This window comes from Pinus tabuliformis, chromosome 2_1 (genome assembly GCF_031772625.1).
Source record: "Pinus tabuliformis cultivar Carrire ecotype Pingquan chromosome 2_1, CPIR1, whole genome shotgun sequence".
NCBI classification, from domain to species: domain Eukaryota; kingdom Viridiplantae; phylum Streptophyta; class Pinopsida; order Pinales; family Pinaceae; genus Pinus; species Pinus tabuliformis.
Window position 1 is genome coordinate 984,369,798 of NC_142299.1, and position 72,089 is coordinate 984,441,886.

Here is a 72,089-nt window from a genome sequence, read left to right on the forward strand (position 1 = left end):
ATTCATCCTGATATCCTTTTCCATGAACAACTTCATGTCTTCATGGATAGGCAAGTTCATAGACACTTGATCGACTACATCCCCAGTTGCGCTCTTAACAGTGTCTTTGACTTTACTCTCCTGGAAACCATTGTACATGTGCTGTTAGGAGGCAGATGACACCTGTGGTACTTGGAGGCATAACAACACTCATGGAAAGCAATCTATCAGTCGAAAACCAAAATGAACTTGAGAACTGTCTTGCAACAAACCTGTGTGACTGATCATGAAGGTTGTGCAATTTCCACCAGGAGGCTGGGAGACTGACTTCCAAAACTATGCAAGGCACAATTCAGGCTACTGGGAGGCTGAATGACTACTGGAACTACACAATCCACAGTCTAGCCTGCCCTGCTGAGGACTGAAACTGCGCAAATGTGCAATTTCAGTGAGTGGTGACATGCAACTAGCAAACTGCATTGCATAGTTTCTAGGGCCAGCACGACGCTGCCTCCAATAATTACGCAATGAAATCCTAGAGGTCAGTGTTGGGCCAGAATTTCACAATTTCTGGATGTAAGGAAGAGACTTCACTTTCCAAAATGCACAGTGCTAGCCGGGCACGACACGGTCCGAACCAAGGCAGCGCAGAATGGCCAACAGGTGACTAAAAACATGAGAAGTCTGAATGCATGATGAGATGATTGCAAACAAGAGTGAGTGATCATACATGCAAACATCAAGTGCAGGATTTTGAAAAAGGGAATGCATGCATGTGTGTGAAGCGAGTCGTCGCAACGGTGATTGTCCACGCAAAAACAGTTTCATGCATGCGACAATAGTGAGATGCAAACAAAAACTGAAATAGTGCTTCTACAAGCTAACATACATCAAAATGACAACAATCATTCACTAAATTCAAGAAGATGGCACTCACATAAAGTGAAACACAAAAAGTGACAGAATTGTCGCACAAGACATGAAAAGTGGGCTTAGCCCGAAACAGCTGAGCTAAATGTTCCAACAACTCCTAGATGCAATGTGGGATGTCAAACCTACAAGTTCAATGTGAGGAATGAGCTCTGCAGTGTCTGGCTGGTGAGTTTTGATAAAATCGAGGTTGTGACGCGCATGCCAAAAATCTAGGAAAAAAGTCACACTTGGCAGGAGGTTTCTGAAATGATCCTTGCATGTAACCTTTAGCTGCTAAACATAGATCCTTGAATAAAGGGATGCCTTTGCATGCTACCTTAGGAGAAGCAATCCATGCATGCAAATCATTTTTTCTTGGTCCTGAAGGGAACCAGTCAACCTAAAGGAACATGCATCGGTTTGAGAGACTGGGATGAGAATTTGCGTAGTTTATGGGCTGAGTAGAGATGGTGTACCAAAGGGATTACACAATTTCTGGAAGGAACAAGTGACTGTCTCCTAGGATTGCACAATTTTTGGGTTGAGCATCTGTCCTAGGACAGAACTCGCAATTTTCTCAAGGAAGCCTATCTCACAATTTTTTAGCTGAGCAGCTATCCTAGGTCAAACCTCACAATTTTCTCAAGGAAGGTTTTCTGACCGCATTGCACAATTTCTGAGCCCAGCAAGATGTCCTGGGTCAGACCTCAAAATTTTCTCAAGGAAGGTTGTTTGACTACAATGTGCAATTTTTGAGCCCAACAAGTTGTCTTGGGTTAGGCCTCGCAATTTTCTCAAGGAAGCATGTCTGACCGTATTGCACAATTTCTGAGCTGAGCAGTCTACCTGGATGGATTTGCACAAATTCTGCTAGCTTATGGGCTGGTTGTCCTAGATGGATTGCATAATTTCTAGGAGCAGTAGGTAACTTCTGCCCATAATTGCGCAATTTTTGGGCTGAGCAGTTTTCATGGGATGAATTGCGCAATTTTTTAGAGGAAGATTGTCAGGAAGATTTACTCAATTTTGGAGCCCAGATGGGTGTCCATCTAATTTCTAGAGGGAAGGCAGTTCCCCTCCAGAATTGTGCAATTCCCAGAGGGAGCTACTCAACCAATAGCTAACACTAAGTCCGGAAATCAGCCTCTAAAGGAGGTGGAAAAAACTTGCATGCACAGGTTGACAAGACTATGAAATAGCTGAAGATGATGTGCTTGACAATGCAAGACATGTTGCTAAAGATGGTTGGTAGGGAGGATCCAAAACGAAGCTAAGGAAAAATTTTGGAGGGTGGTTGTAGTCATTACAACACTTGGCGACACACTGGTAGAACTCCAGCTCTCTGAATGGGCCTTCTTCATGAAAAGAAAGTCTAACACCTCCGGAAGTATTGTTCAGTTCTTTGTTCATCTTGGTTTCCACACTTACTTGATTGTAAGATGTAGCATCTTCCAAGCTCTTGGTCGGTCACCACACATTCCAAGCCAAGCCAACATAGTTGTTTCAATTGGGGATGAGGGGTATATTGGTGCACAAGTAGTATAGTCATCAGAGTTTTAGTTTCATCTCTAGTGTTTCTCTACTGCCAGTAGGCCTAGATAATTACCCGGCGGAGTCACGCAGGAACACAAGCATCGCTATGCTACCAGCGAGCCTAGGTAGTACCCCAGCAGAGTTACTTGCATCACCTCTCTGCACAAGAAGCCTTTCTCTTCTTTCGCCTTATTCATTTTTCATTTTTAAAAATTTTTCACTTTTCATTTTTTCATTTTTCATAATTGTGCATAACACTTATTCATTTCAAAGGTGGAAGAGGGATCTCGACTTATTGAGAGAAGAAGAGGTTGTTCCTTTAGAGAAGTAGTTTATTATATACATTTGATGTGCTTGTTAAGGTTTTCCCTGCCACTTTACTCTACTTGACTGAGTTGACAAGGGTTACCCTAAAAACAACTGACTAGAGTAGGTGATACTAGTTAGCATGCAAGCGTTGTGTTTTCACCAAGGTTCACTTCGAACAGTGTGTATTTTCCATCGACGTATCATGGACTAAAAGATAATAAGTTCTTCATACAGAGGCAGGACGACATATAACCAAGTAGTGATAGTTGTACAAGTCCTCTTGTACTTTAACCAGCTCGTTTCAAGAGTCACACATGGTTTCATGTGAAACTAACCTACGAGCGCAAAACAAGAAAACAAACATAAAAAAAAATTGAAATCAGAAGTAAATGCAAAAGCAAAGAGAGTAAGAAAACAAACAAGAAAGCAAGAAAACACACAAAGAAAGAAGAAAAAATGCATGCAAGAAAACAACTCAAAGCAAATACTACTCCTACTCCTAAGCTAACAGTGCATGGCTCATCTCACATGAAGTGATACTCTCAATGCAGCCACTGGCGCATTGGTTGACCCATGTTGGTGAACGTATCATTTGCGAACATCGTAGTTGCGCAAACCAGAGAGCATGAAAGATATAATGATGAAGACATACACACTCCGAGCTTACAAGCATCCACAGAAAAAAAAAAAATGAGTGAAAGTGCTTGTCATTCACTTTGTGGACTTGCCATGGTGTTGTGCCGCACTATGTACAAATTTTGAGTATATGCATTCTCTTGGCTGTGACTTTCCAGCAAACATGAGAAAGGTATACCACTTATGTTGTGCAACTGTGCTTTTTGTGTAAGATTCCTCCAATGCATGAGTGATGGGATCGTGTAGTTCGAGTGGAGGAAGCAAAATCAGAGTGTTAGATTGATCTTGAATGAAAAGTGGAGAGTGATGATTAGCCTTGTGTGTTTCAACAATTTCCTGATTAGAAGCAAAACCAACCTTATGACAACGAGGACCTAACATAACCATCAGCTTGGGCTGAATTGCCTTGAAAGTCTGCGAGGTTTTGACTTTGTCAATAGATAGATCATCGTAGACCAGTTACTTAGATAGATTAACAATGATTGAATCAACATCGTGATCAAATGAAGAAGTAGAGAGATCACGACAATGAAGATCAAAAAATTCAGGATGTTTTTCGGCATCCTCATGATTTGATGAATCAGGTAGAGGGGTAGATGAGAAGCAAGGATGTTCACCCTCTGTATTTTCAGGAATGACAGATGACAGATTGGATGGACTTCTGAAGGAAGATGTGTCCTCTCTGCAATGTAATGACAGACTGACATAAGACATGTCCTGTGAATGATCAGAAGTAGAAACATCCATAAATGAGTTTTCACAAGGGAAATCAACAGTGACAGAATCACAAGGGATGTCAGGATAGAGCGGGTGAGGCTCAAATGGAAGTGATTCATTCTTCACCACAGGTTCTCCTTTAGATTCCTGCACACACTCATCATGAATGATGGCACAGGTTTTCTACATAACACCAACTCCGTCGACAACTTGATCCTTATTCACAGTAGGTGAGGAGTCTGGAATGGGAGAACACAAGACAGTACAATATGGAGGATCAATAGAACGTGGGAACGGAGGTTGAGGGAATGAATCCACGTGAAAATTGAAAGACTTGCAAGCTAAATCTGCATAGATATCAAGAGAAGGTAGGGTGGGAGGATGCGATAGTTCAACAGATGTGTGTGCATAATCTCCCACATCACTTTGTGATGGTGGAGTTGTTTGATGAGGTGAAGGAAGATAGTCACTTGTGACAGTGACTATGCCTATCTGTGATTGTGCAGCTCCACCACCGAAGTATGCTGAGCGAGATTCAAATGATTTCAAGAATTGTAGATTTTCAGATATGTGAAGAAGATACTCAAATCTCCCATAGATAAATTCCAAATCAATTTCATCTTCGGGGAATCGGTATGCAAGATTACAAAAGCGTGTGTAAAACAATTCAACGGATTCATCGAGTGCTTTTTGTAATTTCAAAATTTCTTTATCGAGTGCTTTATGGTTAAAGTGATTAAAAGCACGATATATCTCTATGACCAGATGAGCAAGAGAATGAATAGATTTTTCAGGTAGTGTGGCACACCATTGCAATGGGTTCCCTCGAACTGTGTAGACGAACAACGCGTAAGTCATGTATTCTTCAAAGATTCCATGTCTTTCGCATGAGCCTAAAATGTCAATCGTGTACCTAACCAAGGCTACATGGCCTCCACCATCACATGTTTTATGTGACAAGTTATCCAAGAGCTTTTTCGAGATTTCGAAGTCGTTTCCAAAAGACATACACTCCGAAAGAGACTAACTTCAAAGTTTCTCTTCCGGAGTGTATGTCTTTTGGAAACGACTTTAGTTGATGTGCTTGACACTACAAGACATGCTGCTAAAGATGGTCTGTAGGGGGGCTCCAAAACGAAGTTGAGGCAAAATACTAGAGGGTGGTTGTAGACGCTACAACACTTGGCGACACTAGTAGAACTCCAACTATCTGAATGGACCTTGTTCGTGAAAAGCAAGTCTAACACCTCCAAAAGTATTATTCAGTTCTCTATTCGTCTTAGTATCCACACTTACTTGATTGTAAGATGTAGCATCTACTAGGCTCTTGGTTAGTCGACACACATTCCAAGCCAAGCCAACATAGTTCTTTCGATTGGGGATGAGAGGTATATTGGTTCACAAGAATTATAGTCGTCAGAGTTTTAGTTTCATCTTTAGTGTTGCTCCATTGCTGGTAGGCCTGGACAGTACCCTAGTGGAGTCACACCAGAACACAAGCATCGCTTTGCTTCCAACGAGCCTAGTCAGTACCCCGGTGGAGTTACATGAATCACCTCTCTATGCAGGAAGCCTTTCTCTTCTTTCACATTATTCATTTTTCATTTTTTAAAATTTTTCACTTTTCTTTTCTTCATTTTCCATAACTGTGCATAACACTTATTCATTTAGAGGTGGAAGAGGGATCCTGACTTATTGAGAGTAGAAGAGGTTGTTCCTTTAGAGAAGTAGTTTATTATATACCTCTGACATGCTTGTTAAGGTTTTCTCCCTCACCTTACTCTACTTGACTAAGATGACAAGCGTTAACCCAAAAATAACCGACTAGAGTAGTTGATACTAGTTAGCGTGCAAGCATTGTGTTTTCACCAAGGTTCACTTCAAACAACATATAAATTCCATCAACTTATATTTGCACAATTTTTGGGTTGAGCAGTTGTCCTAGGATGAATTATGCAATTTTTTAGAGGAAGAACATCAAGAAGAATTGCACAATTCTAGAGCCTAGCTAGGTGTCTAGATGGGTTTGTGTAGTTTCTGGAGGGAAGGTTGGTTCCCCTCCAAAATTGCATTATTCCCAGAGGGATCTTCTCAACCAGCAGCTGACATCAATTTCGGAAATAAGCCTGTGAAGGAGGTGTAACAAACTTACATGCGCAGGTTGACAAGACTCTATGAAACAGTTGAAGTTGATGTGCTTGACAATGCAATACATGCTATTGAAGATGGTTGGTAGGGAGGCTCCAAAACGAAGCTAAGGAAAAATTTTGGATGGTGGTTTTAGCCACTACAATAAGAAGTTACAAAATAGTTGTTTTAGGGTCTATATATATTTTTGTAATAGATAGAATTCTTTAAAGTGGTGATGACCTTACATCCTACAAATTTGAAACCATGAACCCAGATTTACTAGATTAGATGCCCCACTTGCAATATAATCTCTGAATATTAGGAATTGATCCTTATAATGACCTTCCACTTTTCACTTCGTACACCACACCTTTAATAGTTCTTGTTTGATTTCTTTACCTTTCTTTAGATCCTACAATTCCAGGGTCAACGTAGCTAGTTGATTTTGTATCTGTTGTACTCAAGTGTGAGTATATCCAACTAGCGAGGCTTCCAACTTCATCACAATCTCTAATGCTTCAACTTGCATCCTAGTCTTCTATTATGTCAATGGTAACCTAATATGTGGTAGTAGAATGGTTATGAACCATTCCTTATGTTTTTGTGGGGGTATCTTAAAGATCACTTTACCCATCAAAAACTTGAATCATTGATCCAATTCCCACATAGATTCAGTCGGTGATTGCTTGATCTCTTTCAGCTTTGTGATACACTATGAATCTGATTTTGGCTTCTTGAACTCTACTACCAAGGTCTTCTTAATTTCATCAAACGTAACATTTGTCTTACTTGTGGAGTATTTCATATACCGTGTCACTGCCCTCTCCCTCAGCAATGTGATGAGTTGTACCTTCTTTACATCAACATTATTAATCTGTCTTGCCATCCATATTGCATTAGCTACAAACCAAAACTGGTCAGGGTCCTCTATTCCCAATCCTCTAAAGACATGTAGCTTAATGTCATCGGGCATTCTTCCTTTTGTGGGGCTAGGTGGAGAGGGAGGTGGAGGTGGAGGTGAAGGGGAAGTGTGGGGAGGGGGATGGGGTGTGAAGGGGGTGGATGGATGGGGAATCCCAAAGATGCCATGATTCTTTTTAGCCCCTTACTTTGACGTGCCTTCAGGACGGGTGGGGGAATATCGTGAGGTTGTAAGGTTACTTCTTTCTTCTTCGTTCTCAGATTCCAATAGAGGGCTATAGTTAGCCTCAATAAAATTATTCATATCTATTCTATATTGTTTTCCACTTCACGTAGCTCCCGGTTCTGACTTATTTCTTCCTTTCCCAAACATTAATCTGATTGCATCCACAAAATCCCCTTTTCACACAATAACATTTTAATCCAAAGCTTCAGAGAATTTAAAAACTTACCTCGTGGTCCTTTGAAGAATCTTTGTTCAGATTTCACTATAGGACATGATTTGGTCGATCGTGAACTCAGTGATAAATCCTCCGAAAATGTTATCGATCCATAAATCAACATCCCTTAAGATACTATTAGCGATTCTCTTGGGCCATTGTATCAAATAAGCATTCCACTTCTTAGGTTCGTTGCCTTTGAAATAGTTCTTATGATCAACTAACTTAGATATACACTCAAGTAATTCAATGTGGAATGAAACAAAGAAAATATTGTATTGATCTTCAAATATATATCTCTACAACCTAGCTTCATTAGATAAATGTGGGTCTATGTTCTCTTTTTCTACAAATTCTCTTTCTTTTTGTTCGACCCACTCCTGGAGTTCTTTCTTTGACAAAAGCCAAATCATATCCCTTTATGAAAATCTTGGCCCTGGCAACGGAAAAAAAAATTTGGTTTGAGGGGGCTTGACCCAAGTTCAAAGTGTGTTGCGCACCAACAAAACCCTCAACTACTGGCCCTTTCAGCAATGACCTGCAAGTAGGTCACAATCTTACTCGAAGCAGTTATGGGAGGTTGTAGGACCAGGTTTTTGCAATCGAAGGGATATTCATGAAGTGGTGCCATGTATTTACCATGTATTTACTTATATTGTATATCAATTGTATAACTTTGCATGAATAAGAACTTTGAACTAATGATTAGTTTATAGAAATGCGTGAACTCTAACATATAAAAGTACATCTTACAGGTATTTGCATAATTCAGTAAAAATATACATAATGAGATACATAACAGTAGACAATTAACATATACAGGGATAAAATACTTCATCAAAATTTCTTCTTTATTAAACATATCTTCAATTACATTCACTTCTCTGACCTACGCACCTAGCTGGAGGTGGTCTGCGTACTTAGCGGCATACTCTTCCATGTCACCGCACACTCAGCTACAGAGACTTCTCCAAAACTACAGACTACAGATGTGAATACAAAGATTCAATTCACTTATAATATTTCATTATCCGCTTCTTCTTAACAAAGTATTACATATCCTTTTATACAATTCATCTATACAAAAACCATGGTCCACATACCATGGATCCATTAAACAAGGACTACTACATGATACCTGTTACAAATAAGGGTTGTATCCCATCCCAAAATCCTTAAAAGTCCACGCTATGAATATATCTTATGCAGCTCCGCACAATCTGTTCCTTCTTTCGTGGGGTCTTTTACCCAAAACTTGGACCAAGTTGGGCCATGCCCAACATGAACTGGGGAAACAACCATATAAAAGTGGAAAATACACCTCCCACGATTGATCTAATCAGGGAAAAATAAACATATAAGGAAGCTAGAAGAGAATTGGTTACAACAGAATGGGGTCCATTAAGTCAACCATGGAACAAACACTACTAGTATACGACATGCCCTCGCTATATGACAACTCTATGAAAAGAGAATGAGGAGGAGAGGTAAGCCCCATCAATAATTTATTGGACAATTTCTTAGAAGTAATAAAGGATAGATCGGCTCTAGATAATCAATGCAAAATGATCAACCAATGTGTGGAAGGATAGAAAGCTCCTATAGCATAGAATCTACGGTGTGAATTTAAGTAGATTATGAGCAAGAACAGAACAAGTAGGGAATTAAAAATTAATTCACAAATTGGAGTGTACAATATGAACCATATTATCTTAGACTTGGGATTGGTTGTTAACATTCTTCTGAAGTAGAAAAGGAAGAGATGGGGAGACATAGATACTTGATTTTTTTTAGGATGTAGTTAATGGTCTATGTTTGTGTTGTAATAGTTTACCTATTAGGATGGTGAGTCATGAGAATTGGAATGTAATGGATATTTTGAAATCTTAATAAATACATATTTTAATTATTTTTTATGTCTTCACATAATGCGTTGATTTTTTGTGTTTTTACCTCTATTAAATATGATGGGAGTTACTGCCTAGAATTATGATATACTTAATTTTTTGATTTTGAACACTAAGATATTGGATGAAGGCTAATGAAAAGTGGAAAATATACATCTCCTTCTCACTACAGAATTTTCTAGTTTCCTGCAATTCCAAGGAGGAATAAACATGTACTTGAAACCTTGAGGGCAAGGTCTAGAAGAAAGAAAAGCAGAAGAAGTAGAAGTAGAACACCAAATTTTGACCCAACATAGAAATGGGGAGATAGACATGTTGTGATGATGGAATAGCAGAAGGATTGAGTGGCTTAGAATGAGCCACGAGTGAGTGTTGGGGGTTTGTTGCAGCATCACTTTGAGGATAATTTTGGGATCTACACAGAGGAGCATCGTGCAAAAAAAATCAGCAAATGGTCAGCACACATAATTCAAGAAAGAAGGAATGACTTTTTGTGGGTTTTTCACATCGTAATAATTACCACCCATAGTAAAATTAGGTTGTGTGTTGACTTTTTACCTTAATGTAAATATATAAATTGATAATTCCATAATGTATTAGAATGGGAGATGGTGAGACATAGATGCTTGAGTTTTTTAAAAATGTAGTTAATGGTCTATTTTTGTGCTATAATAATTGACCTATTAGGCTGGTGAGAAATGATAGTTGGAATGTAATGAATATTTTGCAATACTAATAAGTATTTGTTTTGACTATTTTATGTCTATTCATAATGTATTTACTCTCTGTGTTTTTATCTATGTTAAATGTGATGGAGTTACTATGTATAATTAGGGTATACTTAATTTTTCTATTTTGAACACTTGTATATTGGATGAAGACTAATGACAAGTATAGAATCTACATATCCTTATCACTGCAAAATTTTCTAGGTTCTTGTAGTCCCTCATAGATGCCTCCAGTGAGAATTCACCTACTCGCGGGTGATGCAAAAAAGGCTAGTGTTTGAGGGGTTATTTCTGTTATTTTACTCTAAATCAGGGTTTGTCCTCTGTGCACAAACATTGTTTCAATACATCTAATTGCATGGGTGATATGTGTGCACCTTCTAGTGAATACCTCATGTAGACTTTTCTGCCAACTCTCACATGCTTCCTCTGAATCTAAAGAGAAAGAATTAATGCTACACCAAATGAGCACACTATCTGCAGTCAGATTCGCATAGTCATCCCTTTGCAAAGTCTCATTATAAATGTTGTCAACTTCTTATGTGTTGAATTCCTCTCTTACGGGTTCCACATAATGGTCTCCTTGCTATGGATCTAATGGTGCAGTAACCATAAAATCCCATGATTCTGTTGTTGATTAAAAAAACGCCCTCCAAAAATTTTCCTACACTTAAATTTTCAAGCCTACTATGGATCTTGTGATCGGTTGTTCCATAGCCACTTCTTGGTCGATTGGTTCTTTGTTAAGTCTTTGAGCTTCCTTTTTGGATTATAAGTGTCAAAGCCACCCGCTCACACATTATCAATCCACAACAAGTTCATGAGCACATTATTTTATGAAAGCTTGAACAAGCATAACACAATCCGTCAAGATAGTGCTTGTGCAATATTCAACTCATGTCGACAGTCATCATTGACAGTCTCTCACTTTTTGCTGCATTTGTATTTATTTTTCAATGAGTATTTTAAATTATCGCTTTTGCACACCTTCTCCTTCGCACGTGTCGTTTTCATGTTTTCGACTGCCACTTTTTCTTGCTTCCACTTTAATTAGTGTCATTTTCATGTTATCTTCACTCTGGCATGTGTCTCTTTCACTATCATTTGCATATCATAGGTGTCATTCACACTTTCCTTTTCATATAGAAAATGTTGTATTTTAGCATGGCTTCTATTGCACATCGTATAAAAGTAGTTTTTGTTTGTTTCAAGGTGTAACATTTGTGTTAATGAGTGTTATTATCATGTAAACATGTATCAAAATAGTTCCCAAAGTTTTAAGCATTGTCGCACAAGTGTCTTCACTGTCATTGCAAAGTGTATCTTTATTGTCACACTTGGAGTGAGTTGTCGCATTGAGGAAATTATGTTGTTCATGTGTTTTGAGTGTCTTGTGTTGTTTCATCTAGTGATCAAAGTGTGTGATCATGCTCAAGTATTTTTATTGTTCAACTTCATCTCACTAATCCCATACTTAGTCAAAACTGGGAAAAATCCCCGACTAGGAAAACTCCCCTCATTCGACCCTCCTGAACTACGCACTATGTAGTCTAAGTCCTCAAGTAGAAAAATTTCCTCTTAGCTCTATCGAATGCACAGTCTCTACCTCCTAGAACTACACACTTCACAGTCACATTGCTCAAGCCCAACCCCTTAACTCTAAAACTACGCAGTTTTCCTCTCTAGTTAGTCCTTCACTACGCATTGCACAGTCTCAATCCTAAAATTTTAGCCTTGAGCTCCTGAATTGTGCTACTACGTAGTCACTTGACTTCCTCTCCTTCCATAAGTTCACATTGGGAAAATTCAAGTCTCAAGCCTCAAGCTTGACCTCCTGAGCCCCTCAACGGTGTAGTCAACTACCACGTCCTTCCAAAACTACGCATTGGGAAACCTCAAGCCTCAAGCCACAACCTTGAACTCTTAAGCCCCTCAACTATGCAATCCCTTGACCTTAGGTCTTGAACTATGAATTTCACAATCTCAAGCCTAATTCCCAGACCTTGGTCTCTGGAACTGCGTAATCCCTAAGTCAATCACCCAATCAGTCACCTGGTTCTAGCCCTAACCAGTTATTTCGTGAAACATGTTAGAATAAGAGTTTTAATATGTATTTCGTCTTGTCATGAGTGTCTTTTAGTTTCAGGTACTCTATCTCATCATGAAAGGATGATCATGGAGGAAAAGGAGAAGGAGACCATTCTAGAAGACACCTACGAAGCTAAAGAGACCAAATGATCATCAGGCGAGAAGATGAAGGAACACAAGATTACAACAGAACAAAGACTATCAAGATCACACTAAAGAATCCTTATCTACAAGTCATAAGGAGGAGTAAGAAGAAGAACATGCAACGTATTTTAAGAAGACACAAACAAGGTGACAACAAAGAGTGGCTTGACATTGCCATGTCATCATGAATCCCATGTAATTAGTGTCATGTCATGTCATGAGTCATCATGTGCCACATCATTTTTTGGATTATGTAAATTCAATATTGGAGGAATGTAATGTTAAGTGGAAGTCCAAGGATCATCCATGTAATGTGAAAATTCATGTAGGAAGTTGAAAGACCATAAAAATGTCAAACAATCATGAGGGTAGTCCAAGAGTCACATGGGAGGAAAATGATCACCCCATTTGTTATATATACACCCTCATAGTACATGAAAATGAGTTTTCACCTTGGCTTCTCCTACCAGGCATTGGAGAGGAAGATATTTGTTTTGGAGGAGTGAATGACTGCTCTAATGCTCCAGTGTTGGGGCTAGTGGTGTTCACTATCTTAATGTATCTTGGAACTTTTAGTTAATTCAAAAGCTTGTTGAGCCAACAAACTTCCATTGATATGTTGTGAATATGGTAATAATATTCTTTGAATTTTTACGATGTATTTTTTTTATATCTACTAAGGAAATTGGACTATTTCAGTGGCTTTGGTACTTATCTTGTTGAAGGTGTGTTGTACTTTCTTTAACAATCGTTACCTCCTTGTGAATTATTTCACTGGTTGATCAACGATTCATTCTTATGTATATGCTCATGATTCCATTATAGATTAGTACTATTAATTGTCTTTAAAGGGCCCACTTTTCCCTTCCCTTTTGGTAGAAGGACCTTGGTAATTTGCACAGTTGAACATTTCACAAGGCATACTCGCTTGTTGATCTGAAAATACCTGTGTATTACTCTATTATGTTAAAAATTTTAGCTAAGGAAAATATATAAGGATACATGACATCCAGGTTGATACTCTGGATGGGGCTTCTACTCCAAACGGTGTGAGGTATAATTGGAACTTCACATCAGGGAGACCCCCTTGGTTGATGAATTTCCAGCAACATCAAAAAAGTCGCACTAAAAGGAGGGAAGATGACAAGTTATTCCTATTTAGTCTGTTTTGAACATCTTATTTGAAATGTCTCATCCTCAAATCATACTCCCAGGGTGTTTTTCTAATCTGTCCCCTGGTGAAATTTCAATCCCCAATGAGTCTCTCCATGACTTGTCTCAAGTTAGGTTTGATGGTGAGGGTGATACATCCATTATCGATCATGCATCTCTTTTCCTTAAGTTTTGAGAATACTATTAAATTTATTGTGAATATGTGACTTGTATTCTCTTTTGCCTCACCCTTGAAGATCGAGTTAGTTGATGGTGTCACACTCTACCACTTACTTCCATTCATTCTCTTGAACACCTCATCAAGGAGCTTCATTTATAATTTGATAGGTATGATTACCGAGATGTTTATAAAAGGATTAATCAACTAAGAATGAATCCTAATGAATTAATTAAGGATTTATCTAATTGATTCCTTCACCTCTGTTGTGAATTTCTTAAAGAAGACATGGATTGGGATTTATTTAAAAAAAATTGAGTGTTTCATTCATATCACTTTGCACAGTGAACCCAAACCACATGATGTTTCTTCTTCCCCAACTCTTGTAAGCTATGAGACACCCTTAATTTCAGAGGAGGAACTTGTTATTTCTTTTCTTCCTTGTCCTCCTCCTTTTTCAGTTTCAATGTGGGTGCCTCCTTGCAATGATAATAAAGTTGGGAAATATACAAATCAAATTCCTAATCCATCTTCTCATCCTCCTTCTACTTTTCATGATTTAGGTCCTATGGAGGAAATCCAGAAATGGTTCATGAAGCCTATGTTTAAGGCTAATTTCTCCATTCCTCGAGATGATATTATTATTCATAATTTAAATCTTGAATCTGATTTGGATACCTGTCATCCTCTACCATTTATTTCTCATGACCCCTTGTCCCTCAATCTTCCTAATAAATCTCTTCCAAAACTAGGTAGTGAACAAGTACAAGGTAGTCACATTTCACAAGTAGAGGAGTGGGAAGGTGAAGATTATTTCTTTATTTCTTCTCTTTTTCAGAGTCTGTGTGAAGATGGTTTTGCCTCACACTTGGTTGATAATGAATCTAGTAATATTGGTCATAAACCAAATGTAGTCAATTCTTATAATGAATCTAAAGTCTTGGGTAGCAATCATTATGATGAAGATGAATTCGTTGATATATATGATGATGAATTCCTAAGTACTGCATCTCACATTTAATTTTCTCAAGAAAATTCTATTTTAAAATATTTAGATCTCAAATTTGTTTGAGCTAAAGAATATTAGCTTATGAACACTTATTCCTCTTCACCTCCCTATCCTTTTTTCTCTATTGTTTTAATGCATCAAATCGCGATGGAAATTCTTCATATTCATCAAGTTTGTTATCTGATGAGTTGAATCATGGAATGACATAGGATAGTGAAATTATCCATTATGAAGAAGAAAGAAATAAAATTATAGAGCATCCATTCCATCACTTATCATCTCTTTCATTGTATGTAGCCAACTCTTTGAATCAATGTGATCATGATATTATTATGATGCATACATTATTATACATGCGATCAGAAGACTATTATGAAGTGAGTAATCTATTTGTTGAAGTTGAAGAATCTAATCAAACCAATGATGTAGATATATGTCATCTAAATTGTGGTGATCTTGTTTACTTAATTCATAGTAGTTGTACACATGAAATTTTTTGTCTGACTCAGTTTACCAAATGTTGTTATATGTATTTTCAAAGTTCTAGAACTTGTCAGGAAGTCGAGGCACTTCAACTCTCGTTGATGGTTATGTCAGGTTCTCACGATCCTTGTGAAATTCTTGAACCATGTAAGATATTGATTTTCTCGCGGGATTATTTCATTTGTATTATTTCGCTGGATGCAAACTCATTCTTGATGGATTTTGGGATTTCTCATTACAGTTTTCCTATTTCTCGAGATTGGTTTTTGTCATACTACTATAGTGAATTCATCCTCATACAAATATATTGTATCAAATTCAGGTTGCAAGTGTACATATTTTGTGAATCTGTGAAATTGTGAAGCTAATCAATTTGAATATTACCTTTGGCCAAAGTGTTCATATATGTTAAGTACTATGGCAAATAATCAGCTCCTATTTTTTCTTGTAAATGTCTTCATGACACTAGAAATCCTCTTTAGTGTTAGCAAGTGCTTGAGTTATTTGTTGAATCAAGTTCCTCTTTTTCATCAATTACATCCTGAGTGGTCTCATATATTTTCTATACTAGCATTCCTTTCTAATTCTTTCAATGATTTCGATGCTTGTATAATATTTCACCAGTTACAGGAAAATGGTTTGTCACATTCAGCATGTAAGGACTTTGGTTCTATTGTTCAAAGCATTCACAAATTTGTTCAGATTAATTTATCTTTGATAAATACTAAATGGGAATTTGATGCTTTAATCAGACCATCTGATCATGATTTTGAATCTAATGACTTTCATTCAACTTACCATTTTCCCATCAGCACATCTGATGACAGTTGTCCTACATTCTTAGATACTTATGGTTTAACATCTCACTATTCAAGTACATGTCAAGCAGTTGAGGCACTTCAGCCTTCACAAATAGTTATGTTAGGTCCTCACTATTTTGGCAAGCCCTCTGAATATGATCAAATTCATTTTCCCTAACAAGATTCTCATCTTGATACCATTCCTTTATTTGAAAATTCATATCTTCATGTATTTCAAGGTTTTCAAGAGGATTTTTTTGAATTTCACAATCCAATATATGATTTCCTAGAAGCATATTACTTAGCGACCCCTTTTGCTAATAACAATCTTTGGTATTTTCTCGTTCTTGCTAAGAAGTATAGTGTTGATGAAGATACGTTTGTAAGAAGCTTTCGAGCTTTGTTTAATTATGGTATTTGTCAAAAATGTAAGAATACAAATTGGGTAGAAGTAGTGACTCTGACACGTCTTTTTGGTGACAGGCAAGACCTTCTATTCATTGTGCAAATTATTCAATATCTTATCTTTTATGTTTCACGTTGCTTTATATCAGTGTTAATTGGTTGTATCTTCGTAATTATAGGTCAAGAACAACTAAGAAGGATTCACAGGAAGTTTTGTTACACTTGACCCCAACCTTCTAGCCGGTTAGGTTGGGATTAGTTCTAGTTTGATATTAGATTCCCTTGCGCACACATCCTACACTCACTTTCATAGTTTTTCATTTTATTTTTTTAGCTTTTGTCTTGCATTTTTTTTTATTTATCCTTCATTTGTTTTTTCCTTTTGATTTTGGTTTTCTTGTTGTGTCTTGTCTCTTCTTTCATGTTTTGTTTAATAAGACTTCGCATGAAGGATGTTCCCTTTGGCTCAAAGACAATGTGGAAAAATAGAAAAGGGCTTTGTGACACTGTAACATTTGGATAACCATAAGTTCTTCTTCCTCATCTTGGTTATCCTTTGGTTGATGATGTTCTGATGGAAAGTATTATCCTCACACGAGGAACTCTCTATGTTGAACCTTGATTTGTGTATATTCTAGAAACCTCATGCCTACAGTTGATTCTTTCAGTTTCAATGTTTTCCATGTTGATCCAATCAAGTAGAGAAGGACAAGGGGAAAAACTAAATGAGAAAACCAATATCAGATGTTTTATATATGCTTCTCTGAAGGAAAACCCCTTCTACTCTCAATAATTCAGGATCCCTCTTCTGCCCCATGAAATGAATAAGCATTGATGCACAGTCCTATTTAAAATAAATAATAAAGGGTGAAATAAGAGAAAGGCTTCCTGTGCAAGGAAGTGAAGAAAGAAACTCTACCAAGGTATTGTCCAGGCCCACTAGTAGTGAAGCAAATTTTTTTCCTAAAGTGACTCCACTGGGGTACTTTCCAGGATTGTTAGCAGTGGAGCAAGACCATAGATGAAAAAATATACTCTCAATATCCAAAGCTCGTGAATAAATTTACCCTTATCCTGATTCGAAACATTGTGATATCACTATCCTTATGAATGTGTTCAACCAAGAAGGAGATGGAGAGGACTATATCTATAACTGGGTTATGTGGGGAAACCAGAGTAATCTACACATAGAATCAATACTTCTGGAGAAACTAGACCCTGCATGAAATATTTGAACAAGGCATAGAAGCTAGAGTTCTACTAATATGTCACCAAGTGTTGTCGCTTTGACAAACACCCTCCAAAATTTTTCCTACACTTGACTTTTGAAACCCATTGTGGATCTTGCGGTTGGTTGATTCTTTGCTAAGTCTTTGAGCTTCCTTTTTGGATTGTAAGTGTCGAAGCCTCCTGCTCAAACATGCTCAGTCTGCAACAAGTTCATGAGCACATTCTTTTATGCAAGATTGAACAAGAATAATATAGTCCATCAAGATAGTGTTTGTGCCATACTAAATGCATGTTAATAGTTAGTGTGCATGGTCATTGATATTCTCTCACTTTTGGCTGCGTTTGTACTTCTTTTTCGATGAGTTTTTCAAACTATCTCTTTTGCACACCTTCACTTTCACGAGTGTCATTTTCATGTTTTTCATTGTCACTTTTGCTTGCTTTCAATTTAATTAGTGCCATTTTCATGTTGTCTTCACTCTGTCATATGCCTCTTTCACTATTATTTGCATATCGCAATTGTCATTCAAACTTTTCTTTTCATATAGAAAATGTCATATTTTAGCATGTCGGGTGTCGCATATCATATAAAAGTAGTTATGGTTTGTTTCAAGGGGTATAATTTGTTTTAACGAGTGTTCTTATCATGTATCATTACAAATTGTATCTTTAGTGTCGCACTTGGAGTGAGTTGTTGCAATGTTGTCACATTGAGGAAAGTATGTTGCTCATGTGTTTTAAGTGTCCTATGTTGTCTCATCGAGTGATCTAAGTGTGTGATAATGCTCAATTATTTTTCTTATTCAACCATCTCACTTATCCCACACTTAGTCAAAACTTGGAAAACTTCCTGACCAGGACACTTAGCCTATCCATCCCTCCTAAACTATGCATTGTACAGTATTAGTCCTTAAGCAACCACCTTTCCTCTTGGAACTATGAAATGCATAGTGTCTACCTCCTAGAACTATGCATTGCATAGTCATAGTGCTCAAACCCAACCCCTGAGCTCGAAAACTGTGTAATTTTCCTCTCCATCCAGTCTGTCACTGCGTATTGTGAAGTCTCAGTCCTCAAGCCTCAGCATTAACCTCCTGAACTATGCAACTATGTAGTCACTTTTCCTCCTCTCATTATAGAATTGTGCATTGGGAAACTTCAAGGCTCAAGCCTCAAACTTGACCTCCTAAGCCCCTGAACTGCACATTCACCTACCCTATACTTCAGAAACTGTGCACTAGTAAACCTCAAGTGTCAAACCCCGGCCTTGAGCTCTTGAGCCCCTCAACTAAACAATCCCTTGACCCTGACCATCTTGAAATACACATTGTGTAGTATCAATCCTCAATCTCAAACCTTGGCCTCTAGAACTATGCAATCCCTAAGTCAATCACCCAGTTCCAACCCTAACAAGTGATTTCTTAAACATGTTAGATTAAGAGTTTTCAAAATTATATTGACTTGTCATGAGTGTAATTTAGTTGCAAGTAATCTATTTGATCATGATAGGATGATGATGGAGGAAAAGGACATGGAGACCATGCTAGAAGACACGTATGGAGATGAAGAGACTAGATGATCATCAAGCAATAAGATGACGGAACACACGATTACAACATAAGAGAGAAGATCAAGATCACATTGAAGAATCCTTATATTCAAGTCATGAGGAGGAAGAAGAAGAACATGCAACATATTTCAATAAGACACAAATAAAACAACAAAAAAGAGTGGTTTGACATTTCCCTGTCATTGTGAACCCCATGTCATCAACGTCATGTCATCTCATGAGTCACCATGTGCCACATCATTTTGTGGATTATGTAAATTGAATATTGGAGGAATGTAATGTTAAGTGAAAGTCCAAGAGTCATTCATGTAATGTGAAAAGTCATGTAGGAGATTGAAAGGTCATAGAGAAGTCAAAAAGTCATGAGGGTAGTCTAAGAGTCATAAGGGAGGTGAATGATCACCCAATTTGTTATATATACACCCTCATAGTACATGCAAAGGAATTTTCACCTTGGCTCCTCCTACCAGGAATTAGAGAGGAAGATAGATTTTTTGGAGCAAATGACTTCTCTAGTGCTCCACTATTGGGGCTCGTGGTGTTCATTGTATTGATGCATCTTAGAACTTTTACTGAATTCAAAAGCTTGTTGAGCCAACATGCTTTCATGCATATGTCGTGAATATTGTAGGACTATTCTTTGAATGTTTGTGATGTATGGTTTTTTATCGTACTAAAGAAATTGAACTATTTCAGTGGCTTTGGTACTTATCTTGTTGACGGTGTGTTGTATTTTCTTTAACAAATGTTTCCTCCTTGTGAACTATTTAGCTAGTTTATCAACAATTCATTCTTCTGTATATGCCCATGTGCCTTTTCTAGATAAGTAATATTACTTTTTTTTAAGGGCCCACTTTTTCCTTCCCTTTTGGTAGAAGTACCTCGATACTTTCTGCAATTGAACATTTCATAAGGCATACTCACTTGTTGATTTGAAAATACCTATGTATTACTCTCTTGTGTCGAACTTTGTAGGCAAGGAAAATCTACAAGGATACATGGTAGTCGGGCCGATACTCCAAATGTGTCTCCTACTTCAAATTTTGTGAGGTCTAATTGGGACCCCTTGGTTGATGGATTTCTAGCACTTTCAACATATTCAAGGATCAACTACCTCATATTTAGATTGATGATGACCTGATTTCCAAAGGCCTAATTGATTCCTAGTAAGGCTAGATATATATTTTTATCATCTATAATTTCAATTACTTCAAAATCGATAATGCTTTTGACTCCATCAACTTTTGACTTCCAAACCTTCCAGCCTACTGATAGGAAAGATTGTGTATTAGTTTGCTAGTCTTAGCTAGATGGCTTACTAAGTCAACTTTGATCTCCATACCATCTCCCATGTATTTTTAGGAAGAATATTTAGATATGAGCCTAGATCTAGAAAGACATTTTCCATTTCATAATCCCTCATATGTGCATTACATTTGAAATCTCTATCCATCCTTGTTTTGTGCATCACCTACTTAACTGTGCATTAGGGGGTTTGCGTGCTAGGAACTTTCAGCTCTTACACATAGTGCTCAATCATTCTGCGTAATTTATCTCGGGAAAATTCATCCTTCATTAGTTCTAAATAATGGGTCTTCACTCTTCAAAAACATATCCAGGAGAAAATTTGTCATATATTAGCAACATATCATATATAGGTAGTCCTTTCTACAATGTTGAATCGATGGGCTCCATTATATCATAATTAGATCCCTTCTAGCTTCCTTATATGTATATATTTTTAACAATATCAAACTTTGGGGTTGGTTCTACAGACTTCCTTACCTACTGATGAGGCTAAATTCCTTGTCTGGTTGTGTCTACCCTTATTTTTGTTCCTCCTCTTGTAACTAATCCTACTTGTGGATGATCTCTGCGTACTTTAGCAGCTATCAATTGTATGTTATGGCCCCTCTTCTCCTAGCACTTCACAATCAACTTACGAAAATATTTAGTAGCATGATCTCACTTTTTGCAATATGTACAAGTTTTACAAGGGTTGGGGAAATCCTACACAATATGTCCTAGTTGTACATAATTATAGAAAATCAATTTACCCCTTCCCCTTCCAAATACTCCTCATCCTCTGACTTGGAAACCTTGTCCTCTTCCTTACATGCCTTGGCCTCTACTTGATTGATTGTAGGCTCTTAGTTGGTTGTAGGATTGTGCTCCTCCTTCAATCCCCTCTATTTCTAGTACCCTAAAAGCATCAAAAGTGTGTTCTCTCATAAATTCTAGTACATCACATGTATGGATATCATGCCCCACTAACTTGCAAAAGTCATAAAAAAGAGTCCTTGCTAGATTTCATATTTATGCATCATGTGACAAGCTATTGGGAAGTGACCCCATACTCTGCAAATTTCACACCACAGGCCCCTACCTTGCACTAAAGGGTTTGCAACCCCTATAGACATGTACCTTGTCATAGTTTGACGCTCATTTCTATGGTCTCCTTCTTTACTACATATGGTGTACCATACTTCCTTGTGATTTTCCTTACCTTTGGCTAAGTCTTCTAATTGTATTGGCAATGTTGTTATTTGTAATTGAACCTGAGCCATTCCTACACTGTTTTCACTTCCTGCAGGAGATGATTCTAATTTCATGATAATTTATAAGGATTTGGAATGTAACACAATATTTTTTTGAGTAGGATCAATGTCTCTCATTGTGTATTGCATGTTATTACCTTGTGATACTCCTACCTAACCTTTTGGTGTCATGGATTTGTCTCCCTTTGTTTTACTATTGTCACTACTTTGGCTAGCTTTATTGTTATCCCTACTTCCTTCCATTATTATAATTGTATGCATCAAATTATCAGATGATCATATATCTTGACTTAGACACATGCGTAGGATCATGGGTTTGACACAGGTTATGTCCTCAGTAGGGTCACCAAGATACACTGGATCTTATTTTTCGAGTTAGGATTATGATTTTCTCCATAATTATTTCTCCTATCATTATTTTTATAGTGTGATATTTCATTACATTCTATACACGACACTCCATCATGAAGGTGGTCTATGTTGATTTCTTCTTATTGGTTCCTAAAGTCCCAAACATCACTATTGTGCTTCCTTCTCTATCTTTCTATGATTTCCTTTATTGTCTTATTAGTTGCAAGTTCTGATGTAGATCTCTTCATTGTCCCAATACTATGAAAAAATCTCTTTCCATTGTATAACACTCCATTAACCTCTTTTTTAATGTTTCCCTATTGCACTAATGTGTATGTCTTCACTCTTCTTGAATCCTATGCACTTTTATCCCTATTGTTATAGGAAATTTTTTCACATCTTATCAGTGAGCCTCCTAATGGTATTAATAAACATCCTATTCCCCCTTTTCACCTTCTTGGACAAATCCGTATGCATGTTCCCTTCATCCCCCCCAGAATTTCAACCCTAAACTACATCATCTGAGCCAGTTTGAGGACCAACACTCCCTGTAAGCCTATTGGGGTGCGTTCACCTACAAGTTGCTCCACTGTGGCTTGCGTTCGTCACCAATAGGTTGCTCCCCTTTGCACTTGCATTGGTTCCATAAATATGGGAGAATGATCGGGATTCTAGAAGCTTCCCCTTCTAGGAGTTTCCAGAAGTTGTTTTAACTACTTACCTTGGATAAAACATTTGAATCCTATCCTTCTCTTCTTTACTGTTTTCACCACTTATCCTTTGATCCTATTCCTCCATCAAAGGTGGATCTCTTACCCTAGAATTGTAATTGGATAAGAACTCCCAACTTACCTTAATTCTCTATATATTCCCACCCTTCTATGTGGTTGGGGGTTGGATTTTGGAGAGTGATTTTACCCTTATTCTGTTATAGTGAGTGGTCATCATGTCATGCATTTAGGGTGATTGGAGGTGCATATTGTGACAAGGAAAGTACAAGTCAACAATTTGGAGGAGCTCTTCTACAAGATCCACTGCTACTTATGGTTGTAATCTCCTTCCATTTATATTAATGCAAAGAATTCATTCCTATATGTGATGTTTTTATTTCATATATTTCAATACCATGTTGATCTATTGAATGAAGTACTTAGATGATACTACATAGATATCACAATTTCTCAGCTTGTGTTATCTAACTAGTAACTATGCAGGTTCTAATTTTGGCATTCAGAGCTAGAATAATAGCTTCCAAGCTAAAGAAGGAGCGAAGTGTGTGAAGGATTCTAGGTAGGCCTCACTCCATCATCTATTTATTTTAAGGAAAATAATTTTGTTCCTTGTCTCTTTGTTGTTCTAGGTTAGCCACCGACCTAGGGGAGATACTTTTGTCCACAATTGTAAATCCTGTATAACAAATTGGCAACCATATTGGTGACTGGAGTATTCCCTTGGTGGTTTCCTTATCCATTTTGTTTGATTACCTCCTTGACAGACCTTTGTTGTATCATCCAACCAAGAACAAACCTAGGAAGTGGTTTCATTGAGCCTTTTTGCAATTTTTGTTCAATAATCCTCTTTCCCAAGCCCAACGCACCCCCTGTTCTTTTGACAGAGCATTGCACCTCACCCTGGCCCACTCTACACCAAAATTGCAATGCACTGGTGCCTCTTTTGCGCGAGCATTGGCCCCTATTTTTGCATGAATTTTTCCTTGGTTCTTGAGCCTCTTTTTTATCCGCCTACTTCCAGCTGAACTTCCCTAAGTCTTTAGTGCCTTGTGGTCTCTCTAAAGGCTCCATTTGGTTTGCATTTGTATTGTTTTCCTTTGGTAAGAATTGGGTTTGATTTTTCTTTGTTCTTGTCATTTGGTCGCTTGCAAACTACTTTGTTTGATTGTTGGTCACTTAGATGAATTGTTGTTCTAGTCCTCATTCTCAAAAGTGTAACTGAATTAGTGATTGAACATTTTCATCTTAGTTTTCTTCACTTCAAAAATCGAGTGTGGTGAAAAGAAAAAATTTGCATCGGCATTTAGGGTTTTTCATGTGCATTAGCATAGGAACAGTTGCATTGGAAAGGAAATTGCATCTTGCATCTTGTTTGATGTATTGCATATTGAGTGTTTCTTCCCTTCTTTAGCTAGATTTTCATTGAAAGAGAAAGGATTTCTATTTTCTCATGTTAGATTTTCATTTTAGGATATTTAGGTGACTTTCAAGGTGAGCCCCAAAACAGAAACATAATCAAAGATAAATAGTAAAATTTAATGAATCAACCTAAGGAGCCTTTGTAACATTAACACAAACATTTAGAGGTCTAGGCTAGGGATGTGTTAAGACATCATTAAATGTATGAGTTGTCATTTTTTTTCCAATGTTGCATCCTGGGGGTGAAATCCTGTTCCACATATGTGAGTGTATAAGATCATACTTCACGTACCTTCAGGTATATTGGTGGTGCTCCACTCATGTAAAGTATATGGGTATGCTCCCATCGAATGGTTATGCATTAGACAACACTACTACGGACTGCACTCCCACATATCGTCATGTATATTTTGGGAATCCCCAATAGGTTGTTGTCCATCCATAGGTAACTGAGTCAGCTGCCTTTATACTGTGATACATTGAACACAACATTTGGGGAGATTGGTTGTCGTAGGTTAAGTCCTTGGTTTACCAAGGTGTATATTGGAGTTCATGGTTGCTTGGTAATCCTTTATGCCTAGATTACCCTCTTTTCTATTTATTTATTTTTTTGTTAATAAAATTTATTATCCAACGTGGTAGAACAAAATCCCCCCTCCCCTGTCATTCGCATAGAATGCAAAATAAGCCTCCTCTTCCTCCAAAAGCTACTTCTAGCCATCATCTAAGGCATAGGAAAAAGCAAAGTACCAAATTAGGAATATCAGGAACTACTTCTAGCCCTCCTCCTCATATTGATCAGCCATAATCATTTGTTCCTTTGAGTTCTAAATCCGAGACTACATCTATTCTTGTTGGTGACACTAACATAATTGAAACAAAAGTCCCTGAAACTTTGTTACCCGAGGTCATTGAATCTGATCTCCTTGAGTCAAAAACTTTGTTTCCTGAGGTTTTTGAACCTGAGGAGCCTCAACCATCTTCACCTGATTCTCTAGGACCTTCCTCCTCTCTTCCTTTGTCTCAGACATAACCAATATATCTTGGGCCTGACAGTGAACCTCTTCCACACAGACTTCTGAGTATTGAAGAGATCCCTCAAGAAGAGCCTTATCCTTCTACTCCTGTTCATTAGGATCAAATTTATTTTTATCAAAACAATCCTCTTCCATCTCTTTGACCTCCGACACAATCTCTTTTACCTGATTCTTTGGGCCTACCCATGGATCTCTTGCGGAAATCTTCATTGATATTTTTAACCATGACTGGAACTTATTCAAACTCCCATCTTTTTTCCACCACTATGGTTTAGACATCAAGTGTCGCTTCCTCATCTATGTTTGTAACATCACCAAAAACTCATTTAAATGGTGGCTCGTCCGTCCCGCATGGTTATCAATCATTATCTGGTACCTTTTCTAGTTTGGCTTCCAACCCTTGGAGCTCTCCCATATCATCCAATTTAGGAATAATGTATGGTACTTCTCTTATGAATGCCACACAATATTCTCCTCTTCCTCCATCTACACTTACAATAGAGCAACAAGTTGGCCCTTATGTCAGTGGAAAAACCTACCCTTAATAGCCCAACCCTTCTTATGTTGGGTACCCTCCATCTGGATCCCAGTTGCCTCCATCATCACCTCCTCCCATGGCAAGGAGGGAACCTGTTGTTGGTATACCTCAATATGGTAATCCACCTAGTTATAGTCCTCCTTATCTTGGAATGGCTTCCAATTTTTTGGAAACCTACTTCACCTGTTCAACCTAGTTCATTTTGGGATCGATTATTGAATCCTAAAACTGTACCATCCTCATCACAAATTTCTACCTATATATTAGCACCTCAACAAGCTCAAATACATGTGATACAAGCTTTACAAGCCATTCCAATGATGTCTGGTTCTCCCCAGATCCTGATTAGTCAACTTATACAAGGTCCCTCACCTTTTCAATCGCTTGCACAAGGTACTACTCAAGTTTCAGTAGGTCAAATTATTCAAAATTTGGTGCAATATCAATCGAACCTATACCAAGGGGAAATGAAAACCCCTATCTTGAAACAATATGGATCATATCAAGTTCCTTTTCAAGGTTAGCAAGTCCAAACCCAACCATTCTAGCAGCTTTATCAACATCCTAGGGATAGGAAACGAAATCACTTGTATGGTGGTTATCAGAACCATACATATTCTAGTAACCAGGTTCCTTATTATCATAACCCTCCTTATCCAAGAATGCAAGTGCCTGTTTCCCAGGCTATCCCTTCCTATCCAAGTCATCCGCCTCCAGAATTTAATCGACATTTTCCTTTTGTGGCTACTCTTGAATTACCAGATTTAACTCAGCTTACTAATGACCCCATTGCTCATTCACCATGGTGATCGATTATTCCCACTAAGTTTCCTTTTGATATCCAAAAATTCAATGGGAATCCTGGAGAAGACTCGTCGACGCATGTTATGATGTACCATCTATGGTGTTCATCCAATTCACTTAATGATGATTCCATTCTGCTTTGTCTTTTCCAATGAACGCTTATAGGTTTCATAGCTAAATGGTATATTGAGTTACCTAGAGTGTCGTTTAACAACTTCGACACTTTAGCCACTACCTTCCTCACGTATTTATAGTTTCCCATAAGATACGAAATTGGAATGGAACTATTGACTAACTTCAAACAATCAACCTCTTCTCACATTTCAAACCACATTCATGAGTAGAGGTGTCGTCATCGGTTGGTCAAGACTTATGTTCCCAATTAGTTGTTAGTAGAATGTTTTTTCAAATCTCTGTTAGCTCCCATAATAGATGATGTGGCCAAAAGTGGAGTCATGACCAAAGACAAAGTTATTGCTCATACTCAATATTTATATCTAGTTTATACCCATTTACGCATTCCCTATGATAAGATACCAAACGCTCTGAGACCCTCAAATATTTTTCATCCTCCACATGGCAAAGACTCTCATTCTATCGATGGAATTATAGGTTCTCCCAGTTCATATTCGATGAGTAAATCATTTGGTATTGCTCTTACCATTCCTACACAAAACCCTCAATCCCATCCTCCTACATCTTCTTCTTCTGAGATAAATGTTGTCTCATCTAATAAAGGAATATCTCAAAAGCAACCTGGAAGAAAGAATAAAGGTAAAGGTAAGAAGAAGAAACATTCCTCACCGTAGGATAAACAATTAAATTCGACTTTCGATGAGAAACAAAAGCCTCGATACCCATGCTTTATTTGTAATGCGGATCACTTTACACATGATTTTTGATACCGCTGAAGTGATTTAGTCTCTTAAATCATCAACTTCTCCCATTGTGCTAACCAACCTGTTTCCCAATCAGGAGACTCATATGGTTTCCCAGGGTACCTCTTCCTCTAACACGATTTTGATGCTTTCCTCCTCAACGTTGAAATTTGATGTCATGGTGGTCAATCAGAATAAGGACTATGGTAATGTGAATCCACCAAACGGTCAGGCTACTGATCAACCTCCTAGTTCGGTACCATCTTCATATGATCATGTTCCACCTCTGGTTCCTACAGAATTGACTATCAAGCCTCTAAAGGGTGTTATCCATAAGTATGCTTTCAACCCTCATTCAAGAGCCACTCAAAATTACAATGTAGTTGAAGACTTGGCTCAGTGTCCTTCAGCTATGTCAACTATTGAGGTGTTACAAAACTGCCCCACCCAAGAAAGGCCTTTTTTTTCAGCTATTAGATGTGTGGATCCATCAGATTATAACCTAGTGGTTTTCTCTCATGAAAATTCTAACCCTTGACTTCTAGCTCAACTATATTTTATGATCCAGTTCATTTTCCATGGTAATAAAATTCATCATTCTATTGTGAACGAGGGAGCCTCAACCTACATCATGTAGTTGTCTTGCTGGAAGGTGATTGATTCACCCCAACTAAGTCAATCAACCACCACATTAAAAGCCTTTAATGGAAGGACATACAAACCTTGTGCGATTTTGAATTCCCTCCAAGTGGAACTATGGAGAAAAGTCTTCTCTATTGAAGTAGAAGTTATCAACGGGCCTCTGGATTACAATATTCTACTAGGATGTACATTGGCTTATGTTATGGCTACCATCATTTCAACTTACTTCTGAATGATCACCTTTCCTCATAAAGGCGGGATCATGGCCATAGATCAAATCACATTTTTTTTCCTCTAATTCCAATGTTATTGGAAGTCTCCCTCTTGTAGGGGAAGCCCTACATTCCTATCAGCATGTTGGAGTTGGTTTGTTGAAGGATTCATCACTTATGGGAACCTTTTCACTCCCTACCCCTCCCCTTACTAGCTCCTCCCCTTCAGTTTCTTATATCAACATGATATCATCCTCTACGATCTTGGCCGATCCATGGATTGTACCTGATGAAACTGAAATCAAAAGTTTTGGGGACAGAATGCCACTTAGCCTCGTTGAGAAATATTATGAAGCCATCTACTTGGCTTATGTGATCCATACTTTTTCTTCAATCAATTAGGTAGATCGATCATTGGATTAGGGCATGCCCTCTAATCCCTTTTCGTGCATATTCTCTACCGATGAAAGCATCATGGAGATCATGATTCCAGACACCACATCGTGGGATGAACATCACCATCATTCCTCCTTACCAGATACCATTGAGGATAATCTTAGTGACGTATACCTACCTAATTTTTTCAAGCCTTGTATGCCTATTGTTATCGCTATTGGTCCCTTTCAAAAATGGGGTATCGAATTTATGACATGTAACCCTCATTCGGTCGAGGTGCATGCCTATATTATTGTTGTTTTTGACTACTTTACCAAGTGGGTCGAAGCAATGCCTACATTTAACAACATCGGTGAAACGGATGCTCAATTTTTATTCAACCACGTGACTGATAGGTTTGGTGTTTCCCAAGCAATAGTAACGGATCACGGGAAGCATTTTCATAATCATATGATGACTAAATTAGATATCAAATTGGGAATTTCACATGAAAATTCCACTCCCTATTTTCCTCAGGCTAACGAACAAGTTGAGGTGATCAACAAAGTTCTTAAGACTATGCTTCAATGCATGATAGGGGTCCACAAATCGAACTAACACTTGCTTCTCTTTGTTGCTTTGTGGGCATACCAAAATTCAATTAGGACTGCTACTGGATTCACACCCTTCCAGTTGGTATATGGTCTAGAAGCGATCCTCCCCGTCGAATGTGAAATTCCATCGCTGAAACTAGCTATTGAAATTCTTCCTTCTACTTCCCTAGAGGAGGAGCATATTTTACATTTAACTAATTTGGATGAAACCCAACATGATGCTGAGTTAGCCAATGAAGAGCATAAAATACACATCAAAGTGTAATATCACAAAAGTGTCAAGCCTAAAGTCTTCTTAGAAGGAGATATGGTTCTCTTATGTGACCAAACAGCCGATAAGTTAAGTCCAAGAATCTTCCAACCTATGTGGTTGGGCCCATACATTGTCAAGTGTGTCATTACAAAATGGTCTTATGAGTTAGTAGACCTCGATGGAGTTCCATTGGCACAACCTAGAAATGGGTTGTGCCTAAAAAAATACTATGCTTGATCACATGTTTTCTAGGTTGTGCCTAAAAAAATACTATTCTTGATCACATGCATAGTACACTATGTACATATTGGCTATAGGTGTGTTGATTGTGTTTGCAATGTATTTTTTGGAGTTTCCCATGGTTTCTATTTATTCTTTTTACTTTTGAATTGCAAATTCCAACCTCTCTCGAACCATATATTGGTTACGTCAATGGTGCTAGTCATAATACTCGAAACCTATCCTCTGTATCTTGAGCTATCTTTGCTCCAAATGGCAAGCTAGTGAGCATGCAAGGGATTTTCATTTCTCGCTCTACTAACAACATCGTTGAGTATAGCATAGTGGTTGAGCTACTATCTGATGCTATTTCACATGTATCTGCCGTATAGTCATCAGGCTTGACTCACATCTCGTAGTACTACAACTTGTTAATATCTATTCTGTGACAAATCTCGCCATCCTTCGCATGGTTTTGAGAGTGCATATTCTGGAAAGACATTTTGATTTCATATGATATGAACATATTTCTAGAGATCTTAACACATTAACAGATGCCCTAGCTAATTTTGTTTTAGATCAACATTTGCAATGAATGTAAATGACTTTCAAATTCAAATCACATCATATTTGAAAGAATAAGAACTAGAGAACACTGTATGTGTGCCCTGAGACACATATGGCTACATCGTCCATATAAAAAATACATGCAAAACATCTAAGTAGACAAATCAATGGTGTTCATGATAAAATGACACCTCACAAGCTATCTTGCATAGTAATCGACCAATACGACTCGGTACTCTGATAATATATTTTTGAAGTCGCAATGGAAGTTGATCGACTACGATCTCATCAATATTATGTGTCAGTCCCTCCATGTGGCACTCTACCTCTGATAGGATCTTAGCTACCTCAGGATCTCGTAGCGCATCTCTTCCTACCACAGTGACTTGTACTAGTCCCACTGTCTCCTCCTATGAGTGTCTCTCTATGAGACGGAGATATGTAGCACCTACTAGTTGAAAAAGTCCCGTATCTGCATGAAAACATCAAATAATTTTAGTCTCACGTGTTATGCTCCTATACCAATAGGTGTCATGCTTCATGGTTGACTGGTAAAATACCAAATATTTTCATCCTCTCCATGCTGCAAAGGTTTCCATATTTCGAAAAGATCAAAAAATTAAAAAATGAAAATAGGGTATGCCCTAAAATAAAGATCAAAGGGCAAAAACAATGAAATGGTCAAAAGAAAAATGAAAGAAATGAACCCCAAAAAGAAGACCAGGAAAGTGTGCTAGTCCAAAATGCCACTACTCTTCTATTTTTGCAAAGAATCTCATTGTGTGCAATTGGTTGATTCTTGCCACAGTTGATGAATGGCCGAACAACTTAATCTTGGCCAGTTCATGTTTAAATTTCTTGTTTTAGAGATAGAGAATAAAATCTGTCCAAACAGTTCAATCTTGGCAGATAAGTAGCTAGGTAGAGAAGCAAAGGAGCTCAACAGTTAAATCTGAGCCCTTGGAAGAAATAAGGGCAGAATTAGATAGGATTCCCATGAAAAGAAAAAGAAAATTTGTAAGGGTTTTCTAGTCCTAGTGCACCCATGGAAAAAGAGAAAAAATGTTAGGTAAAATAGGTCGGGTGGGTAGTTTTGGTGTTGCAGAAGCATGCTTATGATTAATATTTGTTTCTCAATAGGTTCATCTTATTGATATCATAAGTACAATGGCAATTGTTTGGTTACAACTCAAGTGATGCATGTCTAACTTCCCTTCACACTTCTCCCAAAATCACTTACTAACCACCCCCTAAGGATATTGAGATCTGCTCAATACTCTTAAATCACTCCATTTCACGAAAAAACCTGAGGAAAATAGCATTCCTACTTAATGCAAAGAAGCCACATTTCTGGTGTAAAACCCTTTTCATTTCCCTAAGCCTAAGTTTTTGACTCTACAACTTAGTGCTTCTTGTTCAAATATATCTCTCATACTAACACATTAACCTTATTATATAATCCCCATATAGTTTGTTCCCCCCGTATTATGTAAACATATAAAAAACCCCAAAAAATTTAATATCCCACCCCCGGTCGATTACGGCCATATTTCGGTTTACAAAGGAATTATAAGGTTCATCTGGAACCATATAATAACCCTCCCTACACGCAAATACCCAAAGGTCAATTAACATCAGGTTAATTAAGTCATTATTTATATATGTGGGTCCCCGCGCCGTAACCCTCTGCCACGTTAGACATCCGCCAACCATTGGATCTAGGCCCGTTGATCGGACGACCCACAATCATATCGCGGCACCCTTCCTTGCCGATATTTACTGCCCAGGGAGCCGGCGGTATTCCCGCCGTACTTGGGACACGCGGCACCCTCCCGGCATGCTCGCGACCCCTCCACCCGAAACCACCATAGCGCATAAGCGGTGTGGGCCGATACTGCTTACCGCCCTCCCGTTGACCCCGTCCACTTACATCACCTCCACGTCATCGCCACATCAGCATTTCGTACCCCGCGTCGCAACAAAACATCACGTCTCAATGATGTCAGCCAACCCAAAAGCACCAAAATCCCGCGAAGCCGAATTTTTGATAAAAAACCTGTAAAATTTTCATTTTCTTTCATTTTCATTGGTTGTTTTCACAAGACTGTTGCATGAAAAATTACGTCCAGCAACTGCAGGAGCTCCACTCCGCCACCCGGCCAAGCAAAGACTAGTCTCCTGCTGCTCAACTCGTCAGTCAACCTGCCAATTACACTCGTTCGCATCCAAAACACAGGTATTTACCCCATCTCACCTCTCGAACCTATGTTTTTGGTTTTCCTCTACAAAATTGTACCTATAGGAGCCAATTTTAAATTCAAGCAGTCCATAATTGTCATACCAACCCATCCAAAAACTACTCTGTTGCCCTTTTTCCACAAAAATTCAACCTCTGGTTTAAAAACATAGAAAATTGAACAATGGAAGCCCCTGTGGCCCTCAATGTTGCACCTCTCAATGCACCTCACACAGACCAGCATCATTTACCCTTGGCTGACAGAGATTTCCAAATAAACGACCCAATTGGTTTCCAAAATCATCTTCATACTTTTTGCCTAATCAGAAACAGTCATTTAAACAATTCTGATATCTATGGAATATGGGAATCCAATCTCCCCAGGTATTACCTTCCCTCAGTCAAAATATTCCCAGATATTATTCGCCAATACTGTGCCAATTATGACCTTATCAGTAAAGCAATTATCTCTCCATCACAAATTGTTCTCTTTTATGTAGTTGTTGAGTCTATCAATGAAATGTTGCACTTCCTTCCAGCTCAGCCTCTTGCTCCTCTTTCCATGGGATATTTGCTAGAGCAAGGCTCTCAACTATCTAGTGCAGAAATAGCCCGGAATGCTAAATTATTCATGAAACCAGAATGCCAGCCCCAAGGCCCACCTCCTTATTTATATGTCTCGTTCAATGAGACTGGAAGAATTCTTCTTGACATGATATCAGTAATCTTGGGATTCAGGTCCAGTGAATTTGTGGATGAGATTGTCATGGTTCTGTTATCCACCTTTACTCCAGGACAGCCCCCTCCTATTAAGTATGAATATGCCTCTTTAATTGCTAACAAAATCCATGCCCAATTTATGAATCTGGAAAGAGAAGGAGTGTTTAAATACACAAGTTTCATATACCATCTGTTGTTGTATTACCACCTAGAAATTTTTATATTTCCCATCAGGAAATTGGATGCCAAAGGAGAGAGGAGGTTTGTAATCTTGGACGTCGGTCTTCCACAGAATTGTTGAATCCCCTTATACTTACTGTGAATTCATTGACCTATTTATAAATCCAGTCTCCACTCTATTGATAGGAGCTCCTCCTCCTAGGCTCTCTGGTGACATAAGGAAGATTTTACAGCTCTCCAAGAACCACAAGATAGGTGACTGGTACTTTTACCAGGATCACACTGAAATTAGGATATATGGCTGTGAGTTGTGCCCTTATAAGCTGCCCAAATATGTGCCTATGAGACTGTTTGCTCTGGAATATTTCAGGCAACTTATTAATGCAGATTTGACTCACTTTTGCAATGTGAAGAAAAAATCTCAGCTGAGGATAAGAAACCAATTAGGTCCCTTTATCATTAACAAAAGGGAAGCATGGGAAGATGTTGAAAATATATTAGGGGAAGACCTTAAATTGAAGAAAAGCTTCTGGTGGGTACCATATGACCCAAATGGCTTTATAAGTGAAAGAAAAGTAAAAAACCGGTTGTCAGCTTACACACATCATAGGATCCCTGAAGTAGAGCAATATGCTAATCAAGATGAGTGGATAGAGGGTACATTAGTAGAAGAACTTACTCAGCAAGAAAAAATGGAACAAGCCATGAAAGATTTAGAAAAGACCCTTGACCTGGACTCTTTTGGATAAGTATCTTTCAAGCTGCCTTAGCAAGCCGGAGTGGGTACATCTTCTGCTGCGACTTCACAGCAACCTATACAAGGGGCCAGCACACCAGTTTCAGGTTCTTCAAAGGGAAAGTAAGTGGAAGGCACAGGGCAGCAAGAAATGACTGATCAACAAGAGCAAATTCCTCTAGTGCAGACCAAAGCAACAGATATTACTGCACTACAGGCTCCTCTAAATGAGGAAAAACGCAAGAAAAGGGACAAAGAAGAGGCCACACACATCAGTGGACCTGCAGAATAGCCAGGTGCTAAAAGACAAAGACTGAATCCTCTATCTAAAGAAGAAATCATTGAAGAAACAATAGAAAGCCTAAGAGGTGATAGGGCAACCAGCCCACAGACCTCCCCAGTAATAAACACATCAACCAGTTCACACTGGCAGGAACTGGAAAGGCAGCATAGTGTGGAAGTTTCATCCACAAGGCCACCAAGTAAGTAGACCTCTGATGTCAAAAGAACATTCACAGAGATAAAGGCTAGAAATGATCCATTGAGGCTGCAAATTTATGACCAATATCTCAAGATGGCCCCCACAAAACAACAAAGATTAATGTCTGCCTATGACATAAAGGAGGGAAAAATGATCATGAGCTACTTCAAGCCCAACGTGCAGCAACCACAATCGACATCTGATTATATCACGACAAATCTGGAGGTCTTGGCCAAACACATTCATCCAATATACCAGATTGAGCTGCACAAATAGACTGGAGAAATTGTGTATTCCACGCTAGCTGATAAAGCAATGCTGGCTCATAAATTGTAAAACTCATTAGAGAACACATCTGCTTAGCTAGATTTAGAGAAAGCTTCTTCTTTAGCAAAGGACAACAAGATCAAGTCCTTGGAGGATATTATCATTGAACTGTGACATGATCCTAAAGATGCCAAAGGCATAAAGGAATTAATGAGGAAGAAGGAAGAGGACATTGTTGCCCTCAGAAAATGGCTCAAAATGCCCCCTTCTATGCATCCACAGACAGCAGATGTTGTACAACAGAAGTGCAAAGAGGACATGATGGACCTGCTCATGAGATTGAATGAGAGATTGAGTGAGACAGAGTAGGCATTGGAGAAAGCATTACAAGATAAGTAGGGAGAGTCGACCTCCCAGCCACCTGAAGTAGCTCTAACAGTCACAACTGCCCCTCCCATAGTTATAGCAGCAGTGCCTTCCACTGTCCTAGCATCAACTGCAGAAATCACCACAGGAGCAGCACCAGGCAGCAGTATAGCCATGACCACAGAGCAATTAATTAAAGCCATGGAGGAGTTGAAACTGCAAGTATCTGAATTGAAGCAAGTCAAAGAAAAACTGGCAAAGATTGAGCAAAGCTATGATAAATCTAAAATGAATGTGGCAGAAAAAACAAGGGAAGTCAAAGCATTGGAGAACAAGGTAAGAGCCTTAGAAAAAGATCTCTCTCTGCATAAGCCTCTGGCAGAAATCAGAGGAATTTTGTGGACCAACATCATTCAATCACTTAGTGGTGTATGGAGGTCTATTCAGACCATTTATGAATAGATTGATTTGATAAAAATAGCCCAAGTGGAAGTTCAAAAAAACAGAGCCTTATTGGGACAGATGCCTGAGCAAGCTAACAGGATAATACATTTTTTGAATACCAAGACCAGTGAAGAAATACAAGCACTTGATATCAAAGATAGAACAGGTACCATTTTGGATATTAAGAGAGTTCTAACCATGAGAACTCTAATGCAAAACTTGGACAGAAGATTCCAGGACATGCAGGAGGAAATTGATCCTTTCACAGACAAATTTACGGCACTGAATCAAAAGGGTTTTCCGAGTCCTCTGGGAGATAATGATCATTTGATGAAGCACAAGGACTATGTACACAAATTAAATACATTTTCTTTCAATCAGGTTAGTGCATCTTCAAGTACTTCAACACAAAAAGCACTTCCATATGGCCAGTCCCTTTATGACAGCCTAGAAAATCTTTTTTACATAGAGCATGAGGTGAAGCAACTGTTCACCATCCCTCCTAACTTCTACAGGTGCACAGAGACTGATGAAACTTTACGAAATCTACAGAGACATAAAATACCAGGACCATATTGGTGGCAAAACATGCTAGAGATCCTGTAAAACTTATCATTGGTTAAATCAAATTTGTGCACCACCTGTTGCAATGCGCAGAACAGAAAATAATCACGGTCCTGCAAATCAAAGCGTATCACATCAGCATTAAACAAAATCTAGCCAAAGCAGAAAATCAGCGCAGAGGATCAGTGGAAGACAGCTGGGAAATTGACTTGCAACATCTACCTCCAGTACTTCTCATAAATTCGGATCAACCAGCACAGCACGAATTTATTACATCTATTTATTATCTGCTATTTTCGAGTTTGTCTGTCCCTATCTATGTAAGAGAAACATTAATTGTCAGCAAATATTTATTTCTATCAGATATTTCGCATAATATCTTGGCATTTTTTGTATAAATACCCCCTCAGATGAAGTATTTGGGGTTGGTTGATTGGGATACATTCACATACTTTGACTGTAATACTAAGCAATCTTTGGAATAAAAGGTTGTTGGAACCATTTGTCTTGCTCACTAGATGAAGAATTGATGTTAAGGACCATGTTGCAGAATCCTTGAATCGTTTTATAGATCAATAAGTCTCTTCTAACTTGTGTTTTACAGTTTCTATGTTTAATATATCATATATGTTTCATGATCTAAATAATAGAGAAAAGGAATAACCCAGAATTTGCTTGTTTGCACTCTGTGTTCAATCTCTGTTATTATTAAATGTTTTCTTCAGAATTAGCATAAATAGTGAATTCTTAATTGCTCCTGTTTCCCCTGGTTCTTTCATCTTGAATATTAGCTAAGGAATTCTTAATTGCTCCTTAGCAATAATCATCCATTTTCCCTCTGTCAAACATGATGAAGGATTCTTAACTGCCCTTCACCCATTGACTCCATTCCATCAGATTTCAGCCTATAAATTGTTCCATATTCGAGTACCTTGCTATGTGATAAATCCTCTGATAAGAAACTTAACCCAGGAAGCCATCATTCTTTGACTCCATCATGCCCAATGGAGTGAAATGTTTCAGTTTTACCTCATTGTTCTATTGAGTCCCCATCCTTCCAACCAAAACTTTAAACAAAACCCTTGCACTTCATAACTAGCCTAATACACCTCAAAACAAAGCTAAATCATAAAGAGAGAGCCCTCTCTAGATGCAGATTGGCTAGAATCTATGTCTAAAAGATTGGTCTATGGTTACCTCGGTCGTATTCCCTTTCTTACAACTTTTGGGAACAACCTGAGTGATAACATCATTGGCGACTCCACTGGGGACCTGAATAATTGTTTGTTACTGTTGCTTATTTTTATAAACTACAGATGGAGCTTGAACTTGGCCAGGTAGCCTTTGAAACTGCTTTTGCTATGCAGTTACAGGAGTAAATAAAAGCCACTTCAGTCTATCTCCAGTCTAGTTTTAGGCTTTGAACAGTTGCCTCAAATACTTGATCAGTTCCCTGTTTCAGTAGATCTTTAGGAAAATTCAAACCTCCCATATTTAAAAAACTCCCTAGAAAGATATTTTCGAAAGTTGTATCCTTCAAATATTTCAAGAAAAACCAAAAATATACTTAGAAGCTGGCTCCAAAGAAGAAGATCTATTACACTAGATCAAATCTAGATCCAAATCCCCCACCCGTGTTTCAAAATCCTAATTTGATTCCTAAGCACCTTAGAAGCTAGTAGAACCTTATCTAATCTGAGCTTACTCCTGGAAAAGCATCAGTCCTTTCTGCCATTACTGTTGCTTCTCCTAGTTCACCATTAGCACTTCAAACCATCTTTTCGACTCCCCCATCCACAGTACATATTTCAACTGTTATCCATGTTCTTCCAGCTGTTACACTTATCTCTGCAAATATGGCAAACCGATATGCTCCTCTGTAATTACCTGCAAATCCAGGGGCTATGCTTCAAGATTATCAAAGAAAAATCACTTATTTTGATGGTACTGGCACTTACACAACTCAACAACACACCAAGAAAATGATGGATTATTTTTAAAACTATGAGGTTGATGATGATGATGTAAGAATGAAAGTCTTTGTCCAAAGCTTAACTGGAGATGTTAGAACCTGGTTTAGAGCACTCCCTGCAAACACTATTAATGATCCTGAAGCTCTTTATCAGACCTTCCTAAACAGATGGGAAAAGAAAAAAGATCCTCTCCACATTTTATCAGAATATGAAAACTTGAAGAGAGGTCCACAAGAAACTGTTCAAGATTACTGCACCAGATTCAACAATGTATACAATGCTATTCCTCAGAATCTCAAACCTCCACCAGACTTGGCCTTAATCAAATTTCCTAATGGATTTGACTCTGACATGGCATACCAGCTTAGGGAAAGAGCTCCTTGAAGCCTAGAAGACATGCAAAGTATAGCTGTCAGTGTTGAGGCCAACCTGATTTCTAAACGAGCTCGAGCTAGGGCTGAAAGGAGGATACCCATCAAAGAAGAACCTTCTGCATTTGAGTAGAAATTAGATGCTATCATTAAAGGAATGGACAGACTTGGTGATAGAGTAGAAAAAATTGAGAGAAAGTCCCCTTGGGATGGTCAACCGAACAACATGGGAAGAAACGCAAATTTCAGAAAAAAATCAGAATCCCAATACTAGAAAGGTTGGCCTTGACCAAAACATTAGACCTCCATTTCAAGAAAACTATGCTGAAGCGTCAACTTCTAGTGAACAAACAGAAGAAACTCAAATTAACTTAATGGGGCTTAATAGTGAACAACAAATTTTGTTGACCCAAGAAGACTAAGAAACTCATACTCTTAATCAGTTCCAAATCCAATTAGGGGAATCATTTGATTTTAGAGAAGGATATGACACTGCCATCTATGAAGTTCACAAGTAATGTAATCTGAGAAGCAGGAGAATAGATGTCCCTGATGACACTAAGCAGAAAGAAACTAAACAATCTAGCAGACCTAAAATTAAGAACCCCCATATACAAACCCCTCCTAAAACAATTCCCAACTCAAACAGTCCAACGGTTGAAGATGTTTCAGATAATCAACAACCTAATAAACAGTCTTTAGCTTCTATTCCTTCCAAAGAAATTGATGGAGAGCCTCCAGAAATTGACATAGAAGCAACTTCATCCCATAACACTGCTCCTGATAAAGGAAAAAACACTGAAAAATAGCTGAAAAAGGACATCTCACTGCTCGAAACAAAAAAATTCAAACGGAAAAACCTTTCAACCTTGAGACCGAAATAGGCAAGTTGAAGATAGCAATTCCATTGTCAGAATTGGCTAAGCATGACGTCTATAGAGAACAAATTAGCAGATCACTTCAAATTTCGGAAAACAGAGATGCAGTAAATGTCTTTGATGACCAACCAGAATTAATTTTTGGTCCTGAAGTAAACGGTAAAGCAGTAGATAGAGGGGTTCCTCCTTTCTATGTAAGTCTGAATATTCATGACAAAATGCTGCACAATGCAATGTTTGATTCGGGAGCTTCCCATAATTTAATGCCCAAATCTGTGATGGAAAAGTTGGACCTAGATATCACCAGGCCATGCAAAGACTTGTTCTCTTTTGATTCAAGTCAGGTCAGATGCCTAGGATTGATCAAAGATTTAGGTGTATCACTAGTTCAATACCCTACCAAGGCAATCTTAATGGATGTAGTGGTAGCTGACATTCCACCAAAATATGGCATGTTGCTGTCTAGATCTTGGGGTGCAAAGCTCCAAGGATCTTTGCAGTTGGACATGTCCTATGCCACCATTTCAGTATTTGGCCAGCCAAAGAGATTGTATGGTGAAACTTTGATGAAATATGTAGTGAGTAGCCAGGAGAAACCCCAGAATTTTCCCATCTATTCCATGCATTATGATATGGACTCCTTCATCCTATACAATGCTGAAATTTACCCTCCAACTGATGACAAGGTTTTAGCATTAGCACAAGAAGAAATCATAAATGTAAAATCTAGTGTTCAGATTCAAGAAATTTTTGTGAACAATGGTATATCAGACATACAAGGGAAACCACATCAAACTGAAAATCCAAATATCCCTAGCAAGAAAATTTCTAAGACCCCTGATACTATCTGTAATCATGAAATCCTATGGTATCTAGAGTTTGATGGATCAGTCAATAAACTAGGAGCAGGAGTAGGAATTTGGATACATAATGTGGAAAATGATCATGTTGAAGGATGTGCATATAGATTGAATTTTAGATGCACTAATAACATGGCTAAATATGAAGCCCTTTTGCTAGGAGTTAAAGTGATCAAAACTCTAGGGGTAGTTAGGGTATCAATTTTGGGAGACTCTGATTTAGTTATTCAACAAATGAAAGGAAACTTCCTCACAAATGATCTCAGATTAAGGTCTTATAGAGGGGAAACAATCAAAATACTCAATACCTTTCTAGAAACACAGCTTGCCAAAATTTCAAGGAAACACAATTTGCATGCTCACAGTTTGGCAACATTTGCCAGCACTTGTAAACTGCCATTCGAGCCTAATCATCATTTTACAGCTGAAATTAAACACAGGCCAACTGTACCTGACAATGTAAAAAACTAGCAAGTGTTTGACAATGACACTCAGATTAATAATTTCCTGACCTTAAAAGAAGAATTTTCCAGCACTAATATAGACACAGGCACTGTGGGAGAAGTTGATCAAATAGACAAAGTTGAAACATGCATTGCAGCTGAAATAGCAACTCAAATATTACATCCAACAAAATTTACCAACAAAGAGTTGCAAGAGTGTTGTTGGGAAAAGTATCCAATACGGAATGACCCTATCCCACTCTAAGGGTGATAGTACCTCAGCAACAACCGAATGTAAAGCTATTCAAGATTACTTCTTTACGAGATGTAAGAGAGGGGAGAAAGAGATCCACTAACCGTTGTCTTCCGCTAATGTTTGATCCAATCTTCTCTCCTTGCTGCTTGCTCCCAGCTCCTTGCTCTTTCACTGGCCCAGCTACACAAAGATCCTGCAAAAGCACAAGAAAGGGAAACTACAAGAAGCATACATCCATAATTGATTCAAGGATTAGAATAAATCAAATATACAAGCATCAATACGCCACAGAGACACATGCATATAGAAGAACCTCAAATGCTTTATTAATGGAAGAAGTAAAGTTCTGAGAGTGTTACAACCATAAGAGGCCCAACCCAGCAACACCTCCCAGCAGAAAGAAATCTCCTCTTCACCTCCTTCAAAGCAATCACCCAATAGTTCTATACTCAAACCAACAGCACTTCCTTACATTCACAAGATTCCAGCCCCCCCTATAGACCTCATGAGAGAGCTCTATATATAGGAGATTTGGAGAAAGGATGAGTCAGCTTGAGCTTGGCATGAAGCGGACTAGTCTCCTCTCCCACTTCAGTTATACTTCAGTTCTTGAGTCCACTTGGAGTTTCTTGCTTCCACTTGGAGATCTAGATCCTCTTACTCATCACAAGGCGAATTCCCTGATCCAAGTGTCATTTTGGAAGCTTCCTGGGCATTTGACACCTTGCAGAATGACTGTGCCAGTTGGCCAATCTCGCCCAGCGCAGGTAGCCTTCATTAGATTTGACATTCAGCGCAGGTACAGAGTGGAGCAGTTGACATTCAGCGCAGATGCTCAGTGGAGCAGTTGACATGATCCAGAATTAGCTTGTTTTTGAGTGTTTTCAGGTGGAGAACTGATTTTTAGTGCTGTGGTTTGCTGACCTTGTTCCTCTAGGGGTAGGAACAACATGTTTAGGGACTTTGGATCCCTTAGATTATCGACATTTCATGCTTCATGCTGTAAGGCACAAAAATGTCTATAACAGTTGCCCCCTAAAGTATGAGGTCGTTTATCGGGTGAAATGCTTTATCAGGAGGATCCGAAGTTCATTCAATCGCTGAGAGGTGCCCTGTAATAAAATACAATACAATACATTATTTTTCATTCTGCTTTCATGATCTAGCTGAGGCGGGCATTCCCATGCTCAGCTTTATAAATTCATTTTGGTACATAGAACAGACGACCGTCTGATGGTAGACTGATAATTCTCTGCTGAAATTATCATCCTTTGAGTAGGATGATCATCTTCTGCAATGATGTACATATCAAATGTCTTTATATTTCCTGAATATATATCGCAGCCCGGATGGATGAAACTAGATCCGGGGTCTTCAACTCGTTCGATCTTCACTCTAAGTACAAGTCGATCCATGTGAGAATTGCGCTGAAGTCGAACATGGAAAGACATCGCTTGATTACCGGTCAATAATGTAAACCGTTAACAAGCGCGAGAGGGATCACCAATAATGACAATGACCCTCAAGGTACTGCAGTACAATTCACGTGGTGTGAATAAAGGACTTGGCGTCGAACACCACGCAAAATCTTCTGGTCGAAGGTCATTGATGTATACCTGTCGCCGGAAGTGAGAAACTTGCCATTGAGGCATGCAAGCTTCAAAGTACTGGGGGGGGTTGTTCCTAGATCAACTTCCTGGATAATGAGCTGAAGTCGACAAGAAGCGATCCGTCAAAGGAGGGCCTTAATGAATCCCACATCAGTGACACGGAACGGAGCTAATGATTTTAGTGGAGGTGAAAACAATCTGTGAAATATGATTCAGGGTGGCGATCATGGGTGGATGAAGGATAATGTATGGCAGTGGATGGGACACGGTTGACTCTTTCTGAACACATCTCTTGAACATATAACGACACTGATGTGATGGATCGGTAGCATTACCCCAAATGTGGATGGTTTGGCGAGGACCATAGTGATGAGACCGGTGAATGAAACAACCCAACCCGATGTGATACGGAGGACAAAGTGTCATGTTCAAGAGCGACTTGCTACCATTAAAGCTTTGAGGTTCTCCCAATTTTTCCCCAGTCATTTCTGACCAGTACCTCTTTATTTTTGTCAAGCTTGAGGAGGATAACATATGCTTGTTCTATAACCTGCCCTTCGGGCAAGCCCATCGCTATGTTTTGACGAGCTTAGCGATAGGGAAACTCGTTCTCGTCTAAAGACAAGTTTGTCGCTATTTAATCATTTTAACGAGTCTAACGACAAGGAAAACTCGGTCCTTTTCATTTTTAGAGAGTCTGAAAAGGTACAGAAAGTTAACTCCAAAATTCCTTTTTCGTCATCTAATCCCTTAAGTCCGAAAAAGTGTAAAACAATACAGAAGGGACGAGTTTTCGATAACTTTAACGAGCCGAATAAAACAAGCGCTCGACCTTTTTGTGCAATAATCCCTCAGGTCCAAAAAGATTAAAATCTAGAAGAGGGATAGCTCTTCCGGTCATTTTTAACGAGCTGGAAGGCCAAAACTCGGCAAACTTTTCATATTTTACGAGTCAGGAGAAAAGAGCTCAAAGAAGACTCGTCTTTTGAGGAACGAGTGATAAACAGGGATAGCAGTAGATTCCAGGTACAGGTTGGAATTTTCCAATCACGGCAGTGTCACAAGGATGGCTAGGTGAAATCACTCTTCGCAGCTGTTCCTCAAAATAGGTAAACAATCATATGGAGGTGAACGATTGGCCAAATGGAATGGAGGTGGCGAGTGCAAACACGACCAAGGCTTTTTATGGATAATAAATTTACGATCACAATGGTTATTTACTGGTACTGGGTTCATTTTTTAAAGAGCTTGAATGCGCCAAAACACTGCTCATTCTTATGTTTATTTTTTAACGAGCATGAACTATGTGCTAAAACTGCTCGGATCTTCGCTTTTCTATTTTTTAACGAGCATAAATTCCACGGTAAAACTGCTCGATTTTATTTTACATGCCTCTAGCATAATAATGCAAACGAGGTGCATGCCCCCTAGACTTCAGGGGGTCGTTTCATTTTTTAATGAGGTTGACAAAATAAAGAACTATCCTCTTGACTCTTTATTTCATTTTTTAACGAGGTTGACATGAGATAGGAACTATCCTCGAAGCTTTAGATCCATTAGAAATAGAAGGTTTCATATTCCACTGTGGCCATTTCCGCCAGATCACTCGTAGGCGGTAGGGCAACAGTACCCATTAACTTGGGGTCTTTTAGGAAAATTACTCCGATATTTTGGAGAGAATGATTGCTTCCATGGATCATTGGAATACTTCCCGTAATGAATGATGGCACAACTTTTGTCGAAGTTGTTGTCGAACTGCTTGGTTGATCTTTCTCCTCGCTGTTCGACAGCTGCGGATTTCTGTTCCTTGTCGAAATCAAAGTATCATTCTGTTGCTTAGAGTTCGACAACATTAGCACCTGGCACGAGGAAGTATTTCCACTATCAACCAGATTTTGACTTTGATTGGGAAACGGATCAGTCAACACAGCTGGATTTTTCGGACTCTTAAAGAATCTTTTTATCTCAGCTTTGTATGGACAGTCTCTTGTCCAGTGATCCTCATCGCATATCTGACACCCAAAAGGTGGTTTCCCTTTTCCAGGAGAAGTTTTTCGAGGAGATGACTCTCCTTGTTTCTTCTTCTTCCCTTTGTTTTGTTTCTTCTTGCTTCCTGGTTGATTGGTTTCTTTGCCTTTATCTTCTGATACGGCATTTACTTCCGAAGCAAGAATTTCTTCTTTTGCATTTTGATCCGAATTCTTACGGGCTTTCTTTGAAGAATCCTTTATCGATTTCGCGTTTTCCGTGCCTATCACACCATCACCGGCATGAGAGTCACTATTCGATTTAGGAGGAGGAGGAATTGAAAATTCCGGTCTAGGGGCGTCAGGTATTTTGTCGTAGAGCGTGCCGGACTGAGTATAAACTAAGTCCAAATATTGCGCACGAGCAATGACTTGCTCCTCTGTTACGACTCCCCCCTTGGCCACATCTTCCGTAATAGCCGGAAGTAACGACTTTATAAACCATTCAGCTAATAGCTGATCGGGAACATATGTTTTCACCATCCTACGACGACGACGCCACTCATGTATATGATCAGATATATGGGTGGCAGTAGTCTGCTTGAAGTTGGTTAATATTTCTGTTCCCGTTTCATACCTTATCGGTAATTGAAAATGTGTTAAGAAAGTCGTGGCTAGGGAACTAAAATTGTCGAAAGAGGCTCTTGGCAATTCAATATACCATTTAGCCGCTGGACCTGTCAATGTCCTCTGAAAAAGGCGAAGTCTTATCGAATCATCGTTTAGGGTGTTCGACGAACACCACAGATGAAAAGTCATCACGTGATTCGATGGGTCTTCACCTGGATTTCCATTGAATTTAGGAATGTCAGATGGAAGTTTATGAGGAATCGCTGGCCACCAAGGGGCATAAGCAATCGGATCGTTGGTTAACCGGTGTAGATCGGGTAACTCTAAAGTTGCCACGAATGGTAACTGTTGATTCAGGTTAGGTGAAGCGTAACCAGGGTACGATGGAACCGCTTGAGCAGTGGGTCTTTGCATACCATCATAATGTAATTGATGTTGGTATGACTGATACGGTTGGTGGACTTGACCACTATAAAGTGGCTGGTTTTGACCGTTTTGGATATACGATTGTCCACTATTCGCAAAGATCTGCTGCTCAGAACTTTGGTACACTTGCTGGAATTGCGGTTGTTGGTATTGCACAAGCCATGGTTGTGACGCCATGTTTTGTTGTGCTATGCTAACCGCTGGACCAAGGTGTGGGGTAATTGTACCCGTTTGGACCTGTGTCGCCCCACCAGTTGGTGATTGTGGTTGTGACCCATGGTCAAGTGGCTGTTGCATTACAATCTGAGATATCTGAGGTTGACATGCAACAGGTATCGCTTGAACTTGTGACACGGTTACAATAGCCGGTGTGGTTGGGATGTTCGTCACAGGTACACACTGTTGCATAGAATATACAACCGTTGGTTGTTGAGGTAGCATAGGTACCCAACTACTTGATGCAATTCCAGTGTAACCTGAGCATTGTTGTGAACTCACGTATGGGTACCCTCCCGGAGGGGGTAATGAAAGGGCATATTGCCCCCCATACGGTATCAATCCCGAACTCAAGGGGATTGATTGCCCAGATTGACCTCCAAATGGATCAATTTGGTGAGTTTCAACATAAGAGTTGCCGGGTATTACTCCGGATGAACAAACTGGAACAGACCATACTGTCGAAATAGTCCCTTGGTGGACTCCTTCTAGCTGTTGTGAGCTAGTTGGGACAGCTGGTATGCCGGCAAACATTGTCGGAGTGACGGCAGGGGCTTCTGCTGTCGCTGTGTCATTTGACACAGTCCTAGATGATGACGGCTGTTCAGACATTTTAAGTCTATCCATTAGATTGCCTAGCGATTCTACAGGAACTTCCACTTGTGGTGGATTAACTTCTGATGAAGGAAATAGAGTGACCCCGACTCCAAAATGAGTTGGAGTACTTGCTTGCGGATCCTCTGCAATTTCCTCTATCGCAATCAAACCCGGTGGAAGAGGAAGACCGTCAGGTCCGTAAAATATTTCTGGTGCCGAAGAAGTGGTTGCTTCGACAGGGACAGTTGTTTGAGGAACAAAACTCTCTGGACCGGTTACAGATGGAACTGGTTCAGTTATACAAGTATTTGCCCCCAGACTAGGATCAGTATTACTGTCCTTCTGTGGCTGTTGAACTTCTTCTATAGAGGCAGGGTTTCCAGAAATGTTAGGAGTAACCGAAACCTCAGATGCAGTTGGAACACTTGTTCTAATTTTCAAAGGAGATTTTGAACCGGTTAAACGAGTTCGCTTTGCCCGTACTGTTTTCGATTCCGGGGACAAAGACGGTTGACTCGTAAGCCTCCGTGAACGACGGGGTTTCAATTGACTTTCTTCCACGATTGCGGATTACTCGATCAACTAAAATATTAAAAGGGGAAATTTGTGTTTCCGAATTGAATGAATTTTATTAGATGCTTTTAGACACAACTTGCTTTTTCACTTTTTAAGAGTCGAGAAAAAGCTAAAGATGACTCTAGTCTCCTTCGATGTATTAACGAGCCCGAAGTGACAAATGCTCGGTTGGACTTTTTCAGTTATAGAGTTTGAAAAAGGCCAAAAGAAACTGCTCTGGAGATCTAGGCAGAGGGTGTGCCAAACCTTTCGCAAAACCACAGAATACGTTTTACGGTACGGGTGGTCGATCTTCGTTAATTCTGTGTTCACTGCATTGCGATCAGTAGGGCGGCCGACACGGCTTCCTAAGGATAAAAGATATATGCCTATAGGGGTCTCCCAATATATACGCGACGGTACGTGGGAGCACAAGTCCGTATTAGTGCCACCGACTCTCAGGAGGAATCACCCACCTTCGTCGAGACCGACAGTCACTACGTTTAACGACGCCGGAACACGTCTCTAGCTTAGACCTCTATGTGTTTGCGTTATGTTTCAAAGCGTAGTTAGGTTCATTCAATATATTTTAAGTTGATCTTTTTAAAGTTTGCCTTTCAAGGTTCACCACGAGATGTATTGATACAAATTCCTAAATGCAGTCTAAGATGAGAAGCAAGCTTTTTCAATCTTTTCGACTTATGAAAATCTTAACTACTGAGGGAAAAGAGAGACAAAATCTTTTCACACAGATCAAAGAGCACTCGCTAATGCACTTTTTCCCTAAATCAACATACAAACTTATATGCAAAATGCAAAATGCAGGTATTTCTTTTCTCTTTCTTAATGTTTGTGCGACACAAAAAAGAAAGCTGTTGTATAATTTCGAATTCAATTTCAAGCGAAAGCAAACAAGCTTGTCCAAAATCCAAAGACACCTTAAGATTTACTTGTTTCGACACCAGAAATATATGAATTCAAACCATATGACGAAAGCAAAAACCCAATCAGCTATGAACAGCAAACAAACTAACTCTTAAGATCAAAACGACACTCTATCACAGGTCTAGATCTAAGAGGCCACAACAAGACTAGTTCACTTTTCGTTATGGGAAACTGTAAATGGCATAAGAAATACACAAATAAAAAACACAGTTTCTTTATACAACCGAGGAGGAATAGTGGTAAGGAAAGTTGGCTTCAGATAGGCATATTGACTGGTAACAGGCAGCAAAAACAAGAGTGAAAACAGGGCAAGAAACAGCAGGAAACCCCAGTAGCACAAGGCAAGACTGGTCCAGCGCAGGTGGAACACAGGCAGTTTGACCTTCAGCGTAGGTAGCCCCTTCGGGAACTGCGCTGAAATGCAGACAGCCTTCACACAGCCTGCACTGAAGAACGAAACTTTCGTTTCTCTTGGTTTCAGGGTCACAGATTGCTCAAAAATTCACAGTTTTTGGTCAAATCAGAAGCTATCAGTCAAGGAAACACTAAGGGATGACAAGGAGGATGAAAAGCTATCACTAAGAGCTTATTAGAGTCCTTGTGGATCAGCTCTTCAAATCATAAACTTGCCCAGAAACTGAGCTAGAGTAGCTGCCCTCTACTTTGCATTTGAAAGATCCAAATGCAGTTCGATTCGGTACTCCCTTTGTTTATGAAATGAATAGCAAAACACAAACAACCAACAAGATACGATCCCCAGCGGAGTCGCCAATTTGTTGTTGGGAAAAGTATCCAATATGGAATGACCCTATCCCACTCTAAGGGTGATAGTACCTCAGCAACAACCGAATGTAAAGCTATTCAAGATTACTTCTTTATGAGATGTAAGAGAGGGGAGAAAGAGATCCACTAACCATTGTCTTCTGCTAATGTTTGATCCAATCTTCTCTCCTTGCTGCTTGCTCCCAGCTCCTTGCTCTTTCACTGGCCCAGCTACACAAAGATCCTGCAAAAGCACAAGAAAGGGAAACTAAAAGAAGCATACATCCATAATTGATTCAAGGATTAGAATAAATCAAATATACAAGCATCAATACGCCACAGAGACACATGCATATAGAAGAACCTCAAATGCTTTATTAATGGAAGAAGTAAAGTTCTGAGAGTGTTACAACCATAAGAGGCCCAACCCAGCAACACCTCCCAGCAGAAAGAAATCTCCTCTTCACCTCCTTCAAAACAATCACCCAATAGTTCTATACTCAAACCAACAGCACTTCCTTACATTCACAAGATTCCAGCCCCCCCTATAGACCTCATGAGAGAGCTCTATATATAGGAGATTTGGAGAAAGGATGAGTCAGCTTGAGCTTGGCATGAAGCAGACTAGTGTCCTCTCCCACTTCAGTTATACTTCAGTTCTTGAGTCCACTTGGAGTTTCTTGCTTCCACTTGGAGATCTAGATCCTCTTACTCATCACAAGGCGAATTCCCTGATCCAAGTGTCATTTTGGAAGCTTCCTGGGCATTTGACAACTTGCAGAATGACTGTGCCACTTGGCCAATCTCGCCCAGCGCAGGTAGCCTTCATTAGATTTGACATTCAGCGCTGGTACAGAGTGGAGCAGTTGACATTCAGCGCAGATGCTCAGTGGAGCAGTTGACATGATCCAGAATTAGCTTGTTTTTTAGTGTTTTCAGGTGGAGAACTGATTTTTAGTGCTGTGGTTTGCTGACCTTGTTCCTCTAGGGGTAGGAACAACATGTTTAGGGACTTTGGATCCCTTAGATTATTGACATTTCATGCTTCATGCTGTAAGGCACAAAAATGTCTATAACAAAGAGCTTAAGGAAATAGACTTTGATGAAGCTATAGGAGGACAATCTGAAGTTATTGATTTAAAGGACAATTTTTTTCCGACAGGATTAACTCCTCTAGAAGACATTTTCGATTCTAATGATATCCCAAGGAAACCCAAAATGCAGCCCTTAAACGCAGATATTGAGGACTATAACATAGGGACTGAGCAGAATCCTAAAATGATAAAATTGTCCAAAGATTTTCCTCCTGACCAAAAGCTGAAATATATTGAACTGTTTAAGGATTTCAGGACGTTTTTTCATGGAGCTATGAAGATCTCAAATCCTATGATGCTTCTGTGATTCAGCATACAATACCCCTCAAAGAAAATCAAAAACCGTTCAAACAAAAACTCAGAAGGGTTAACCCTGTACTCCTCCCTCTAATTGAAAAAGAAGTCAAGAGAATGTATGAAGCTAGGATAATTGCACCCATTAGATTTTCAGAATGGGTCTCCAATTTAGTGCCCACTAGAAAGAAAATAGGAGAGATCAGACTGTGTGTTGATTTGAGGAATCTAAACAAAGTCTCTTTAAAATACCACTACCCCTTACCTAAGATGGACCATATTTTACAAAGGGTAGTAGGTGCCTCTATAATTTCACTGCTAGATGGGTTTTCAGGCTTCAACCAAATTTTAGTTCACCCTGATGATCAAGAAAAAACTGCTTTTACAACTCCATGGGGAACTTTCAAATATGTGAAAATGCCATTTGGACTCAAGAATGCAGGGGCAACCTTCCAACGTGCAATGGACATAGCTTTTGCTAAATAAATTCATGATTTTCTAGTCATATACTTAGATGATCTCACTGTGTTTTCCAAATCAGATCAGCAGCACCTAGAGCATCTGAGACAAGTGTTTTTAACCTGCAGAAAATATGGTATATCACTAAATCCAAAAAAGTCATTATTTGGCCTAGAAGAAGGAAAACTATTGGGTCACATAATCTCAAGAGATGGCATCAAAATTGATCATGATCGAATACAAGCCATTTTACAAATACGACATCCCAGAAATGTTAAAGAACTCCAAGCTTTCTTAGGGAAAATTAATTTTTTAAGAAGATTTATACCCAACTTGTCTGAACTAATAAGACTATTAAATAATATGCTGAAGAAAGATTCCAAGGTAAAATGGACAATAGAAGCCAAACAAGCATTTGAAGAAATCAAGATAGCCTTAACCAAAACACCAGTCCTCACAAGCCCAAAATTTGACAGAGACTTCATTATATTTTCATTTGCATCTGAACACACTATTGTTGTTGTTTTGCTATAGAAAGATAATCAAAGATGTGAAAAACCCATAGCCTTCTTTAGCGAAGCACTAAGGGATGCACCTCTAAAATACCCAATCATGGAAAAACAAGCTTATGCATTTGTGAAAGCCATCAAAGATTTCAGAGTCTATGTACTATACTCTCATGTAATAGCTTATGTGCCAAGCACTGTTGTCAAATATATCCTAACCCAAAAGGGGATTGAAGGCAAAAGAGGTAAATGGATTGCTACTATATTAGAGTATGATATTGAGATAAAACCTACAAAGCTCATAAAAGGACAGGGATTGGCTAAACTCTTGAATGAAACCAATTGCCAAGCCCTAGATATTGATGAATTGGATAATGAACAGGAGATGGCGACTCCACAAATCAGCCAGGCCTTCATAGAATCACCTTGGTATGCCGGATATATGTTATGTATTATTAAACCTGCAGGCTCCTCCAGGGTTTTCCAGAACAAAGAAAATGTTTATAAAAATGAAAGCTTTAAAGTTTTGTATTTTAGATGGTGCTCTTTTTTGGAAAAATCATGAAGGTCTTCTATTAAATTGTCTGGTAAAAGATGAAATTGACAAAGTGCTTAAAGAATTTCATGCAGGGGACTGTGGTGGACATTTGTATTGGAAATCAACTGCTGATAAAATCCTAAGGGCTGGATTTCACTGGCCCACTTTGTTTGCTGATGTCAAAAAGTTTGTTACTGCTTGCCATAAATGTCAAATCTTTGAAGGCAAGAGGAAACTTCTGCCTCTACCCCTTAGACCAATTTCCACTGAAAGACCATTTCAGCAATGGGGTTTAGATTTCATTGGGGAAATTCACCCTCCCTCTTTTGGCCAGCATAAATGGATTTTGACTGCTACAGATTATTTTACCAAGTGGATAGAGGCCATCCCTTATAAACAAGCCAATGATTTAGTGATCATGCAATTCTTAGAGACCAACATCCTATCAAGATTTGGCTGTCCTGAAAAGATTATAACAGACAATGCTGTTGCTTTTAAATCCAAGAGAATGATCAATTTTTGTCACAAATACCACATTACCTTAGGCCACTCCACAACCTATTACCCCCAAGGTAATGGTCTAGCTGAGTCATCCAATAAAAGCCTAATGAATATCATTAAGAAAGTATTGGAAGAAAACAAGAAAAATTGGCATAAGAAGCTTATAAATGCATTATGGGCAGACAGACTGACTACTAAGAGATCCATTGGAACTAGTCCCTATGAGCTTGTATATGGGATGGAAGATGTATTTCCCTCCTCCCTGGGAATACCTGTAATGAAATTATTGCAAGAAGTCCAAGTACAGCCCAATGACATCCAGAGAAGAATAAATCGGACTATGCATTTGCAGCAGACTAGAGAAGAGGTATATCAAAGATCTCAAGTGCTACAAGAAAAACTTAAGAAGATATTTGACAAGCGGACCAAGGCAGAGGATTTTTTCATAGGAGACAAAGTACTGAAATGGGATTCCAGAAGAGAAGATAAAGGAAAACATGGGAAGTTTGACTTCCTATGGAAGGGACTTTTTGTTATTCAGGCCTCACAAGGAAACAAGACCTACGTTTTGAAAAGCTTGGATGGTACAAAAGCAGAAGATGGACCAGTGAATGGGTCGGATGCTGAAATATTATTTTGATCCAGTTTGTTGATATGTCAGGACTCTAACTTTTACATAACAATGCTTAGTTTCTGTAGTTTATTACAGCAATAAAATTGGAAGGAATGTGTAGGAAATTTTGAGGAACAGTCAAGGAATTATGCTACCTTTTTGTGTTACCCTTTTTTTAGTTTACCAGAAGTGGAAAAAGAAGACTTGGGAATTGAAAATATGAGAACAAACATTTAGACAAATTATCCAAAACAGAGGTACAATGGTTTGGATCAGCTCTGTACAGTTTGTTTACTTACAGCAAAGAAAAATTTTAGAATACAGCAAGAATTGTACATAAGGCCATCTAACCTGTTGTTCTTGACCTTTCACCAAGAAAAACCATCCCCAAGTGGAGCCAGTGTTATGCTCCTATACCAATAGGTGTCATATTTCATGATTGACTGGTAAAATCCCAAATATGTTCATCCTTTCCATGCTGCAAAGGTTTCCATATTTCGAAAAGATCAAAAAATTAAAAAACGAAAAGAGGGTATGCCCTAAAAGAAAGATCAAAGGGCAAAAACAATGAAATGGTCAAAAGAAAAATGAAAGAAATGAACCCCAAAAAGAAGACCAGGAAAGTGTGCTAGTCCAAAATTCCACTACTATTCTATTTTTGCAAAGAATCTCATTGTGTGTAATTGGTTGACTCTTGCCACAGTTGATGAATGGTCGAACAGCTTCATCTTGGCCAATTCATGTTTAAATTTCTTGTTTTAGAGATGGAGAATAAAATTTGTCCAAACAGTTCAATCTTGGCAGATAAGTAGTTAGGTAGAGAAGCAAAAGAGCTCACGAGTTAAATCTGAGCCCTTGGAAGAAATAAGGGCAGACTTAGACAGTATTCCCATGAAAAGAAAAAGAAAATTTGTGAGGGTTTGCTAGTCCTAGTGCACCCATGGAAGAAGAGAAAAAATGTTAGGTAAAATAGGCTGGGTGGGTAGTTTTGGTGTTGCAGAAGCATGCTTATGATTAATCTTTGTTTCTCAAGAGGTTCATATTATTGATATCATCAGTACAATGGCAATTGTTTGGTTACAACTCAAGTGATGCATGTCTAACTTCCCTTCACACTTCTCCCAAAATCACTTACTAACCACCCCCTAAGGATATTGAGATCTGCTCAATACTCTTAAATCACTCCATTTCACGAAAAAACCTGAGGAAAATAGCATTCCTGCTTAATGCAAAGAAGCCACATTTCTGGTGTAAAACCCTATTCATTTCCTTAAGCCTAAGTTTTTGACTCTACAACTTAGTGCTTTTTTTTCAAACATATCTCTCATACTAACACATTAACCTTATTATATAATCCCCATATAGTTTGTTCCCCCCGTATTATGTAAACATATAAAAAAGCCCAAAAAATTTAATATCTCGCCCCCGATCGATTACGACCATATTTCAGTTTACAAAGGAATTATAAGGTTCATCTGGAACCATATAATAACCCTCCCCGTGCATAAATACCCAAAGGTCAATTAACATCAGGTTAGTTCACTGTTAAAAACCCCGACAGCCAATCAAACCCGCCCCAATATATTTAAGTCATTATTTATATATGTGGGTCCCTGCGCCGTAACCCTCTGCCACCTCAGACATCCACTAACCATTGGATCTAGGCCCGTTGATCAGACGGCCCAGAATCATATCACGGCACCCTTACCTACTGATATTTACGGCTGGGGGAGCCGGCGGTATTCCCGCCGTACTTGGGACACGCGGTGCCCTCCCGGCATGCTCGCGACCCCTCCACTCAAAACCACCATAGCGCATAAGCGGTGCAGGCCGATACCGCTTACCGCCCTCCCGTTGACCCCGTCCGCTTACGTCACATCCATGTCATCGCCACATCAGCATTCCGTACCCTGCGTTGCCACAAAACATTACGTCTTGATGACGTCAGCCAACCCAAAAGCTCCAAAAGCCTGCGAAGCCGAATTTTTGATAAAAAACCTGTAAAATTGTCATTTTCTTTCATTTTCATTGGTTGTTTTCACAAGACTATTTCATTCAAAATTACGTCCAGCAGCTGCAGGAGCTCCAGTCTGCCACCTGGCCAAGCAAAGACCAGTCTCCTGCTGCTCAACTCGTCAGTCAACCTGCCAATTACACTCGTTCACCTCCAAAACATAGGTATTTACCCCGTCTCACCTCCCGAACCTGTGTTTTTGGTTTTCCTCTGCAAAATTGTACCTATAGGAGCCAATTTTAAATTCAAGCAGTCCATAATTGCCATACCAACCCATCCAAAAACTGCTCTGTTTCTCTTTTTCCACAGAAATTCAACCTTCGGTTTAAAAACACATAAAATTGAACAATGGAAGCCCCTGTGGCCCTCAATGTCGTGCCTCTCAATGCACCTCATACAGACCAGCATCATTTACCCTTGGCCGACAGAGATTTCCAAATAAAAGACCCAATTGGTTGCCAAAATCATCTTCATACTTTTTGCCTAATCAGAAATAGTCATTTAAACAATTCTGATATCTATGGAATATGGGAATCCAATCTCCCCAAGTATTACCTTCCCTCAGTCAATATATTCCCAGATATTATTCGCCACTGCTGTGCCAATTATGACCCTATCAATAAAGCAGTTATCTGTCCATCACAAACTATTCTCTTTCATGTAACTGCTGAGTCTATCAATGAAATGTTGCACTTCCTTCTAGCTCAGCCTCTTGCTCCTCTTTCCATGGGATATTTGCTGCAGCAAAGCTCTCAACTGTCCAGTGCAGAAATAGCTCGGATTGCTAAGTTATTCATGAAACCAGAATGCCAGTCCCAAGGCCCACCTTCTTATTTATATGTCACGTTCAATGAGACTGGAAGAATACTTCTTAACATGATATCAGTAATCTTGGGATTCAGGTTCAGTGAATTTGTGGATGAGATTGTCCTAGTTCTGTTATCCACCTTTACTCCAGGATAGCCCCTTGCTATTAAGTATGACTATGCCTCTTTCATTGCTGACAAAATCCATGCCCAATTTATGAATCTGGAAAGAGAAGGAGTGTTTAAATACACAAGTTTCATATACCATCTGCTGTTGTATTACCACCCAGACATTTTTATATTTCCCATCAGAAAATTGGATGCCAAAGGAGAGAGGAGATCTGCAATCTTTTGGACCTCGGTCTTCCACAGAATTGTTGAATCCCCTTATACCTACTGTGAATTCATTGACCTGTTTATACATCCATCCTCCACTCTATTGATAGGAGCTCCTCCTCGTAGGCTCTCTGGTGACATAAGGAAGATTTTACAGCTCTCCAAGAACTACAGGATAAGTGACTGGTACTTCTACCAGGATCACACTGAAATCAGGATATATGGCTGTGAGTTGTGCCCTTATAAGCTACCCAAATATGTGCCTATGAGACTGTTTGCTCTGGAATATTTCAGGCAACTTATTAATGCAGATTTGACTCACTTTTGCAATGTGAAGAAAAAAGCTCAGTTGAGGATAAGAAACCAATTAGGCCCCTTTATCATTAACAAAAGGGAAGCATGGGAAGATGCTAACAAGATATTAGGGGAAGACCTTAAATTGAAGAAAAGCTTTTGGTGGGTACCATATGACCCAAATGGCTTTATAAGTGAAAGAAAAGTAAAAAACCGGCTGTCAACTTACACACATCATAGGATCCCTGAAGTAGAGCAATATGCTAATCAAGATGAGTGGATAATCGGTACATTAGTAGAAGAACTTACTCGGCAAGAAACAATGGAACAAGCCATGAAAGATTTAGAAAATACCCTTGACTTGGACTCTTTTGGATAGGTATCTTTCAAGCTGCCTCAGCAAGTTGGAGTGGGTACATCTTCTGCTGCGACTTCACAGCAACCTATACAAGGGGCCAGCACACCAGTTTCAGGTTATTCAAAGGCAAGGAAGTGATAGGCACAGGGAAACAAGAAATGACTGATCAACAAGAGAAAATTCCTCTAGTGCAGACCAAAGCAGCAGAGATTCCTGCACTACAGACTCCTCTAAATGAGGAAAAATGTAATAAAAGGGACAAAGAAGAGGCCACACCCATCAGTGGACCTGCAGAACAGCTAGGTGCTAAAATACAAAGACTGAATCCTCTATCTGAAGAGGAAATCATTGAAGAAACAATAGAAAGCCTAAGAGGTGATAGGGCAACTAGCCCACAGACCTCACCAATGATAGACACATCAACCAGTTCACACAGGCAGGAACTGGAAAGGCAGCATAGTGTGGAAGTTTCATCCACAAAGCCACCAAGTAAGCAGATCTCTGATGTCAAAAGAACATTCACAAAGTTAAAGGCTAGAAATGATCCATTGAGGTTGCAAATTTATGACCAATATCTCAAGATGGCCCCCACAAAACAGCAAAGATTGATGTCTGCCTATGACATAAAGGAGGAAAAAATGATCATGAGCTACTTCAAGCCCAAGGTGTAGCGACCACAATCGGCAGCTGATTATATCAGGACAAATCTGGAGGTCTTGGCCAAAGACATTCATCCAATAGACCAGATTGAGCTGCACAAACAGACTAGAGAAATGGTGTATTCCACGCTAGTTGATAAAACAATGTTGGATCATAAATTGCAAAACTCATTAGAGAACACATCTTCTCAGCTAGTTTTAGAGAAAGCTTCTTCTTTAGCAAAGGACAACAGGATCAAGTCCTTGGAGGATATTATCATTGAACTGGGACATGATCCCAAAGATGCCAAAGGCATAAAGGCATAAATGAGGAAGAAGGAAGAGGACATTGCTGCCCTTAGAAAACAACTCAAAATGCCCCCTTCTATGCATCCATAGACATCAGATGTTGTACAACAGAAGTCCGAAGAGGACATGATGGAGCTGCTCATGAGATTGAATGAGAGATTGAGTGAGACAGAGCAGAAATTGGAGAAAGCATTACAAGATAATAAGGGAGAGTCGACCTCCCAGCCACCTGAAGTAGCTCCAACAGTCACAACTGCCCCTCCCACAGTTATAGCAGTAGTGCCTTCCACTGTCCCAGCATCAACTGCAGAAATCACCATAGCAGCAGCACTAGGCAGCAGTACAACCATGAACACAGAGAAATTAATTAAAGCCATGGAGGAGTTGAAACTGCAAGTATCTTAATTGAAGCAAGTCAAAGAAAAACTGGCAAAGATTGAGAAAAGCTATGATAAATCTAAAATGAATGTGGCAAAAAAAACAAGGGAATTCAAAGCATTGGAGAACAAGGTAAGAGCCTTAGAAAAAGATCTCTCTCTGCATAAGCCTCTGGCAGAAATCAGAGGAATTTTGTGGACCAACATCATTCAATCACTTAGTGGTGTATGGAGGTCTATTCAGACCATTTATGAACATATTGATTTGATAAAAATATCCCAAGTGGAAGTTCAAAAAACCAGAGCCTTATTGGGACAGATGCCTGAGCAAGCTAACAGGCTAATACATTTTTTGAATACCAAGACCAGTGAAGAACTACAAGCACTTGATATCAGAGACAGAACAGGTATCATTTTGGATATTAAGAGAGTTCTAACCATGAGAACTCTAATGCAAAACTTGGACAGAAGATGCCAGGACATGCAGGAGGAAATTGATTCTTTCACAGACAAATTTACGGTCTTGAATCAAAAGGGTTTGGTAGGTCCTCTGGGAGATAATGATCGTTTGATGAAGCACAAGGACTATGTAGACAAATTAAATACATTTTTTGTCAACCAGGCTAGTGCATCTTCAAGTACTTCAATAGAAAAAGCACTTCCATCTGGCCAATCCCTTTATGACAGCCTGGAAAATCTTTTTTACATAGAGCATGAGGTGAAGCATCTATTCACCATCCCTCCTAGCTTCTACAGGTACACAGAGACTGATGAAACTTTAAGAAAGCTGTAGAGACATAAAATAACAGGACTAGATTGGTGGTAGAACATGCTAGAGATCCTGTAAAACTTATCATTGGTCAAATCAAATTCGTGCACCACCTGTTACAATGCGCATAACAAAAAATAATCAAGGTCCTGCAAATCAAAGTGTATCACATCAGCATTAAACAAAATCCATCCAAAGAAGAAAATCATCGCAGAGGATCAGTGGAAGACAACTAGGAAACCGACTTGCAGCATCTACCTCCAGTACTTCTCATAAATTCGGATCAACCAGCGCAGCACGAATTTATTACATCTATTTATTATCTCCCTGTTTTCGAGACTATCTGTCTCTATCTATGTAAGAGAAACATTAATTGTCAGCAGATATTTATTTCTATCAAATATTTTGCATAATATCTTGGCATTTTTTGTATAAATACCCCCTCAGAAGAAGTATTTGGGGTTGGTTGATTGGGATGCATTCTCAGACTTTGACTGTAATACTGAGCAATATTTGGAATAAAAGGTTGTTGGAACCATTTGTCTTGCTCACTGGATGAAGAATTGATGCTAAGGACCATGTTGCAGAATTCTTGAATCGTTTTATGGATCAATAAGTCTCTTCTAACTTGTGTTTTACAGTTTCTATGTTTAATATATCATATATGTTTCATGATCTAAATAATAGAGAAAAAGAATAACCCAGAATTTGCTTGTTTTCACTCTGTGTTCAATCTCTGTTATTATTAATGTTTTCTTCAGAATTAGCATAAACAATGAATTCTTAATTGCTCCTGTTTCCCCTGGTTCTTTCATCTTGAATATTAGCTAAGGAATTCTTAATTTCTCCCTAGAAATAATCATCCATTTTCCCTCTGTCAACATGATGAAGGATTCTTAATTGCCCTTCACCCATTGACTCCATTCCATCAGATTTCAGCCTATAAATTGTTCCATATTTGAGTACCTTGCTCTGTGATAAATCCTCTGATAAGAAACTTAACCCAGGAAGCCATCCTTCTTTGACTCCATCATGCCCAATGGACTGAAATGTTTCAGTTTTACCTCACTGTTCTATTGAGTCCCCATCCTTCCAACCAAAACTTTAAACAAAACCCTTGCACTTCATAACTAGCCTAATACACCTCAAAACAAAGCTAAATCATAAAGAGAGAGCCCTCTCTAGATGCAGATTGGCTAGAATCTGTGTCTAAAAGATTGGTCTATGGTTACCTTGGCCGTATTCCCTTTCTTACAACTTTTGGGAACAACTTGAGTGATAACATCACGAACATAAAAAAACAAAAAAAAAATTGTAAAACTTTCAAAAACTTAATGGTCAAAGTAACTTACCTAAAGCATTCCATTGCTCACCCTCAGGAAACTCAAGCTCATGATCATCACGAAAATCCATCCATGTGTAAGGATAATCATCAATAATGATGAAATTTCTATGCAACCACCCAAAGAAGGCTGGTGAAAATTTGATCACTGAAGGGCCTGCATGTCATCTCATGTGGTCTATCCACCTCCTCATCTGTGGGGTCCTCGGATCTATGGGATTGAGTACAATATGTTGAGGTTGTAGTAATGGTACCCACTCTAGAGCAAAAGAGACTAAGATCACACCATAGCCAAAGTTTTACAACTTCCCCTCCTTTGCTTTAGTAATTTGTTCCTTACAAGTGACCAAGACACCCTCACTTGAGTTGAATAATGTCATCTCTAGACACTTTATTCCATACTGCATGTATGATTTTCTTGCTACATGTAGTGTTGAGCTGCCTACCAATCTTGCAATAATGAAAAAGATTGTTCTCAAAGGCAATTGGGTCACATCCTTCATTATGATCTTTCCATCCCTAGTAAGAAGGGTTCAAGGTCTACAATAGGTAGTGATATAGTCTTTCACTATCTCACTGCCACTTCTTTCACCTAGAAGAGAGATGGGGGCACCTTGATTTGACAATCCTGTCAGAAAGTAAATATCTTCTACCTGTATCTCAAGTATATTATCCCCAAACCTAAATGTCTGTGCCTAAATATCCCATGAACAAACAAGGTATTTCAACAACTCCATCTGTTTCCTCATACCAAGAAGCCATAAGAATTTCAATAGCCCACAATTTTTGAGTGTCTGTATGGTAGCAGGGTCATTAGCTACATTCAAATCTTATTCCTAATGTTCTCTTTCTCTCCAAATGAATGCCATTTTTTGCTAATGGGTAATTGAAACATCAACAAGGAATCCATTAGGCTATTTCCCATGAAAAACACCTAACAAAATTTGAGGCAAAACTGAAGGGAAACTTAGAAAAATGTGCCCAACACACCCCAATAGTGATTACCAAAGAATTTCGACTTTGTTTAAAGTGTTTCTCTTCTTAGGTGAAACACAATTTTTGACACAGGGGGGTGTGCTGGTCCCAGGGAATTTCTTACGAACCCCAGGGGCCTCAAAACCTTAAAAAATTTGCATGAAAACAAAAAAATGAACCATGGAAATATAGAGAAAGGTTTTAGTTCCTACCTAGAAGCGACAACACTCGAAGTGGTTCCTTGGATTGGCGGCAATCAATTGTAGAAGATCGAGGGAAAAAGGGCTCCAAATCTCATTGTTGAAGGTAAAATGCGAAATGGTAAAAATGAGAAGTCATTTTGAATATTTTTGGTCTTTTTGTCATTATTTTATTCATTTTTAGTATTTTGGCCTAGATATGCTTCATTTTTACTATGAAATAAGTATGTGTAATCCTTCTTGTGGTGTTTTGAGAAAGTCGACAACTATGAGCAGGTTTTCATTATGTTTGAACATGTTACTTTGACCACAAAGTATAATTTTATCTCCTTTTCGAACTCTTTAAACCTATGAAAGAGGAACCCACCTAGAGTCCTCTTTCATTTCTTTTAAGACTCCCAAAATATGAAAAGATTTTTTAGCACTTTTCTTTTTGAACTCATAAAAGTAAATGAAAAGAAGTCTACTCAGTATAAGTTTAACATTTTTCCGGACTGAGATAAACTAACTACAAAAAAAGAATACAATACTCAAACATGGCTAAGAGGTTCTCTTAGGTATTTGTAACACCCTCCTCCCACATCTACCAAAGTAACTGGCCAACCAGGGAAAATATGTGACGAGAGGCTACTATGATTAGATTCAACCTCATATGCGACCTTAAGGAAATGGAATTGAAAAAGACACAACATACAGACCTTCCACATCAGCTACAAGACCCTTGAGAACCATCCCAACACTTTAGGTAGCTTGCCCCTAGGTCCTGCTGAAGTTTTTGACCACTTGACCTTTGGACGCTCTCATGCTATAGGCCTACCAGTGTCCAAGAGGCTCTGGATTCTCTCATTATATAGACATGTCAGCATTTAGGGATTATTTTTTCCAGTTTTGTGCCTTCATCACCGAGATTTAAGCCACATTTTCAAGCCCATAGCCCAAGTCACTTCCTAGAATTGAATGCCATCTTCAGAATAGTAAAGAAACAAGGAAACCATGATGTAAAAGAAAATAGTTTAACAATCTCTTAACCATACCCCTACTAGCCATGACAGAAATTTTGTCAAACATATCACAAATATGTAATCTACAGGTGTAAACAACAAATTTAAGTATAGGGATCTCATACTTATATTTTAATCGCTAAGAACCATTTTTCCCTCATACAATTTGCTACATTATCATCTATTAGGCCATAGATACATTGTCCATTCATTTACAAGTAAAAACATGATGAGAGCCATACATGGCCACTATCATGAAACACATATATAAACAACATAATGGTAGCAGAAATACCAAATAAATCACATCCATATCATCCAAATATAAACCAGTACATTTACACATGAAAAAACAAGGGATTTACTTTCTCATTAATGAATTTAGAAACCAACCAGGGATGGGACTGCCACATTCCACCCGACCATATATTGGCTTAGAAAAATCTTTCTTCATCCAATCACCCTCGTGCCATATTCCAAGCATGAATGTGGGACTCATAACCAACCAAAAAGAACCAAACAAGCATGGACACTACCAGAGTTCTCTGCCTACACCGTGAGGAACTTTAGTGCCTCCTATTCTCTCAGGCTTTACCATAATGCACAGTCTGATCCAAGGATCACTAGGCCCTACACCAAGACACACTCTCTAGGCTTTACCATACATCCCATCCTGGGACTACTAGGCCCAACAAAGATCAATCCACCTCTTGGCTTTACCATATATCGCGCCATTCATTGGCAAGGATTCCTAGGACCACCGAGGCATACAATCCTACATTTACCACAACCCACATTCTGGCTCAAGGGTTACTATGCTAGTGGATTTAACATGACCATGGTCTGGTTCAGGGACCACTATACCATGTGTTTCTCATTTCACAAATCCACCCCACTCAGCTTCGAATCCATCCAGAAATCCATCTCAACCGATGTATGAGAATCCATCTCATCAAGGATATATGGAAATGGAAAGGCTTGGCTGAAAACATTGTCACACCTGGCAAAACCCATTCCATGATATAAAAGAACCACATGTAATACTATGCATGCCAAATCTAGCAAGGAATCATGAAAATCAATACCTACAAAGAATCATGTTACAGATGCTTGATCCTGCTCTTCCTTGCTTTCTTTTTCCTTCCTCTTTCCTTCTTTACCTTTCTTGATCCAATGCCAAAGTTCTCTAAGAAAAATCGAAGTGTCCAAGAGTGATAGAGAGAGAGAGAATAATGAGAGAGCTCCAAAACTAAACTGACCAAGCTTGCCCACTGATCCTCAGAAGCCTTTTTATCAATGAGGCCTCTATTTTTTTTATTTTCCATTATTTCCTTCATTTTCCTCCTCACATGTGACATGATCATGATTTCTTTATGTTAATGTTTATGTATATGTATGTATGCCACTATTCAACAGGATTGTTAGATCATTCTTGTGGAGGAAAGATTGCTTATGCAGGTGAGTGGCATGGTTAGGTTCCTGGTCTTATGGGGAATCAAGTGGGGAGAGTAGTCATGACAAATATACGAGGTCAATATCATGTGGATATGGGTTAATATTGTATGCTTGTATTATGCCTATGTTTATGCTATGATAGGTAACTCTTAGGGATACATTAGTTGAATGAAAGCAGTGAGATTCGAGGCATGTTAGGATAAGCATGGATAAGACACTGGAAGCAAGGTTGCTTGGTAGAGAATGTGTGGTTTTGGATGTGTGGTACTATTGTTGTGCATATGTTGTATAATTAGAGGAAATTTCAACTCAAAAATAGCCACCTAAGAAAAAAAAAGAAATTAATAAAATAATGCCATGTATACAATTTTTTAATATATCATTTTTAATATTTTACTTTTATCAAAATTACCAAATAAATGTCATGTTTATCAAAATAACTGTATATATATTTTAGATTTAAATTAATTTATTAGCACAAGATTTAATAAAGCTTAAATTAAAAAGGTAACTTTAAAATTTAAATTTAAATTACCTAATTTTAAATTAAAAAAGTAAATTTAAAATTTAAATTAGTTACACACCATTAAAATAAATAATTGTATATATATAAATTTATTAATACAAGATTTAAATTAGAAAAGTAAATTTAAAATTTAAATTAAATTTAAATTTAAATTACACAAATAAATGCACTTTTAGCCAAATAACTGTAAATATATATTTTATATTTAAATTAATTTGTTTACACAAGGTTTAATAAAAATTAAATTAAAAAGGTAAATTTAAAACTTAAATTATTTATGCGTCATTAAAAACACACTCAACCCAATGACCCATGATTTACCCTTCATTAAAAATATTCTCGATATTATTACTTTTTATATAAAATGATATTATTTTTATTTTTGATGTTTAATATAGTCATGGGTCACTTGGGCACCATTCACGCTTAAGGTAGGTAAATTATATTATTAAAAAAATTGTTGGTGCCTAGTCACACCTGTATCTCTTTTGAATTTTAAAAGATTTTGATTAGCTTACACATTATGACATGGAAATTCAATGTTAACCTTTTAAAATCAATTTCCTCTAATTGGCATATTGCATCTGTGATGTTGTGTGCATGTAGTGTTGTGTATATATAGTGTTGTTTATGCAATGTTATGTACATGGTGGTACATATAGTGTTGTGTGAATATTGCATATGCAGTGTTGGGTATAGATGGTGCTATGTACATGCTGGATATGCGATGTTGTATATGTATTGTTAATTGTGTGCATGATGAATATACGACATTGTGTGCATATGGTGCTATGTGCACACTGGATATGCAGTGCTGTGTATAAATGATGCTATGTACATGTTGGATATGTAGTTCTATGTACGTGTGGTGTTGCATGCATGTTGTATATGTGGTGCTATGTACATATGGTGTTGCGTGCATGATTGTACAAGTGGCGTTGTGTACATGTTGTACAAGTGGCACAATATGCAAGTGGTGTTGCGTACATATTGTGCATATGGAATTGTGTACATGTGGTTTCGTGGACATGTTGTGCATGTGACACTATGTACATGTGGTATTGTGTACATGTTGAATAGGTGGTGTGATGTACATGTGGTGTTGTGTACACATCGTGCAAGTGGTACCGTGTACATGTGATGTTGTGCAAGTGGTGCTTTGTATAGGTGGTACTGTGTACATGTTGTACATGTGGTACTGGTGTACATGTGGTATTGTGCACATGTCGTACATGCTGTGTTGCGGGCACGCGGTTCTATGTATGTGCATTGTGTAGTTGTGGTATCATGATGTGTATTTGTTGTGTTGTACTCTGTGTATGTATATGTATTGTGTTGTACATCAAATATAGGTGTATGTATTGTGTGGTGGTGTACACCGAATGTAGGAGCATGTATTGTGTTATGTTGTACAGTAGGTGTAGGTGTCTGTGTGATATGCCAGGTGTAGGTGCATGTATTGCAGGGTGTTGTATGTCATGTGTGGTTGTATGGTTGTGATGCACACTATGTATATGTGCACATGGTTGAGGATAAGACACTAGGTTTTTTTCAGGTGTGGGAACCGATTTAGAATGCGTATAGAATAAAGACAAAGGTAGAAGCTAAGGATTGATTAAAGGATAAGCATCACTATTTTATTCAGTTTTACTATGCATGTGATCTATGATTATGGTTTATGATGATTACATGTGAATTATGATTTTGGTTTATGATGGTTACATGTGATTTATGATTTTGATCTATGATGGTTGTGTTTTGAGCTAACTTGATGTGATATATTTATACATGATGATTTGGTCAAAGATGCTAGTTTGACTTGTTGTGACGGTAAATAAATAGGATTGCAAGTGTACCTTATTGATGAGCTACCAATGAGGTATTATTTGAAGCTATTTCAGTTTATTTTAATCTAATGGAATTTATGTGCTTGGTACAAGAAGCACAAAAATGCCTAGTTGGGTGGTTGAAATCGACTACAAGAATTAGCAACATCAAAAGGAATTAGAACATGCAACAATATGTTGGTAAAGTACTTCAGGATCAGGGCCATTGTGGGACATTGGCACCCAATAGTGTCCATTTATCTCCATGAGCATGCTATGACTAGTATGATGGTTTCAAGGCAGGGATATGCCTTGGTTTTTATATCTTCTGATGCAAGGAAGCCTTTCCAAGGGATGGACTACCCGGGATGGGGGTGCCAATAGAACTTGGAAGGTGTGTGACTGCATGGAAGGGGGTGACCAGATTTCCCAAGGGATTGTGTAGTAGAGAAGGGAAGGCTGGGGATGGATTTGTTTTGGTCATTAGCATTGCCATATGGAATCAGATGCACATTAGGAGTGTGCCTTGGAAAAATGAGTTGGTAACTATTCACTAAGAGGAAAAATGGCACTGGATTGTAGCGCTGGACATTTGATGCAACTTTGAATTTGCATTTGATTCTGGACTTCCTGGGAAGGAGGTGAATCCTGGTATTACTTTGAGGGTGGAGGTGTGAGCCTTTGGATTCCCTTGTTGCGGATGTAGACATCATATCCTTTTATTTTCTGGTTGAGAAAATGTGCATATGTGTATTATTGTAAACATTGTATTGAGCTGGATTTATAAAGCTCCATAGATAGTATGATTATTTGCTAGTTGAAGCAAATGTGCATGAGTATATGTGGTTGTTATTGTAAATACCGTAATGAGTTGTGTTATAAAGCTCCAGTAAATGGTATATTTGTCATGTTTTAGCAAATGGTTGTTGTAAATACTACAATGATCTATGTTATAAAGCTCCATGGGCAGTATGTTTTTTTCTCAATAGACTTGTTGGTTATAGGTGTCATTGAACACTGAGGATGTTGTTCCCCCAAGGGGGAGGGTTTTGTAACAACCCTGGTTAAAATTCCATGTAAAAATATATAAGACCACGGTCATCGGACATGTATTCAAGATGAATGGTGGGAAAAACATCCTAGTGGGTGTTCATTCAGTTTATTATGGCTTAAGGAAATTGGCAAAGGAAATGGCAAAGGTGTTGGAAAGGCATGAGGCATTAATTGGCATTTTATTTATGAAAATAATGGAAATTAGGAGAAAAGAAAGGTGAAAGGTCATAGGTTGCAACGACATACGTACACACATATATACATATAAACATTAGCATTAAACAACCATGATCCAGGACAACCCTGTCAGACACGACATACATACATACATACATACATACATACATGTATACATATACAAACATCATCATAATCATGATCATAACATAATTACCAGATATCATAAGGTCAAGGTTAGGAGATCTTCCTTTGTCTATGCACACCATGCACAACATTGAGAACAATCATTCCCAACATAGCTAAGGCATCTGGTGCCTCAGATCCATTTACTTCACCTTTCTTTTTACCTTTCTCATGACTATCCTACCACCATCCATTTACCTCAATGGACCCAACCAATCCAACTAGTTGCCATATGCTTTCCTTTAGTTTCCCTTATACATGCACTCAGCTTCATCCAAGCATTAAATCACCTGTTGGGTTTAATTCAGCTCTTCGCGAGCTCCATTAAATTTCTTCTTTCCCAACCAATTCCAAAGACTCAAAACATAAAAGGAAAGACAAGAAACAAACAAGAAGAAAACCAATAACAACATGATACTACCAACAAAGTGGCATGATCATGAACCAGACATAACAAAACTACAAATCAAGCACAAGAAAGTCACAAAAAACCAAAAGCACAAAACTAAAAACAAACACCATGACTCAATCCCCATGGTTCCCAATGATTCCAAAGGAAAGCTCAACCTGAGCCTTCTTTAAGATTTCATAGAAGTCTCTTTTCCATGAAATCCCCTGCATCCTATTGCCATAAAAACATAACTATCAATGCATAAATAAACATAACAATTCACCAATTACCTTACCTTGTTGTGCCAAGCGCGTTGCTTACAACTGAACAAATCCACACCATCTCTCAAGGGACTCCAATTCCCTGGACATATCCACCTATAACTAGAGACTAGATAATATACCTGTCAAATACAAGCTCATGAATCTAGCGCATATCCACATAAGGTCAGAAAAAATCAAGGTTAAGAATACTTAATGTATGCAAGCACTCATTCGTTTGGAATTAGGGTTTCCAAACATAGCCAAAGGAATTCCCGCCCAATTCCTTTATTTTACCTTGTTGCAATCGAGGCTTACTATGTATGGTCACATCACCCAATTGTTAGTTATATAAACACATCAATTGTTAACTTGTCACGCTAATACCAAACATGTTTCCTACAACTGTTTACACATGTCAACCACATGCTCCAAATATCAAGACAATCATATCTATCAATTTGAAATCAACCTTTACCAAGACTAACAATCATGTCATAATCCATAGCCAACTCATAGTCATTAGACATAATGCTACAACTGTCACCTTCTACACTCAAGTACATATCAATTGTCTCAAAACATACACGTTAGTACAATCATCTTAAATCAAAATCATTTCTTCATGCAAACACATACTCATATCATGCAATTAATCAAACATTCAAACAACTTGCAAACATATCATGTTAGATAAATCAACTAAATGACATAATAAACACCAAACACTCAAACACCAAATAGATGACCTAATTAAACGTTCAAGAAAAAAGTAGACGACATAAGAAAGATCATACCTTAATGTATCTCAGGGGAGGCTATCTTATCTGCACAATCAATCTATATTATCATGATATAACTTCACAACATATCAACTCAAAAATAAATAAGGTCACAATATCCATAATAGTCACTAGCTAACATGTTCACATCATAAACTCGTAAACTTTTTTCATTTATGCATAGCAATCACATATGTATGACCAGTCTAAATTAGTACAACACAATGTCACAAATAAGTCGACTCATACATGAATGTCATAACCCTAACCATCTACATAGGTCAATCCAATTTAGCATGATACATATAACATTAATATCTTAATGTAATAACCCTAATCATCAAGTTACTAGCATATAACAACAGCAAGTTATATATCATGCTCATTAACAACATATAACCTAATCATCAATCTAACTATCTTATAAAAACAACAAGTTAACCTATAACATACTCATCAACAACATATAACATAATCATCAAGTTAACTAATGTAAAACAACAACAACAATGCATATAAAAACAAGTTAAGTTAGCATTCATGACTATATGACCACACTGGTTCACTAGCATCTACCATGCATGTAACCACAACAATCAATAAAATGAAAAACATGTATATAACCCTAATGCACACAACAATCCATTAACTAACATACCTGCATGCCAAACATAAAATACTTATATGGCAATCTTCTCTTACCCCAAAGTCTAGTGTTGCAACCTCACTCTAATTATTTGCATCTCCTGCTTTACATTAGTCAACACATTAGAATCATAACATACCAATAACATCACGTTGACCTAATTGCATACAAAGACCTCACAATGCATGTCTAACCTACCATACATGCATAACCCTAACCATGCCAATGCATGCACATAGACATTGACATGCATAAAAATTCATATACACCCATACACTCATGACGACACATCCCACAACAACACCATCAACCTTCACATGGCGACATCACTACAACCATGATCAACACCATGGAAATGCAACTAGCACATGGACTACAAGCATAAGGAACACATATGCAACCAACATGAATGCACAACCAACACACAACCCATCCAATCCAAGGGGTGAACAATTCTCTGGTACCACTCTGTAACACCCTCCTCCCACATCTACCCAAGTAACTGACCAACCGGGGTAAACATGCAACGAGAGGCTACTATGATTATATTCAACCTCCTATGGGACCTTAAGGAAATGGAATCGATGAAGACACAACATACAGACCTTCCACATCAGCTACATGACCCCTGAGAACCATCCCAACACTTTAGGTAGCTTGCCACTGGGTCCCACTAAAGCTTTTGACCACTTGACCTCTTGATGCTCTCATGCTATAGGTCTGCCAACATCCGGGACGCTCTGAACGCTCTCATGATATAGGCATGCCAGCATCTAGGGACTATTTTTTCCATTTCTATGCCGACGTCCCTAGGATTTAAGCAGCTTTTTCAAGCCCATAGCCCAGTTCACTACCCAGAATTGAATAACATATTCAGAACAGTAAAATAACAAGGAAACCATGATGCAAAATAAAATAGTTGAACAATTGTAATCCACCTCTTGGATTTACCGTATATGTTGCCATTCACCGACAAGGATTCCTAGGCCCACCGAGGCACACAATCCTGGCTTTACTACAACCCACAGTTTGGCTCAAGGGTTACTAGGCCAATGGCTTTACCGTGATCCATAGTTCAGTTCAGGGACCACTAGACCATGTGTTTTCCATTTCAGATATCCACCCCACTCAGCTTTGAATCCATCCAGAAATCCTACTCAACCGAAGTATGAGAACCCATTACATCAAGGCTTTTGAAAATGGCAAGGCTAGGCTCAAAAATCTTACACACCTAACAAAACCCATGCCATGACAGAAAATAACCACATGCAATACCATGCATGCTAAATCTAGTAAGGAAATCACACATGCAATCAATACCTGTAAAGAATCTAATTGCAGCTACTTGATCCTGCTCTTCCTTGCTTTCTTTTTCCTTCCTCTTGCCTTCTTTTCCTTTCTTGATCCAACGCCAAAGTGCTCCAAGAAAACTCTAAGTGCCCAAGAGTGAGATAAAGAGAGAGAATAATGAGAGAGCTCCAAAACTAAACTGACCAAGCTTGCCACCGATCCTCAGAAGCCTTTTAATCAATGAGGCCTATATTTTCTTCATTTTCCATTATTTTCCTTCATTTTCCTCCACACATACAACCTGTGACCTTTCACCTTCCTTTTCACCTAATTTCCATTATTTTCATAAATAAAATGCCAATTAATTCCTCATGCCTTTCCAACGCATTTTCCATTTCCTTTGCCAATTTCCTTAAGCCATAATAAACCGAATGAACACCCACTAGGGTATTTTTCCCATGATTCAGCTTGGAATATGTGTCCCCATGACTGTGGTCTTATATATTTTTACATTGATTTTTAACCAGATTTCTTACAGTATTGTTTTCTACCTTTTCAGACTTAAGGGACTACCTAAAAGGGACATTTGGAGTTTTCTTTTTCGCCTCTTTTTCAAACTCTCTAAACATGAAAAATATGTCGAGTTTTACCTTCACTGGACTCGTTAAAACATCAAACAGTGATGGACTTGTCGAACATGAAGAGATCGAACCACTCCTTAGGGTTTGTTAAATATACTCGAAGCGTTTCATCCAAAGGATGAACTTACAGATCTAGCATATGTTATCCTCCTCAATATTGTTAAAAAATAAACAGGTACTGACTAGTATGGTTGGGGGATTTGGGAAAACAAGGGATTCCATTTTTCTAATGGCAGCGAGTCTCTCTTAAACACAACACTCTTCCACTCTTCCACTTCATCTCCATGGTTGTTGGTTTGGGTAATCTACTGGTATTTTGGTTATCATACCATTTTCATAGCCTCCATTTCGGTGTTGGGTCAATGCTGTCAACTCCATTCAATGTCGCCAGTGTGTTCAAGAGAATGCATTCAATTAATCTTTGCTATAATACTCTTAAGCCTTCATTTCATGTATGCCTTTCTTGATAGAGTTCCATTT